Source organism: Palaemon carinicauda, chromosome 11 (genome assembly GCF_036898095.1).
Source record: "Palaemon carinicauda isolate YSFRI2023 chromosome 11, ASM3689809v2, whole genome shotgun sequence".
Taxonomy (NCBI): Eukaryota; Metazoa; Arthropoda; class Malacostraca; order Decapoda; family Palaemonidae; genus Palaemon; species Palaemon carinicauda.
Genome location: NC_090735.1, coordinates 9,496,717 through 9,567,708, shown reverse-complemented (window position 1 = coordinate 9,567,708; position 70,992 = coordinate 9,496,717). Strand labels below are relative to the sequence as shown.

The 70,992-nt window shown below is 33.1% G+C and overlaps 7 protein-coding genes and 1 pseudogene across 7 annotated transcripts; all 8 read left to right on the top strand.

Moving 5' to 3' along the window:
- The first annotated feature begins 6,797 nt into the window (after positions 1-6,797).
- On the top strand, positions 6,798-7,611 carry LOC137649604 (pro-resilin-like). The gene is made up of 3 exons (XM_068382580.1): positions 6,798-6,809; positions 7,140-7,226; positions 7,362-7,611. Exons 1-3 carry the CDS (start codon positions 6,798-6,800, stop codon positions 7,590-7,592), a joined length of 330 nt encoding a protein of 109 aa, XP_068238681.1. The 3' UTR covers positions 7,593-7,611.
- A 2,669-nt stretch (positions 7,612-10,280) lies between these two features.
- On the top strand, positions 10,281-11,295 carry LOC137649603 (pro-resilin-like). The gene is made up of 3 exons (XM_068382579.1): positions 10,281-10,292; positions 10,625-10,711; positions 11,006-11,295. Exons 1-3 carry the CDS (start codon positions 10,281-10,283, stop codon positions 11,234-11,236), a joined length of 330 nt encoding a protein of 109 aa, XP_068238680.1. The 3' UTR covers positions 11,237-11,295.
- A 4,762-nt stretch (positions 11,296-16,057) lies between these two features.
- LOC137649909 (cuticle protein 19-like) lies at positions 16,058-21,322 on the top strand (annotated as a pseudogene).
- Positions 21,323-26,127: 4,805 nt separating this feature from the next.
- On the top strand, positions 26,128-31,502 carry LOC137649602 (pro-resilin-like). Its single transcript, XM_068382578.1, has 3 exons — positions 26,128-26,224; positions 31,071-31,162; positions 31,272-31,502. Exons 1-3 carry the CDS (start codon positions 26,128-26,130, stop codon positions 31,500-31,502), a joined length of 420 nt encoding a protein of 139 aa, XP_068238679.1.
- A 4,825-nt stretch (positions 31,503-36,327) lies between these two features.
- LOC137649601 (pro-resilin-like) lies at positions 36,328-41,733 on the top strand. Its single transcript, XM_068382577.1, has 3 exons — positions 36,328-36,424; positions 41,302-41,393; positions 41,503-41,733. Exons 1-3 carry the CDS (start codon positions 36,328-36,330, stop codon positions 41,731-41,733), a joined length of 420 nt encoding a protein of 139 aa, XP_068238678.1.
- Positions 41,734-46,543: 4,810 nt separating this feature from the next.
- Positions 46,544-51,925, top strand: LOC137649600 (pro-resilin-like). Its single transcript, XM_068382576.1, has 3 exons — positions 46,544-46,640; positions 51,494-51,585; positions 51,695-51,925. Exons 1-3 carry the CDS (start codon positions 46,544-46,546, stop codon positions 51,923-51,925), a joined length of 420 nt encoding a protein of 139 aa, XP_068238677.1.
- Positions 51,926-56,709: 4,784 nt separating this feature from the next.
- On the top strand, positions 56,710-62,055 carry LOC137649599 (pro-resilin-like). Its single transcript, XM_068382574.1, has 3 exons — positions 56,710-56,806; positions 61,624-61,715; positions 61,825-62,055. Exons 1-3 carry the CDS (start codon positions 56,710-56,712, stop codon positions 62,053-62,055), a joined length of 420 nt encoding a protein of 139 aa, XP_068238675.1.
- Positions 62,056-67,017: 4,962 nt separating this feature from the next.
- Positions 67,018-67,830, top strand: LOC137649598 (pro-resilin-like). Its single transcript, XM_068382573.1, has 3 exons — positions 67,018-67,029; positions 67,378-67,464; positions 67,600-67,830. Exons 1-3 carry the CDS (start codon positions 67,018-67,020, stop codon positions 67,828-67,830), a joined length of 330 nt encoding a protein of 109 aa, XP_068238674.1.
- Positions 67,831-70,992: the final 3,162 nt, after the last annotated feature.

Genomic DNA, 70,992 nt, shown 5'->3' with positions numbered 1-70,992 from the left:
CTGAACCTTTACTGTTAAGGCCTTCATTTAGGAAGAAGACATAACCGAATGCTCTTAATTCTAACAACCCCTTCGTTGCCTTAAGACAAGTCTACGAAGTAGCCTACTTTCATTTTGTTACCTTGTCTGGTGTGAACTTATTTCTCATGATGCACAGGGTCGCCATATATCAACAAGAGCATTTGAAGTTAACCTGATGACAATTGAAATTAAATGGGAAGACATGAAATTATTATTATTATTATTATTATTATTAACCAAGCTACAACATTTTCTGGAAAAATAGAAGGCTATAAATCTAAGGCCTCCAACAGGGAAAGTATTATTATTATTATTATTATTATTATTATTATTATTATTATTATTAGCCAAGCTACAACATTTTTTAGAAAAGTAGAAGGCTTTAAGTCCAAGGGCTCCAACAGGGAAAGTAGCCCAATGAGGAATGGAAATAAGGGAATAGCAAATAAACTATATATAATTAATTAATAAAAATATGAAATATTTTAAAATCATTAAAAATTTTAAAATAGATCACTCATATATAAACTATAAAACGAGACTTGTGTCAACATGCTCAACAAAAAAGCATCCTAAAAAAGGTTGTACTTTTGTAGTTCCAGGTTCCACTGATTGTGGAACTTCTGATATTCCAGATTCCAAAGTTCCACTGATTGTGGAACTTCCGATGTTCCAAGTTCTAAAGTTCCACTGATTATGGAACTTTTGATGTTCCAGGTTCAAAAGTTCCACTGATTGTGGAAATTCTGATGTTCCAGGTTCAAAAGTTCCACTGATTGTGGAACTTCTGATATTCCAGGTTCCAAAGTTCCACTGATTGTGGAACGTCTGATGTTCCAGGTTCCAAATTTCCACTGACCGTGGAACTTCTGATGTTCCAGGTTCCAAATTTCCACTGACCGTGGAACTTCTGATGTTCCAGGTTCTAAAGTTCCACTGATTATGGAACTTCTGATGCTCCAGATCTCAAAGTTCCAATGATTGTGGAACTTCTGATGCTCCAGGTTCCAAACTTCCACTGATTGTGGAACTTCTGATGTTCCAGGTTCCAAAGTTCCAATGATTCAACTACTTTATTAGGAAGATCATTCCACAATGTGGTTACAGCTGAAATAAAACTATAAGATACTGTAGAGTAGTGTCTTATGATGGGGAAAGTATGACTGTAAGAAATAACTGCATACCTTATACACACCATCCAAAGCTTAGTACCCTCCAGGATAGTCACTACAACCGAAGGAAGGACAGAAACGATGCTTTTGAAAATTAATACTCGAGGGGAAGATAAAGGAACAGATAAATGAAAGGCAACGTATTTCCTTTTCTCACAGGGCGTTTTTCCTAGTTGGAGCCCTTAAGCTTATAGCATCTTCCTTTTCCAACTAGGGTTGTAGCTTAGCACATAATAATAATAATAATAATAATAATAATAATAATAATAATAATAAGCCAAACATCCACGGTCCTTCTATTAAGGTTGCCCCACACACCGTTAAAAAAATCCAGAAGAGAAAACATCTAGCCTATTTTTCCCTGTTGGAGCCCCTGGGCTTATAGCATCTTCCTTTTCCAACTAGGGTTGTAGCTTAGCACATAATAATAATGATAATAATAATAATAATTATAATAATAAACCAGACATTCGTGGCCCTTCTATTAAGGTTGCCGCATACACCGTTGAAAAAAAAAAAAAAAAAAAGAGGAACAGAAAACTACTAGATTAGTGTCTCTAAGCGTACCCTCAAGCAAGATAACTCTAACCCAAGATAGTGGAAGACCAGGACCCACTAGCTCTAAGAGGGTTCTGTGGAAGACCAATTCAGAGGAAGTTTGGTTTAAATTCGTCGAACCTCATGACCCCGGAGTACCTTAGCCTAACGTTATAATAGAAATAAGATATCTGGACTCGTTGCAACTATGCAAGACGAGAAAATGACGATTTTAAGTACTGCTAGTGTCTACTGTTTTGATATTTTTCTTGTCATTGAATAACGAAGATATTTTTCGTTACTTAAAAATCGGGTAACAAACCACAAATGCAGCAGTTCCTAATCCACTGCAGAACAAAGGCCTCAGACATATCTTGGATTTGTCTAAGGTTTAGGCATTTCCATCACCACGCTGGCCACTGCGTATTGGTGATGGCGGGAGACTTTGGTCTAATCGCTTACATCAAACCAACCTAATATGGGTGGCCCTGACTAGTACAGCTTTGCTGATCATGGCGATACTCAGTTTTCCGCACCAAAAAAAAAAACAAAAAATCAAAGAACCCATTTTCATCACCACGCTGGCTACTGCAGATTGGTGGTGGCGGGAGACTTTGATCTGATCGCTCGCAGCAAACCAACCTAGTATGCGTGGTACTGACAAGTACAGCTTTGATGATCATGGCGATATTCGCTTTTCCGAAAAAGAAAGAAAAAAAAATTCAAAGAATTCAATAAATCTCCAGTCCAGACAGTTAATGACCGTCGAAACGAGGTCTATGTCACGAATTGCATTCCAACCACGAGTCAACTTTCCGTTGCAAGATATGTTTGTTCATAAACTCGACCTTCGCTTGAGACTATCATCAGTGGTCGGCAAGAACCACCAGTCCTGAGTGGTGGGGACTCTTCGTAGAACTCTAACCAAGGGACTTCCTTTCTCTTTTCCGGTATATAAGCAGCTCACTCCATTCCATGACATCAGTCCTCCTCTGTAACTCATCATGATTGCTAAGGTAACGGATGAAAGCAATTGCGGATTTACTATTAAGATTTACAAATTAACTTAGATATCTCTTTCAGATTGATTGTTATGGAATACGCCACGTATAGGAACCATGAGCTTATTATTATTATTATTATTATCAACATCATCATTATTATTATTAACATTATCATTATTATTATTATTATTATTATTATTATCATTATCTATGCTACAACCCTAGTTCTAAAACCAAGATGCTCCAACAGGGAAAAATAGCCCAGTTAGGAAATCAAAAAATGAAATAAATAAACGATATGAGAAATAATTAATAAAATATTCAAAAAACAACATCAAAACATATTTCATATATGAACTACAAAAAGACTTATGTCTGCCAGTTCAACACATGGAGACTTCAGTAATCTCAGTAGTTATCTGTCTGATGGTTACCCCGTAAGATTATATAGTTCTTTGAAATAATGAAGTACTTTTTGCAGATCCTTGACCTACATATCTAATCATACTGGATTTTCTTTTTCGAACAGACCTGTTTGGCTTTGGCCTTAGTTGCCGCTGTCTTTGGTGCTCCTTCGCAGCCTTCCTATGGCTACGACCCTCAACCTACTCACGAGGTAAGAATGGAATTATGCTTCTTGTAGGTATAAAATATTTCCAGCGATATGTAATTAATATCAGAAAAGATTTAAACGTCAATTATTTTTATCATATGGATAAATGTAGGGTAACTTATCTTACATTTAACCATATGATAAAAGAGTTCATATAGAAATAAAAGATGAAAGTCGCCACTGATTAATGGACTGTTTATCTTATAAACATATAACCGAAATAATCCTCTAAAAGTTAGCATTAATAAATCTTCTTGTGCTGACAGGAACCAGCAAAGTACGACTTCAACTATGCCGTCAAGGACGACTACTCGGGCAACGACTTTGGCCACCAGGAAGCCCGTGATGGCTACGACACTCAGGGATCCTACTACGTGCTCCTTCCCGACGGTCGCCTGCAGAAGGTGTCCTACAACGTCAACGGGGACTCGGGTTTCGTGGCTGAGGTCACTTACGAGGGAGAGCCTCAGTACAATCCAGCGCCCTCTTATGCTTAAGACGTCTACAGCATTTAGGGGACGATGATACGAAACTATTTATGTCAATAAACTATTGTTTTTAAAAGAAAATTTTTTTAATTCATGTCCTAATATTACTATGCCTTTCAGTGGGTGGTATAATATAATGGTTATGCCTTACCAAAGCTCTTTTAATCTATCTCTCTGTCAATATATCTACCTATCTATCAATCAATCTATCAAATTTCCTATCTATCAAGTAATCTATCTACCTGTCTATATATTTATCTATTTTATTCCGTCTATCGATTAAAATCGAAACTTCAAAACGTTTCTAAGATAACAAATGGTATTTATAAGAATTGGATCTTCTATAAACAAAATTACCAAACAATAAATGAAGTTTTAACTTCTGTTAACCAGACAAAGTTTTTTTTCTGCATTTTCTAAGCTTCACGGTATGTTGCTGTCCATATGATTTGCGGTTTTCAGAATGAAAGCGAAATAAGATTATTAACACCACTGGAAAGTTAATTTCGAATTATCTTCACCAAATGCTAGAAGAAAAGGTCGCTGGTTTCCGATGCGAAAACTAAAGAATTCAGTTCGCAATTAATTACTAAGTCGTACTGAAGAATGAAAACCTTATTTTCAGTAGGTAGCAGGTTGGGTAAGGAACCAGCCACTCGTTGTGATACAATCCCTAGTGAGTTATTGAGTCCTTTGACTGGCCACATATTACTACATTGGATAGCTCTCTGATAATAGTCTTACACATTCTTTACACGTTCTCCTGTTTTCTCATACACCTGACAACACACACACAAAAAAAAAATCGTTTTCATTAGTGGTTAACTATTACACTGTAAATATTCTGTGACTATTTTCCACTTGGTATGGGTAGAAGAGACTCTTTAGCTGCTCTTCTTAGGACAGTAGAATAAATAATTGTTCTCCATTTGGGTAGTGCCATAGTCTCTGTACCATGGCCAACCACTGACTTGAGTTAGGCAAGACTCAGGCACACTCTTCTATTTGTTTCCTTGTTTCCTTTACTCACTGGGCTATTTCTATGTTGGAGCCCTTGGACCTACAGCATCTTGCTTACCCAATTAGTGTTGTAGCTTAGCTAATAATAATAATAATAATAATAATAATAATAATAATAATAATAATAATAATACGATATAATTTTTATGTGGAAAAATAGAATCAAAGAGGATGATTGAAGTAATCTTTTAGATATATACGTTTTGACCCTTTTGCACACGACCCTGTCGTAGACAGAATCATCTTCATGACCAGGAAGTACGTAGGGAGCAAATTGTTGTAGTTATGAAAAAGTATGATTTTTTAGATGCAGTATGCATCAGATTATTATTATTATTATTATTATTATTATTATTGTTATTATTATTATTATTATTATCATTATTATTATTATTATTACAAGTCAAGTTGCGTCTATTTAGAAAAGCGGACTATAAAAACCACGAGTCCTTGATGGAAATACCACACTAATACGAGAAAAAGAAATTAAGAAGCAAATACTGAAATACTAGATAAAATGAATAAAAAAACTAAATATAATCCAACAAATGGACTATGAAGGAAGACTCAACTGCAAAGTATCCACTCCACATTTGAGTTTCTACAGTTCAATCATTTCAACCACTTGATAGGAAGATTATTCCACAAATTGGTCACAGCAAAACAGCACTTGTAGTTTGAATGCCGAATGGGACCGATCCTCACAGAGAAAAAAAAAAATAAGGATGCCAGAACTAATTGCACATCCGGCACTTGGTGCTGTACAACACAGCCCGGTAGGGATTCGAAAGCAAAGGATGCTCAGAATATTCGGAAGGTGCCAGAGATTGACTATAGGTAAGCAGCTCTTCTAGTAGAAAGCTATTCCAAAATCAAACCATGGGTAGTCCCATAGCCTCTGTTCCATGGTCTTCGACTGTTTTGGGTTAGAGTTCTCTTGCTTGAGGTTACACTCGGGCACACTATGCTATCTAATTTCTATTTTTATAGTTTATATAGGAAATATTTATCTTAATGTTGTTGCTGTTCTTAAAACTTTATGTTTCCTTGTTTCCTTTCCTCATTGCGCTATTTTCCCTGTTAGGGCCCTTGGGCTTATATCATTCTGCTTTTCCATCTAGGCTTATAGCTCAGAAAGTAATAATAATAATAATAATAATAATAATAATAATAATAATAATAATAATAATATCCTAGATGGGCTAGGAAGGGGCATCCAGAGACCGACACGTGAATACGAAATATATGTGGACCAAATAATGATAATTACTGTAAATACTATATTTCCTTGCATTGTACACTTCATACGACTTGATAAACTTCCAATACTGACTTCTATAAGCGATAAAACAACTTCCTTTGATAGATGATTTGTTTTATTATGAGTTACCTGTGTAGGCTACTTGAAAATCCTTGTATGGGTTGAAAATCAAATTATTTTCATAAGTTTTAAAAGATATTTCTATTTAAATATCTTTCAATCTAAAATGGCTAGATAGAGAATGCTTGAGAGAATATCCTAAATCAAATCATAAGCTGAGCATTTATACTAACTGGGCTTTTTTCCCTATTGGAGTCTTTGGGCTTATAGCATCCTACTTTTCCAACTAGGGCTGTAGCTTAGCTAATAATAATCATGATGATGATGATGATGATAATAATAATAATAATAATAATAATAATAATAATAATAATAATCATAATAGAGTAATGCGTTATTGGTATGCCAGAGATCCCATTCGTTCTTCTCGTCAGACCACGAGCTAAGGAAAGGCAATGTCAAGGACAGATGATGGGCGTTGTGACAGCGAAGAACGTCTTTGGGAGGGAGGACCTTTCTCCTGCAGCCACAAGAGGCTCCTCCCTCTTAGTCTCGGGCTAGATCTATATATATCGCCACGTTCAAAGTCTGTATCATCGCACTCCACTCCAAAGACTCGCCATGATCGCTAAGGTAAAACGCTTCAGATGATTTACTTTGAATAGGATTAGCTGTTAATGCAAGTTCTAATCGATTTAATTCCCATCAATATATTTAGTTTGAAAATGAGTATGTATCATGTCTTGCATGTGCCGTTTACATATAGTTTTTTCTCTTTTATTCAGGATTACTTTTATTGCTTAGTAACAATCACATTGAAATGCAGTTACAATCTCTGTAACAGTTCTGTTTGAGTAATTATACTGAAACTGCAGATGAGATTTAACTAATTGAAAGGGTTTTTAACTTTCACAATTCCATCAGAACAACATTTTTTATTCACTGTTGTTTTCTTTCTGACAGATTTGTTTGTTGTTGTCCCTTGTGGCTGCCGTTTTTGGTGGCCCCTCCCAGCCCCAGTATGGATACGCCCCTCCCCCATCTCACGAGGTCAGTTATAAGTTGAAATCTTAGAAAAAGTTAATAAACTCTAATTTCATAATTATTTTGAAAGTATGAATCAAATTAATCAAATCCAAAATCATTTGTTATAACATTTGATTTGAAATTGTTTTCTACTGACAGGAACCAGCCAAGTACGACTTCAACTACGCCGTCAAGGACGACTACTCGGGCAACGACTTCGGCCACCAGGAAGCCCGTGATGGCTACGACACTCAGGGATCCTACTACGTGCTCCTTCCCGACGGTCGCCTGCAGAAGGTGTCCTACAACGTCAACGGGGACTCGGGTTTCGTGGCTGAGGTCACTTACGAGGGAGAGCCTCAGTACAATCCAGCGCCCTCTTATGCTTAAGACGTCTACAGGATTTAGGGGACGATGATACGAAACTATTTATCTGAATAAACTATTGTTTTCAAAAGAAAAATGTTTTAATTAATGTCCTAATATTAGTGATTGGTATCTTATAAGGATTATGCCTTACCAAAGCTCTTTTAATATATCTATATCTCTGTCAATATATATACCTATCAATCAATTTATCTAATTGCCTATCTATTAAGTAGTCTATCTACCTGCCTATATATTTATCTATTTTATTCCGTCTATCGATTAAAATCGAAACCTCAACACGTTTATAAGATAACAAATGGTATTTATAGGAATTGGGTCTTCTACAAACAGAATTACCAAACAATAAATGAAGTTTTACCTTCTGTTAACTTGGCAAAGTTTTTTGTGAATTTTCTAAGCCTCACACTATGTTGTTGTCTTTAAGATTTGCGGCTTTCATAAGAAAAGCGAAATAATATTAACACCACTGGAAAGTTAATTTCGAATTATCTTAACCAAATGTTAGAAGAAAAGGTCGCTGGTTTCCGATGCGAAAACTAAAGAATTCAGTTCGCAAATTATCACTAAGAAATACTGAAGAATACCCTTATTTTCAATGGGTAGTAGGTTAGGTAAGGCACCATAGACCCGTTGTGATACTATCGCTAGAGTGTTCTTGAGCCCTTGAATGGCCAGATATTACCACATTGGATCCCTCTGATAATAGTCTGGCACATTCTTTACACGTTCTCCTGGTTTCTCACACACCTGACACCACAGAAGTAACAGAAAAAATCGTTTTCATTCAAGTGGTCAACTATTGCACTGTAAATATTCTGTGACTACTTTCCACTTGGTAGTGGCAGAAGAGACTCTTCACCAGCTCTTCTAGGACATTAGAATAAATAATTGTTCCCCACTTGGGTAGTACCATAGCCTCTGTACCATGGCCAACCACTGACTTGAGTTAGAGTTCTCTTGCTTGAGGGTAGGCTACACTCAGGCACACCCTTCTATCAGTTTCCTGGTTTCGTTACTTCACTGGGCTATTTCCATGTTGGAGTCCTTGGACCTATAGCATCTGGCTTTTCCAATTAGTGTTGTAGCTTAGCTAATAATAGTAAGAATAATAATAAGATATCTTTTCATGTGTGGGAAAATATAATCAAAAGGATGAATGAACTATTGTTTTAGATATATACGTTATAACCATTTAGCACACGACCCTGTCGTGGACTGAATCATCTTCATGATCAGGATGTACGTAGGGAGCAAATTGTTGTAGTTAAGAAAAAGTATGATTTTATGAAACTATGGACATGTGGTGTTACTCGATGGACATGAATTTAATGAGATCGGTGTTACTCTATGGACATGAGTCATGGTATGACAATGAAACAATCTCCAATAGATTTCGCAGATTTGAGAACAAAACCCTCAGAAGGATTTCAAGAGTTGAATGGCAGAAAAAGGATTGGAAATGAAACTATAAGATTGATTACTCGAGTGCCATATTTGGATGAGATTATGAAGTGGGGTAGATGAAGATTAGTTCACCAAACGTTTAGCTGGGCTCCACAAGTCACTAGAAGAGTTGGAAAACCCAGTCCTACCTGGCTGAGGACTAGAAGCGCGAAGTAGGAGATAATGAAAGGAGAAGCATTGAATTGAAAGCTCAAGATAGAGGCGACTGGCGAAATCTAACCTAGGCCCTTTCCGTCAATATGCGTAGATGATATATATATATATATATATATATATATATATATATATATATATATATATATATATATATATATACTTACTTTTCGGCAATGGCTCTCCCAACGTAATCAAGCACTCTAGTAGCATAGGACTACAGTACTTTTTTTTTTTTGAAAGTTTGGTTATTGGTTATGTCATTTCACGTCCTACTCATTCATTCCTTTCTCTCTCAGTCTCCCTGTAGATTTATTCTTTCATACCTATAACAGGAGTTCCATCGAATAAAAATATCATATCATAGATGGGCAAGTAAAGGGCATCCTTAGACCACGTAAATACGAAATATATGTGGACAATATAATGATAATTACTATAAATACTATATTTCCTTGCATTGTACACTCCATAAGACATGATAAACTTCCAATACTGACTTTTATAAGAAATAAAAACATCTTCCCTTGAAAGATGGGTTTTATATCCCGTTAACATCAGCAACAACATAATTATGAGTTACCTGTGTACTTGAAAATCCTTTCCATAAGTCTTAAAAGATATTTATATCTAAATATCTTTCATTCTAAAATGGCTGGATCCACACAGCTTCGGAGAATATCTAAAATCAAATCATAAGCTAAGCAACATTCCTCACTGGGCTATTTTTCCCTGTTGGAGTTCTTTGGCCTAATGCATCCAGCTTTTCAAACAAGGGTTGTAGCTTAGCTTATAATAGTAATAAAGATGATAGTAATAATATTAATGATAATAATAGAGTAATTTGTTATTGGTATGCCAGAGATCCCATTCTCTCTTCCCGTCGGACCACGAGCAAAGGAAAGGCAATGTCAAGGACAGAGATAAACGTTGTGACAGCGAAGAACGTCTTTGGGAGGGAGGACCTTTCTCCTGAAGCCACAAGAGGCTCCTCCCTCTTAGTCTTGGACTAGACCTATATATATCGCCACGTTCAAAGACTATCATCGCACTCCACTCCAAAGACTCACCATGATCGCTAAGGTAAGACGCTTCAGACGATTTCCTTTGAATAGGATTATCTCCTAATGCTAGTTCTAATCAATTTAATTCCCATCAATATATTTAGTTTGAAAATGATTATGTATCATGTCTTGCACGTGCCGTTTACATATAGTTTTTTTCTCTTTTATTCAGGATTACTTTTATTGCTTAGTAACAATCACATTGAAATGCAGTTTCAATCTCTATAACAGTTCTGTTTTGAGTAATTAAACTGAAACTGCAGAAGAGATTTAACTAATTGAAAGGGTCTATAACTTTTATGATTCCATCAGAACAACATTTTTTATTCACTGTTGTTTTCTTCCTGACAGATTTGTTTGTTGTTGTCCCTTGTGGCTGCCGTCTTTGGTGGGCCCTCCCAGCCCCAGTATGGATACGCCCCTCCTCCATCTCACGAGGTCAGTTATTATTATTATTATTATTGCTTGCTAAGTTACAACTCTAGTTGGAAAAACAGAATACTATAGACCAAGGGGCTCCAATAGGGAAAATAGCCCAGTGAAAAAAGGTAACAAGGAAAAATAAAATATACCAAGAACAGTAACAGCAATAAAATAGATATCTCCAAAATTGAAATCTTAGAAAAAGTTAATAAATTCCTAATTCATAATTTTTTTGAAAGTATAAATCAAATTAATCAAATTCAAAATCATTGTTATAACATTTGATTGGAATTTGTCTTCTCCTGACAGGAACCAGCCAAGTACGACTTCAACTATGCCGTGAAGGACGACTACTCGGGCAACGACTTCGGCCACCAGGAAGCCCGTGATGGCTACGACACTCAGGGATCCTACTACGTGCTCCTTCCCGACGGTCGCCTGCAGAAGGTCTCCTACAACGTCAACGGGGACTCGGGTTTCGTGGCTGAGGTCACTTACGAGGGAGAGCCTCAGTACAATCCAGCGCCCTCTTATGCTTAATGAACCTGATTGCGAATTTAGAGATTATTTTCTATTTATCGAATATAATTAATAAAACATATTTTTATTAAAAGGCCATTTTTTTAAATTCCTATAAAGAAACATATTTCCAAAAAAATGTGGAATAAATTTGGGTGATAATAGTTTTAATTTTTAAACTCTCTCTCTCTCTCTCTCTCTCTCTCTCTCTCTCTCTCTCTCTCTCTCTCTCTCTCTCTCTCTCTCTATAGTGTGTGTGTGTGTGTGTGAGCGTGCGTGTATAAGAGAGAGTCTATGTACGAATCTTTCGATTTCCAAATTTATTATAAAGACATATTAAACATCAATTTCTGAAATAATAATCGGGCAAGTAATAAAAGTAAACGAAAATATGAATGATACATTTTTAATTCAATCTTCGCGACACGAATATGCGCAAACAAAATCAAGAGAAATGCAATGAAGTACTTTTCTGGATATATATATATATATATATATATATATATATATATATATATATATGCTTATATTTACATACACATATATACTGTATATGCTGTGTATATATATATATATATATATATATATATATATAAGAATTTATATAATGCATATAAATAAATATTTATATATATACATATTTCTCTCTCTCTCTCTCTCTCTCTCTCTCTCTATATATATATATATATATATATATATATATATATACCTGAACTAAATATAAAGTTTATGACCATTATTATTTCAAAATAATATAAACATATATGTTAACACTATGATACGAATTTGATAATTATTAAGTAACTATCTATTCCAATCAGCTATCATGTAAAAACAAATAAAATCAATCAAGACATGAAGGAACTTGTGAATTGTTTTCTCTATCTTACAGCAAGAGTATTGATAACATTGCCTCTATACCGCACGTGTTTCATACACGATCATTTAATCTAATAATTCTGTTTTTTTTTATCTGTCGCTCTCTCCCGCACTGATGACAGAATAAACCGTTTAAGCTTGCCATAGCATGTTTTACTTTGTTTGAATTTTTGTGCCATTCTTCCTCCCAACTGTTTGTATTTATATAAGCACGTTATCTGCTGAATAAACATGACTCGCATTCATCTCGCTTCTCTGTTAGCACTTCCTCGAGACCATCGCATGTTATAGATTGTTTGAATTAGTGTGACATTCTTGCTCTCAAGTACTTGTAAATAAGCTCGTTATCTGTTAAATAAACATGACTTGCATTATCTCGCCTCTCTGTTAGCACTTAACCTCGCACACCTCGTTAGGTATTTTCAAATGGATGTAAATGAACCGTCAGGAATAAGTCTTTCTTCCACAAAATCATTCCGTTCAATAACGCTATTTCTCTGCAATGACGAAAGGCAGGATTAATAGGATGAATGTAAACTCGTACTCTAATCAATTCATTTGTCTTTCTGTTATAACAGAGGCGTTGAAAGCCAAAGGTCTTTCTTGCTGCTTGTTAATAGTGGATGTTTACAAATGGGAGTAAACAACAATTATATTCATAGCAGATAAATATATCTGTTTTGAAAGCCATTTTGAATAAACAATAAAACCAGAATGTTCCGAATAACATTTGCATTCTAGAAAACCAATTAGCATCTCTAACCTGACGGAAAGAATGGTAAAATATCAACACTAAATATTTCATTTCTATTAAGGAATATGACTACCAAGTCTAATATGCACGGCGTCAATGACCTTCGATATCAGGATGCCAGAAAACTTCATAATTAATTCATTCTATTATACAATCTTTGAAGTTCAGATATGTTTAGGATCTTCCCTTCGATTTACCAATATTCATTGAAGACAAAAGTCTAAATCATATTGGTATCAAATGTGTATTTCAAGTTGAATAACATTTTATGAGCTTCCACGATAACGCGAGTACCACGTTTGAAATCGCCAGAAGTCAAAGGAAGTTTGAATTTCAAATGAATCATGGGAATGCGGTAACTGTAGATCTTGAGAGAGAGAGAGAGAGAGAGAGAGAGAGAGAGAGAGAGAGAGAGAGAGAGAGAGAGAGAGAGTGTGTGTGTAGAGGCTGCAGAAAAAAATTTCAAACCTTTGGCAGGAAAAGGCTTGACTAAGATGAGGAGACTTGAAGAAGACATGGGTGATTAAACAGCCTCATTATTATTATCATTATCATTACTATTATTACAAGCTAAGACACAAACCTAGTTAGAAAAGCAGGATGCTATACGCCAAAGGCCTCTAACAGGGAAAATTGGCCAGTAAGGAAAGGAAACAAGGAAATAAATAGACTACAAGAGAAGTAATGAACAATCAAAATTAAATATTTTAAGAACAGTAATAACTTTAAAATAAATCTTTCATATATAAACTATAAAGCATAAAAAATCAAGAGGAAGAAAAATAAGTAAGAATAGAATGCCCTAGTGTACCCTCAAGCAAGAGAACTCTATCCCCAAGACAGTGGAAGACCATGAGAAACTAAAATAGCGATAGAAATATTGTTGAAGGAATTGGAAGACATGATTAAATAATTAAGAAATTGTAGATTTTGAAAATTGATATCGTATGAACGTGATAAAGTTTAGCAGAGGGATTGTAGATAAAGTGTTTGCGGAGGAAATAGAATAAAGATCAAGAAATTGCTTGGAAAATGGAGTTAGTAACACGTAAAATAGAAAGTACAGGAATATTGCCAAATGACAAGGGAAATATAGGAAATTAGTTTTCCGATAAATATTCAAATTCAGCTATAAAACTGCAAAAAAAAATATAAACTTCAGAAATTTATTCTTAAAGGTTAAAGGTCGCTCATGAATGGCAGAGGCAATGAGACAGGGACAATGCCCTAACGACTAACCATGTATGAATATAATCAGCGCCCAGACCCCCTCTCCACCCAAGCTAGAACCAGGAAGGGATTCCAGGAATGGCTGCTGAAGACTGAGCAGGTAGAACTATGGGCTCCCCCAAACCCCAAATCTTAGTTCTAAAGGATGGTAAGGTTGCAGTCAGTACAACAAGAAACTATCGAGCTTGAACGGATCTCGAACCCCAGCCAAACAGATCACCAAGTAGGCAAGTTTCCAATAGGCCATCACAACCCACTACTCAGTTCATAAAGTTTTTTCACAAATGTTATGGGTCATTCTCTGAATCAAAGAATTGAAATAATATCGACGTGATTTCAGCATTACAGTACGTCACTTGAGTAACAGTATTTGCAAATATTAAGGATAGACAGAATCAACTGACCCAGGAAATCTAAAATCAGATGAATATCCTTCAAAGTATATCGTCGAAATATCTGTTACCATTTTATTTACTTCCTCAGTAAAGATACCTTGATACAAAATGCAAATAAAAATGTTTTTGCATGATTACACTGAGGCAACGTTGGTGTTGGGTGCTAACAGAGAGGAAGGTGAGTTCAAGTCACATTTATTCAACAGAAAACGAGTTTATATACAAGCAGTTGAGAGCAAGAATGTCACAAAAAATAACAAATCTAAAGCATGCAATTGCAAGCTTAAATAGATTATTCTGTTATCATTGCGGGAGAGAGATAAATTAAAAAAAGCAATAGCATTAGTATATGAGCGTGTATGAAACACGAGCGGTACAATACAGATACGAATGGATTTCTCTTCTAGATTTCAGATATCACTTTCCCAACGATCCAATTTCCCCATCAATAACTTCGTATGCAATTTTCATCTAACCAATACAGAGTACGTTACTATCGTTCCGAACTTTCGTGGCCTGTGCTCCACGATTTAGGTAAAAGTTTTGTGAAGGAAAAGTTATCTGAATGGCATTTTTATACATCCAATTTGCCTCTTATGAACTATGTTTAGAGCTGAAGGACCCTCGGGGTCTCAGGGGTTGAAGCCTACTCATGAATTACATGCGTCATCTACTCAAAGATTCTTAAACGCAACTCTTTTCCTCCTTTCAGTCTTAGATCCTTCAAATTTCCATGACACCACGTGTTTTTCAGTAGACGTCTTATAAACTGATACGTTTAAATCTCTATCAGAACATGTTTCGTTTGGAAAAGTACAGTATTAACAAGAAAGATTTGACGTAAGTATTATGTTGCATTTTTATAAGCCAACATTGGTTTACAAACTTAAAGCCTTTAAAATTTGTGAGGGAAAGGTTACACCATGAATCAAAAAAGGTGTACGAAATGTAAAAGAAAGGAAGTGATCCCTTCGAAAAATTAAATTAGGTTGATTTACAAGCCATAGATAAACTTTAGGCCATTTAATAAACTCCAGCCTTAGAATAGCAAAGTCAATTTGCTCAAAACCTGATTCACTAAGATAAAAAATGAAATATCCTTTTGTCTCGAGTAAGAAATGTATCTAAAACATACTGACAAATGCTATTCAAAAAGATTTTCTGACGTATATGGGTACAGTACATTCGACCTTCAAAGGAGACCATTAACAGTCGTCCGTCAAGGATGGGAGGGGCTCAATGGAAATTCCTTCTCTTTTAACCCCTAAGGACTTCCTTCCTCTTCTTCTCTCTCCTTCAGGCTTCGACCTCTAAGACCATACGACTTCCTTTCTCTTCTCCGTTATATAAAGGCGAGTATTCTATTCCCCGACATCACAGTCCTCTTCTCTTACACATCATGATCGCTAAGGTAACAAATAGGAAGCGTTGAACCGTTGTGGAATTCTTGGAATTCTTAGATGTACAGTTGGACACAGAAATTCCAGGCACCCGACTGATTGAGTGCATCCTTTCACACCCTTACTGGGTGGCGAGTAACCAAACAGATAAATTTCGGTTGAGATATGTGGTCGGTCAGGCTACATGAAGCTCTCCACTCAGTGTGACAAGGTGCACTTCTTCAGAGTGAGCTGTACTAGGAATTTCTGTATCTAACTGTACCTTTTTGAAGAAAATAAGTTTGCTGAGCTTCAAGTTTTCCAAACGATTCTGTTTTATTTACTTTATTCATTGGGGTTTATTATCCACATTTTCCGCTATATGTGAACCATGACTTGAAATGTACAAAAATTTAAATTTTCGAAGTTACTGAATTCAGGAAATATATTCCCAGAATATGAATTATACAAACCTAACTAATTCCTTTTTTCTTATAGATTTGTTTGGCTTTGGCCTTCGTTGCCACTGTCTTAGGCGCCCCATCCCAGCCTTCCTATGCCTACGCCCCTCAACCTACTCACGAGGTAAGAATGGAATTCTCGTAGGTATAAAAATGGTTCCAGCGATATGTAATTAATATCAGAAAGATTTAAACGTCAATTATTTCCATTATATGTACAAATGTAGGGTAACTTATTTAGTTCAAAAATATGATAAAAAATCTCATATTAAATAAAAAAAAGTACCCACTGATTAATGGACTGTTTATCTTATAAACATGATAGCCGAAATAATCCTCTAAAAGTTAGCATTAATAAATCTTCTTGTGCTGACAGGAACCAGCCAAGTACGACTTCAACTACGCCGTCAAGGACGACTACTCGGGCAACGACTTCGGCCACCAGGAAGCCCGTGATGGCTACGACACTCAGGGATCCTACTACGTGCTCCTTCCCGACGGTCGCCTGCAGAAGGTGTCCTACAACGTCAACGGGGACTCGGGTTTCGTGGCTGAGGTCACTTACGAGGGAGAGCCTCAGTACAATCCAGCGCCCTCTTATGCTTAAGACGTCTATTTATGAAAAGATGAACCGAAAATATTTATGAAAGATTCTTTTTTTTTCAAATAAACTATCGATAAGATGAATATCGTATTAATTTGCTTACCCTTCAATTCAGTCGTAGGCTTACAGTAATTTAAGACTAATACTCAAATTGCTTAATCTATTACTCTTACTGGTTTTTTTATCCACTAATCTGGATATATCTATCTATCTATCTATCAATGTATATATATATATATACATATATATATATATATATATATATATATATATATATATATATATATATATTAATAATAAATACACACACACACATATATATATACATATATATGGGAGTGTGTATTCATATATATATATATATATATATATATATATATATATATATATGGATAAATATCAACACAACATCGTGCTCAAATAGAAATAAATTTCTATCTCATACTTGGGATCGAACCCTAGCCCTTCTAATGAAAGGCCAGGTCGCTTCCAACCATGCCACGATAGGCCAATCAATCTATATATATATATATATATATATATATATATATATATGAATATATATATATATATATATATATATATATATGGGTGTGTGTATTCAAATATATATATAAATGTGTATACAGTATTTGTGTAAATCTATACATACCTATATACACACATATATATGTATAGGTACATATATATATACATATAAATACACACACATATATAGATATATATATATATATATATATATATATATATATATATATATATATATACACGGAAACACACACACACACATATATATATATGTATATATATATATATATATATATATATATATATATATATATAAATTTATATATATACGGATAGAATGGTGTGAGAGCCAGAGAAAGGATAGTAGCTGTAAGCAAATTGTTTAGGGATAGGGAAATGACGTAAAAAGAAAATCCAGAAACTGGTAATTGAGTTTGAAAGTATCTGCAAGAGTAAATAGAAAAAAAAGAGGAAAGGGATGAAAAGAATTGGAAACAAAAAAATTGGAGTAATGGAAGAATTGAAGTGTTTTATACTTATATAAATGGTTGAGGACAAGATGAGAGAAGAGGTGAGTTAAAGAATAGAAACAGCTAGAAATGGAACAGAATGTGTGCAAGAAATTTGTAAGATACTTGAGCTGTCAATGGAAGCCAAAGTGGAAATGAATGAAGAGATTATGAAACCATCTATATCTTATGAAAGTGAAGTATGAATGTTGAATGTGAATGAAAGGAAAGAGGATGAACCTATTGCAAAAACCTGTTTGTGAAGTGTGAACGGTGTAAGAAGAGCTGACATGGTGAGAATGTGGAGTAAAGCAGTCCAAAGGGTTGGCATTGGTGAAAGATGAACTGGTCTTTTCATGTGGTTTGGTATTGTGAAAGGAACAGACAGCTACATCTTCGTGGAAAGATTGTATAAATTAAGAGGTATTGGGAGGTAAGATGAAGATGGTTTGGGTATGCTCATCGCACTCCCCAAGAAAGATTAGCTCACCAGACTTTCAAATGGGCTCCACAAAGCACTACAACAATTGGAAGACCCAAGCCTACATGGCTGAGGGCTGTGAAGTGTGAAGTAGATGATGAATGGAGAAGTATTGAATTAAAAGCTCAAAAGAGAGACGACTGGTGAAATCTAATCGAGGCTTTTTGCGTCAATAGGCGTAGGAAATGATGATGATGAGAAGGATGCGGTAGGAAGAGAGGAGAGGCTCTAAAAGATTGGTTAGATGATGAGAAAGACTTACTGGAAAGGAAAATACTCGATATCAGATAATGCACGAGTGTGTCTACTCTTGGTGGCCGCGATATAAAGGGCTGAATGGTGTAATGTGTCTAAGAGGGTTCGATACTTATGTCATGTACTGTACATTTAGGACTCTACTAATGCTATGGAATTTTTAATGAACTGGGTCATTACTCTGATTCTGTAGTTAAAGGGTGAATTCTTCAGTGGCTTGAGAATCTTTCTATGGAGCCATCCACTTGTCAAGAAGAGCAGTTTATTGTTGAAGAATGGAGAGCAACATCTTTTTCTCAAAAAAGAAAAAAAAAGAAGAAAAAAAATCTTTCAAAAGACTTTACACAATCATTTATCAACATCTATGAATATTCACAATGGACTGTTGTTCATCTTAGATTAATTCTTATTAGGTAAACAGTATTTTTTGCAATGTGTATTTTGCAAATAAACATATATTAGCTACGTTTCGTCATAATATCATTATGTATTTCCCAATGGAACTTGTTTAAGATAAGTGGAATCTAAATACAGATTAACGTTCAGTTTCTAAATGTTCAACTGAGTTAGTATTTAGGAATGGCATAAATCTTTACTGTAATCCCCACCTAAAGGATTTTTGGATGAGTACAGCAAACATTTTTCAGTTTTCTTTTCTATTTCAGTCTGTATTTGAAAATAGAAAAAATATTTTTAATCTTTCTTTTAAGTTTATCATACTTTTACAAGGACGTTGAACATTTAATTGAATCACTTGTTTCTACCTGGCTTCCAAGCACTTATTTACAAACAGATAAAGTTCAATCCTTTTCCATTAGATGTGAAAACTGTATAAACAAACGATGTTTTACATTGCTAGATTCAAGTAATGACTTATAAAACTTAAAAAAAGATATGAAGAATGAACAGGAATATTGTTTTTTGCCTGAGCTTTGAATATCTTTAATATCACTTATCAAGTTCTGCTAAATATGTGAAATGTGAAATATATCCGAAATATTTCTAATCAAATACTTATAAATAGAAACAGTGAGAATTTAGGAAATCTTTCTTCAGGCCATTTGGCCTCAAATCCTATTAGGAGTCTTTTTAAGCAATGAATTAAACCATTATCAAGAAGTGTTGGGAATTTCGTCATAAGGAATTAAGAGTGTAAACTTTAACGGTATTTCTATATATATATATATATATATATATATATATATATATATATATATATATATATTGTCATTATCGCTTTCCCCTAGCACAGATAACTTGTTAATACCTGAATTTATCAATCGCCTTAAAATTTTGTGACCTTTCGCGGAAACTTGTTATAAAAGCTCGCTGTTTGTGGAAATAAAGTCAATTACATTCACTCCGCTTATCAGTTAATACCTAACTGGTGCCTCCGAACAAGAGAAAGTATGAATATAAGAAAAGATCCCGATTAATAAGGATAATCTGTATAAAGTATTAGAATAACTATAAAAAGCACAATGATAGGAGAGGAGAAAGGCTGTTATGTGAATACGACAAATTAGTAGACTTTAGGTTCGAACCAAAGAACATCTTGAAGATAGAAGATAACAGTAATAGCCATCCGGACACGCCTCGTGAAGACAAGCAAATATTAATATCACAAAATAAAATGAAAATAGCACTTGGAGACTGTTATAAATGTAAGCAATATTGTCCCCTAATACGTGCATAAATAGCCAAAGACTAAGCTCAATATGTAGTCCCAGAATGATTCCACTCTGGAGCAGTGTCAAGGACAGATGGGTGGAGTAAGAGAAGGTCTTAGTTCTCTGAGAGGACCTTTCTCCAGTAATCCAAGTGAGTCTTAACTCCTCCTTCTCCGACTTCACGTATATAAGACCATCTTGCAGCTGTGTTCTATCATATCCCATTCAGAGAACTCATCATGATCGCTAAGGTAAAGCAAAGCTAACTATTTATTTTTGGAATATGACATAACTCTTGTTTCTGTGAAAGCATTTCATAGCAATAAGATATAATTTTAAAGAAGTTTCATTAATATCTATTCAATCATCGAAAAGTAACTACGATGCTTCACATTTAATTCCTGTTTTATAATCATGCAGGAACCATATAAGTGATAAACTTAACTGAAAGGAGTCTACATTAATGAAGTAATTACGGTTCATGAAACCATGACCATTATCAGTTTTGACACTAACCATGTTCCATTCCTGTCAGGTTTGCTTGTCTTTGGCCCTCGTGGCTGCTGTGTTTGGGGCCCCCTCCCAGCCCCAGTATGGATACGCCCCTCCTCCATCTCACGAGGTCAGTTATAAATCAAAATAATTACATGTCATTATTCATAACTTCAAAACAATTGAAATGGTAACAAAGTTTAAGGTATTCATTGAATAATATTTTCGTAAACTGACAGGAACCAGCCAAGTACGACTTCAACTACGCCGTCAAGGACGACTACTCGGGCAACGACTTCGGCCACCAGGAAGCCCGTGATGGCTACGACACTCAGGGATCCTACTATGTGCTCCTTCCCGACGGTCGCCTGCAGAAGGTGTCCTACAACGTCAACGGGGACTCGGGTTTCGTGGCTGAGGTCACTTACGAGGGAGAGCCTCAGTACAATCCAGCGCCCTCTTATGCTTAGGACGTCTACAGCATTTAGGGGACGATGATGCAAAACTATTTATCTGAATAAACTATTGTTTTTAAAAGAAAAATGTTTTAATTAACAATATCCTAATACTCTATCAACATCATCTCCTCCTACGCCTATTGACGCAAAGGGCCTAGGTTAGATTTCACCAGTCATCACTATCTTAAGGTTTTAAATCCATATTTCTTCATTCATCATCTACATCAAGCTTCATAGTCCTCAGCCATGTAGGAAATAAAAGGGAAAGAAGACAAAATGTCACAACGCTCAGAGGAAGACTCCACTATCTGTTTGACAACCTCTACATTGGAAGTACAAAACATTATTCATAATACAATTACTTGACTGAGTAGGCAGAAAAAAAGAAAAAGAAAGGGAATTATTATTTCTATTATTATTATAATTTTTATTATTATTATTATTATCATTATCATTATCATTATCATTATTATTATTATTATTATTATTATTATTATTATTAAAGGGAGGAAATTAACCAGCCCAATAAGTCAAACTTGACTCTTATAAAGCTGGGCCGATTAACATCGGGAAGAAAAACTATCATTTATATTAATCTTAAATATATTAATAAAATAAAATATATATTAAATATAACGCATGAAGAAAAATAAATTGGGGTAATAATCTGTAATAAGTAAAAATTTACATCTTATATGAAGGATATTTATATTAATCTTGAATAAAAGAATGAAATAAAATATATATTAAATAAAACGGATAAAATAGATAAATTGGGGTGAATATCTGTGATAAGTAGAAATTTAAATCTTATAAGGATATTTATATTAATCTTTAATAAAATAATAAAATAAAATAGATATTAAATATAACGAATAAAAATAAATAAATTGGGGTAAAAAAAATCGTTGATAAATGAAAATTTAAATGTTATCTATAAGAAAGGGAATAAAAATCAAACAATATGGCCTTGAACTATGGAAATCATTTCCACCCACCCTCTCTCTCTCTCTCTCTCTCTCTCTCTCTCTCTCTCTCTCTCTCTCTCTCTCTCTCTCTCTCTCTCAATTGCAATTATAAAGGTAAAAGGTTACAAAAGGAAATGTTGCTTGCAAAATATATGAAAATAAAATAATATGAAAACCTAAGGAGTGACAAATGGCGAAATACGAGAGATTCGTTATACGTTTTCAAGGTGCACCAAATTGGCTTTGTTTACCAAGAATCTAAGAGATAATAATGGTAGGGATTTTTAGTTAAGAAAACGAGAGAGAGAGAGAGAGAGAGAGAGAGAGAGAGAGAGAGAGAGAGAGAGAGAGAGAGAGAGAGAGAGAGAGAGGATTTCTAAGGATTAGTCTTATATAAAGCAGAACTTAATATATATATATACAGTATATATATATATATATATATATATATATATATATATGTATATATATATATATATATATATGTATGTATATATATACACAATACTGGTCCTACCAGAATTAACTTTAATATCATATGCATCAGAAACTTGGAGCATTACCAAAGCCTTAGAAGCTATTTACAGCTCAAGTAATTATGGAAGGAGTAATAATAAGAATAACACTAGGAGACAGAAAAAGAATAACATAGATACAAGAGCAAACTAAAGAAGAGGATATTCTAACAACATGTAAGGGAAAAAAATGGACAAGGGCAGAAAATAGATGAACATTAACAATAACAGAATGGGTCCATAGTCATTGCAAACGAAGCAAGGAAAGGAAGATAAGAGACGATGGATTGATGAACTAAGAAAGTTTATGGGTATGGACTGGCATGGAAAGACCATTAACAGACGCAAGCAAAAGGACATGTCTGAGGTCTTTGTTCTGTAGTGGACTACTAACAGCTGATGATGATGACGTAGGTGGGTGTGTGTTTGTATATATATATATATATATATATATATATATATATATATATATATATATATATATATATATATTTATATATATAGATACATATATATATATATATATATATATATATAGATACATACATATATATATACACATATATACATATACATACATACCTATAAATATATATATATATACATGTATACATATATATACACATATATACATATACATATATATAAGATACATATAAATATGTGTATATATATATATGTATGTATACATGTATATATAGATATATATACATATATATATTATTTATATATGTATATGTATATATGTATATATATATATATGTGTGTGTAGGTATACATGTATATTTATATATATAGGTATGTATGTATATGTATATATGTGTATATATGTACGTATGTATATATATATGTATATAAGTACGTAAACATGTACATTATATATATATATATATATATATATATATATATATATATACTGTATATCTTCCCTTCAAGGATGGTTACCTATCCAGACAGTTTTAGAGAATACTTAAAATCAAATCTTAAGTCAAACAAATTTCCTCACTGGGCTATTTTCCCTGTTGAAGTCCTCGAGCTCATGATATGCTAAATGTTATATGTAAAATTTTTAACATTGTGTTGATCTCCTCAGTTGTTCCATATTATTGGTGTATAGGGATAATAAAACCCATATTTAAGAAAAAAGGATCCCCTGACGACCCAGATAACTATAGGGGTATCACACTACTGAGCTGTGTAGCGAAGCTTTTTACCGCTTGTGTCAATAAAAGGTTGACTGATTATATTGACAGCACTGGTCAACTTGGTGAGGAGCAGGCTGGTTTCAGGGAAGGATATAGTACTCTAGATCATATTTTTGTATTGCATTCACTTGTTAATTTCTATCTCCATCGAAAAAAGAGAATATACTGTTTGTTCGTTGATTACAGAAAAGCATTCGATTTGGTTGACAGGTCGTCCTTGTGGGGAAAAGTAATCTCACATGGCATTAATGGTAATGTTATGGCTGTCATATATAATATGTATAATAATGCAAAATCATGTGTAAAGCAGAATCACAAAATTTCTAACTTTTTCGAATGTAACATAGGTGTAAGACAAGGTGAGAATCTTTCCCCATTACTTTTTGCCATCTACCTAAATGATTTCGAGTCTTTTCTTAGCGGGGGTTATAATGGGATGGATATGTGTTCAAGGGAAATAAATGAAAAATTAAGTAGTATTGACATAGAAATGTTTTTGCGTATTTACGTTTTGCTTTATGCTGATGATACTATTGTAATGGCTGAATCCCCAAAGGAATTACAAAACGCCTTAAGCAAAGTAAAAGAATATTGTGATACTTGGAAACTTCAAATTAATGTTTCCAAAACTAAAGTAGTTGTATTTTCTAGAGGAAAAGTTAGAAATGTCCCGAATTTTAAATATGGTGAGGAGAGCATCGAAATTGTAGATGATTATATTTACCTTGGTACTACGTTCAATTATAATGGTAAAATGGATAAAGCTATTAAGAAACAAGTCATTCAAGCACGTAGAGCATTATTTAGTATGTTAATTAAATGTAAAAAACTTGAATTACCCATTGATATCAACTGTGATCTATTCGATGCTCTAGTTGTACCAATTTTGACTTACGGTTGTGAAATATGGGGTTACCACAAACTAGATCATGTTGAAGCATTTCACAAGAAGTTCATGAAAAATCAGCTCTGTGTGAACAAGCGAACAGCAAACTGCATGGTATATGGGGATCTTGGCAGATTCAAAATTGAAATATCTATTTGCAAACGGATGATTGGATTTTGGTTGAGAATTGTAAAATCAAAGGCGTCTAAATTGTCAAATGTTTTTTATCGTTTTCTTAGAATTCTATACGAGTCGAATGAGTATAAGTCTAGTTGGATCCATAAAATTAAAACTATCCTTGATTCATGTGGTATGTCAAATATATGGGAGCATCCAGAAAATTTCAATCACACGTGGATAATAAATAGCCTAGAAATGAAACTCAAAGATATAGAGAGACAACAGTGGTATGCAGAAGTAGAAAGAAATATATTGTGTAGTAATTATAAACTTTTTAAGACAGAATTTGGCCAAGAAAAGTATATTATAAATTTAGATACTCCAGAAAGAATTGCCCTTAGTAAATATAGGTGTGGTACCCACAAACTTCCTGTAGCAACTGAAAGATATTCTAGGCAAGAGAATCAGCACTCTTGCACACTATGCAACGGCATTGAAGTTGGGGATGAATACCATTATGTTTTAGTTTGTCCTGTGATTAGAGAAATAAGAGAGAGATACCTAAAGCCCTACTATTGTAGAAGACCTACCACTTTTAAATTCAGTCTGCTCCTCAATACAAGTAATGCTAGAGAACTGAAAAGACTTGCAAGGTTTGTTAACCTTATAATGTCTTTATTTTAGATTTAATACTTTCTAGGATTTTCATTATTCTGGTATTATTTTTCAATGTATGTACTTTCCTTTGTCAGAATACCTTTTATGCGTTAATTATGTACTTACTGAATATATGTGTACATAAATATAGTTGTAATCTATTGGTCTCTTCTTTTTGTAGTTTTTGTGTAAAATATATATATCTGTGTAATTTTGTAATTCTCATACTCCGGAAGGGGTCGATAGAATAAAATTTGCCTTTGCCTTTGCCTTGCCTTTGCCTTAGCATCATGCTTTTCCAACAAGAGTTGTATATAGCTGAGTTAATAGTAATAATAATAATAATAATAATAATAATAATAATAATAATAATAATAATAATAATAATAATAAGAAATGAATCCTTTATTGGCATGCCAGAGATCCCATTCGTTCCTCACGTCAGACCACGAGCAAAGGAAAGGCAATGTCAAGGACATATGATGGGCGTTGTGACAGTGAAGAGCGTCTTTGGGAGGGAGGACCTTTCTCCTGCAGCCACAAGAGGCTCCTCCCTCTTGGTCTTGGACTAGACCTATATATATAGCCACGTTCAAAGACTATCATCGCACTCCACTCCGAAGACTCACCATGATCGCTAAGGTAAGACGTTCCAGACGATTTCCTTTGAATAGGATTATCTCCTCATGCAGGTTCTAATCGATTTAATTCCCATACATATATTCAGTTTGAAAATGATTATATATCATGTCTTGCATGTGCCGTTTACGTATAGTTTTTCTCTCTATACCAAGCTTACTTTTATTGCTTAATAACATTCACATTGAAATGCAGTTTCGATTTCTGTACCAGTTCAGTTTGAGTAATTATACTGAAACTGCTGATGAGATTTAACTAATTAAAAGGACGCCCCTTTTAGTGGAGGGTTTTTAACTTTCACAATTCCATCAGAACAACATTTCTAATTCACTGTTGTTTTATTCCTGACAGATTTGTTTGTTGTTGTCCCTTGTGGCTACCGTCTTTGGTGGCCCCTCCCAGCCCCAGTATGGATACGCCCCTCCTCCATCTCACGAGGTCAGTTATAATTGGAAATCTTAAAAAAAGTTAATAAACTCTAAATTCATAATTATTTTGAAAGTATGAATCAAATTAATCAAATCCAAAATCATTTGTTATAACATCTGATTTGAAATTGCTTTCTCCTGACAGGAACCAGCCAAGTACGACTTCAACTACGCCGTCAAGGACGACTACTCGGGCAACGACTTCGGCCACCAGGAAGCCCGTGATGGCTACGACGCTCAGGGATCCTACTACGTGCTCCTTCCCGACGGTCGCCTGCAGAAGGTGTCCTACAACGTCAACGGGGACTCGGGTTTCGTGGCTGAGGTCACTTACGAGGGAGAGCCTCAGTACAATCCAGCGCCCTCTTATGCTTAAGACGTCTATTTATGAAAAGATGAACCGAAAATATTTATGAAAGATTCTTTTTTTTTCAAATAAACTATCGATAAGATGAATGTCGTATTAATTTGCTTACCCTTCAATTCAGTCGTAGGCTTACAGTAATTTAAGACTATTACTCAAATTGCTTAATCTATTACTCTTACTGGTTTTTTTATCCACTAATCTGGATATATCTATCTATCTATCTATCATGTATATATATATATATATATATATATATATATATATATAAATATATATACATATATATATATATATATATATATATATATATATATATATATATATATAATAATAAATACACACACACACATATATATATACATATATATGGGTGTGTGTATTCATATATATATATATATATATATATATATATATATATATGGATAAATATCAACACAACATCGTGCTCAAATAGAAATAAATTTCTATCTCATACTTGGGATCGAACCCTAGCCCTTCTAATGAAAGGCCAGGTCGCTTCCAACCATGCCACGATAGGCCAATCAATCTATATATATATATATATATATATATATATATATATATATATATATATGAATATATATATATATATATATGGGTGTGTGTATTCAAATATATATATAAATGTGTATACAGTATTTGTGTAAATCTATACATACCTATATACACACATATATATGTATAGGTACATATATATATACATATAAATACACACACATATATAGATATATAAATATATATATATATATATATATATATACACGCAAACACACACACACACACACACATATATATATATATATATATGTATATATATATATATATATATATATATATATATATAAATTTATATATATACGGATAGAATGGTGTGAGAGCCAGAAAAAGGATAGTAGCTGTAAGCAAATTGTTTAGGGATAGGGAAATGACGTAAAAAGAAAATCCAGAAACTGGTAATTGAGTTTGAAAGTATCTGCAAGAGTAAATAGAAAAAAAAAAGAGGAAAGGGATGAAAAGAATTGGAAACAAAAAAATTGGAGTAATGGAAGAATTGAAGTGTTTTATACTTATATAAATGGTTGAGGACAAGATGAGAGAAGAGGTGAGTTAAAGAATAGAAACAGCTAGAAATGGAACAGAATGTGTGCAAGAAATTTGTAAGATACTTGAGCTGTCAATGGAAGCCAAAGTGGAAATGAATGAAGAGATTATGAAACCATCTATATCTTATGAAAGTGAAGTATGAATGTTGAATGTGAATGAAAGGAAAGAGGATGAACCTATTGCAAAAACCTGTTTGTGAAGTGTGAACGGTGTAAGAAGAGCTGACATGGTGAGAATGTGGAGTAAAGCAGTCCAAAGGGTTGGCATTGGTGAAAGATGAACTGGTCTTTTCATGTGGTTTGGTATTGTGAAAGGAACAGACAGCTACATCTTCGTGGAAAGATTGTATAAATTAAGAGGTATTGGGAGGTAAGATGAAGATGGTTTGGGTATGCTCATCGCACTCCCCAAGAAAGATTAGCTCACCAGACTTTCAAATGGGCTCCACAAAGCACTACAACAATTGGAAGACCCAAGCCTACATGGCTGAGGGCTGTGAAGTGTGAAGTAGATGATGAATGGAGAAGTATTGAATTAAAAGCTCAAAAGAGAGACGACTGGTGAAATCTAATCGAGGCTTTTTGCGTCAATAGGCGTAGGAAATGATGATGATGAGAAGGATGCGGTAGGAAGAGAGGAGAGGCTCTAAAAGATTGGTTAGATGATGAGAAAGACTTACTGGAAAGGAAAATACTCGATATCAGATAATGCACGAGTGTGTCTACTCTTGGTGGCCGCGATATAAAGGGCTGAATGGTGTAATGTGTCTAAGAGGGTTCGATACTTATGTCATGTACTGTACATTTAGGACTCTACTAATGCTATGGAATTTTTAATGAACTGGGTCATTACTCTGATTCTGTAGTTAAAGGGTGAATTCTTCAGTGGCTTGAGAATCTTTCTATGGAGCCATCCACTTGTCAAGAAGAGCAGTTTATTGTTGAAGAATGGAGAGCAACATCTTTTTCTCAAAAAAGAAAAAAAAAGAAGAAAAAAAATCTTTCAAAAGACTTTACACAATCATTTATCAACATCTATGAATATTCACAATGGACTGTTGTTCATCTTAGATTAATTCTTATTAGGTAAACAGTATTTTTTGCAATGTGTATTTTGCAAATAAACATATATTAGCTACGTTTCGTCATAATATCATTATGTATTTCCCAATGGAACTTGTTTAAGATAAGTGGAATCTAAATACAGATTAACGTTCAGTTTCTAAATGTTCAACTGAGTTAGTATTTAGGAATGGCATAAATCTTTACTGTAATCCCCACCTAAAGGATTTTTGGATGAGTACAGCAAACATTTTTCAGTTTTCTTTTCTATTTCAGTCTGTATTTGAAAATAGAAAAAATATTTTTAATCTTTCTTTTAAGTTTATCATACTTTTACAAGGACGTTGAACATTTAATTGAATCACTTGTTTCTACCTGGCTTCCAAGCACTTATTTACAAACAGATAAAGTTCAATCCTTTTCCATTAGATGTGAAAACTGTATAAACAAACGATGTTTTACATTGCTAGATTCAAGTAATGACTTATAAAACTTAAAAAAAGATATGAAGAATGAACAGGAATATTGTTTTTTGCCTGAGCTTTGAATATCTTTAATATCACTTATCAAGTTCTGCTAAATATGTGAAATGTGAAATATATCCGAAATATTTCTAATCAAATACTTATAAATAGAAACAGTGAGAATTTAGGAAATCTTTCTTCAGGCCATTTGGCCTCAAATCCTATTAGGAGTCTTTTTAAGCAATGAATTAAACCATTATCAAGAAGTGTTGGGAATTTCGTCATAAGGAATTAAGAGTGTAAACTTTAACGGTATTTCTATATATATATATATATATATATATATATATTGTCATTATCGCTTTCCCCTAGCACAGATAACTTGTTAATACCTGAATTTATCAATCGCCTTAAAATTTTGTGACCTTTCGCGGAAACTTGTTATAAAAGCTCGCTGTTTGTGGAAATAAAGTCAATTACATTCACTCCGCTTATCAGTTAATACCTAACTGGTGCCTCCGAACAAGAGAAAGTATGAATATAAGAAAAGATCCCGATTAATAAGGATAATCTGTATAAAGTATTAGAATAACTATAAAAAGCACAATGATAGGAGAGGAGAAAGGCTGTTATGTGAATACGACAAATTAGTAGACTTTAGGTTCGAACCAAAGAACATCTTGAAGATAGAAGATAACAGTAATAGCCATCCGGACACGCCTCGTGAAGACAAGCAAATATTAATATCACAAAATAAAATGAAAATAGCACTTGGAGACTGTTATAAATGTAAGCAATATTGTCCCCTAATACGTGCATAAATAGCCAAAGACTAAGCTCAATATGTAGTCCCAGAATGATTCCACTCTGGAGCAGTGTCAAGGACAGATGGGTGGAGTAAGAGAAGGTCTTAGTTCTCTGAGAGGACCTTTCTCCAGTAATCCAAGTGAGTCTTAACTCCTCCTTCTCCGACTTCACGTATATAAGACCATCTTGCAGCTGTGTTCTATCATATCCCATTCAGAGAACTCATCATGATCGCTAAGGTAAAGCAAAGCTAACTATTTATTTTTGGAATATGACATAACTCTTGTTTCTGTGAAAGCATTTCATAGCAATAAGATATAATTTTAAAGAAGTTTCATTAATATCTATTCAATCATCGAAAAGTAACTACGATGCTTCACATTTAATTCCTGTTTTATAATCATGCAGGAACCATATAAGTGATAAACTTAACTGAAAGGAGTCTACATTAATGAAGTAATTACGGTTCATGAAACCATGACCATTATCAGTTTTGACACTAACCATGTTCCATTCCTGTCAGGTTTGCTTGTCTTTGGCCCTCGTGGCTGCTGTGTTTGGGGCCCCCTCCCAGCCCCAGTATGGATACGCCCCTCCTCCATCTCACGAGGTCAGTTATAAATCAAAATAATTACATGTCATTATTCATAACTTCAAAACAATTGAAATGGTAACAAAGTTTAAGGTATTCATTGAATAATATTTTCGTAAACTGACAGGAACCAGCCAAGTACGACTTCAACTACGCCGTCAAGGACGACTACTCGGGCAACGACTTCGGCCACCAGGAAGCCCGTGATGGCTACGACACTCAGGGATCCTACTATGTGCTCCTTCCCGACGGTCGCCTGCAGAAGGTGTCCTACAACGTCAACGGGGACTCGGGTTTCGTGGCTGAGGTCACTTACGAGGGAGAGCCTCAGTACAATCCAGCGCCCTCTTATGCTTAGGACGTCTACAGCATTTAGGGGACGATGATGCAAAACTATTTATCTGAATAAACTATTGTTTTTAAAAGAAAAATGTTTTAATTAACAATATCCTAATACTCTATCAACATCATCTCCTCCTACGCCTATTGACGCAAAGGGCCTAGGTTAGATTTCACCAGTCATCACTATCTTAAGGTTTTAAATCCATATTTCTTCATTCATCATCTACATCAAGCTTCATAGTCCTCAGCCATGTAGGAAATAAAAGGGAAAGAAGACAAAATGTCACAACGCTCAGAGGAAGACTCCACTATCTGTTTGACAACCTCTACATTGGAAGTACAAAACATTATTCATAATACAATTACTTGACTGAGTAGGCAGAAAAAAAGAAAAAGAAAGGGAATTATTATTTCTATTATTATTATAATTTTTATTATTATTATTATTATCATTATCATTATCATTATCATTATTATTATTATTATTATTATTATTATTATTATTAAAGGGAGGAAATTAACCAGCCCAATAAGTCAAACTTGACTCTTATAAAGCTGGGCCGATTAACATCGGGAAGAAAAACTATCATTTATATTAATCTTAAATATATTAATAAAATAAAATATATATTAAATATAACGCATGAAGAAAAATAAATTGGGGTAATAATCTGTAATAAGTAAAAATTTACATCTTATATGAAGGATATTTATATTAATCTTGAATAAAAGAATGAAATAAAATATATATTAAATAAAACGGATAAAATAGATAAATTGGGGTGAATATCTGTGATAAGTATAAATTTAAATCTTATAAGGATATTTATATTAATCTTTAATAAAATAATAAAATAAAATAGATATTAAATATAACGAATAAAAATAAATAAATTGGGGTAAAAAAAATCGTTGATAAATGAAAATTTAAATGTTATCTATAAGAAAGGGAATAAAAATCAAACAATATGGCCTTGAACTATGGAAATCATTTCCACCCACCCTCTCTCTCTCTCTCTCTCTCTCTCTCTCTCTCTCTCTCTCTCTCTCTCTCTCTCTCTCTCTCTCAATTGCAATTATAAAGGTAAAAGGTTACAAAAGGAAATGTTGCTTGCAAAATATATGAAAATAAAATAATATGAAAACCTAAGGAGTGACAATTGGCGAAATACGAGAGATTCGTTATACGTTTTCAAGGTGCACCAAATTGGCTTTGTTTACCAAGAATCTAAGAGATAATAATGGTAGGGATTTTTAGTTAAGAAAACGAGAGAGAGAGAGAGAGAGAGAGAGAGAGAGAGAGAGAGAGAGAGAGAGAGAGAGAGGAGAGAGAGAGAGAGAGAGAGAGAGAGAGAGAGAGGGATTTCTAAGGATTAGTCTTATATAAAGCAGAACTTAATATATATATATACAGTATATATATATATATATATATATATATATATATATATATATATGTATATATATATATATATATATATATGTATGTATATATATACACAATACTGGTCCTACCAGAATTAACTTTAATATCATATGCATCAGAAACTTGGAGCATTACCAAAGCCTTAGAAGCTATTTACAGCTCAAGTAATTATGGAAGGAGTAATAATAAGAATAACACTAGGAGACAGAAAAAGAATAACATAGATACAAGAGCAAACTAAAGAAGAGGATATTCTAACAACATGTAAGGGAAAAAAATGGACAAGGGCAGAAAATAGATGAACATTAACAATAACAGAATGGGTCCATAGTCATTGCAAACGAAGCAAGGAAAGGAAGATAAGAGACGATGGATTGATGAACTAAGAAAGTTTATGGGTATGGACTGGCATGGAAAGACCATTAACAGACGCAAGCAAAAGGACATGTCTGAGGTCTTTGTTCTGTAGTGGACTACTAACAGCTGATGATGATGACGTAGGTGGGTGTGTGTTTGTATATATATATATATATATATATATATATATATATATATATATATATATATATATATATATTTATATATATAGATACATATATATATATATATATATATATATATATATAGATACATACATATATATATACACATATATACATATACATACATACCTATAAATATATATATATATACATGTATACATATATATACACATATATACATATACATATATATAAGATACATATAAATATGTGTATATATATATATGTATGTATACATGTATATATAGATATATATACATATATATATTATTTATATATGTATATGTATATATGTATATATATATATATGTGTGTGTAGGTATACATGTATATTTATATATATAGGTATGTATGTATATGTATATATGTGTATATATGTACGTATGTATATATATATGTATATAAGTACGTAAACATGTACATTATATATATATATATATATATATATATATATATATATACTGTATATCTTCCCTTCAAGGATGGTTACCTATCCAGACAGTTTTAGAGAATACTTAAAATCAAATCTTAAGTCAAACAAATTTCCTCACTGGGCTATTTTCCCTGTTGAAGTCCTCGAGCTCATGATATGCTAAATGTTATATGTAAAATTTTTAACATTGTGTTGATCTCCTCAGTTGTTCCATATTATTGGTGTATAGGGATAATAAAACCCATATTTAAGAAAAAAGGATCCCCTGACGACCCAGATAACTATAGGGGTATCACACTACTGAGCTGTGTAGCGAAGCTTTTTACCGCTTGTGTCAATAAAAGGTTGACTGATTATATTGACAGCACTGGTCAACTTGGTGAGGAGCAGGCTGGTTTCAGGGAAGGATATAGTACTCTAGATCATATTTTTGTATTGCATTCACTTGTTAATTTCTATCTCCATCGAAAAAAGAGAATATACTGTTTGTTCGTTGATTACAGAAAAGCATTCGATTTGGTTGACAGGTCGTCCTTGTGGGGAAAAGTAATCTCACATGGCATTAATGGTAATGTTATGGCTGTCATATATAATATGTATAATAATGCAAAATCATGTGTAAAGCAGAATCACAAAATTTCTAACTTTTTCGAATGTAACATAGGTGTAAGACAAGGTGAGAATCTTTCCCCATTACTTTTTGCCATCTACCTAAATGATTTCGAGTCTTTTCTTAGCGGGGGTTATAATGGGATGGATATGTGTTCAAGGGAAATAAATGAAAAATTAAGTAGTATTGACATAGAAATGTTTTTGCGTATTTACGTTTTGCTTTATGCTGATGATACTATTGTAATGGCTGAATCCCCAAAGGAATTACAAAACGCCTTAAGCAAAGTAAAAGAATATTGTGATACTTGGAAACTTCAAATTAATGTTTCCAAAACTAAAGTAGTTGTATTTTCTAGAGGAAAAGTTAGAAATGTCCCGAATTTTAAATATGGTGAGGAGAGCATCGAAATTGTAGATGATTATATTTACCTTGGTACTACGTTCAATTATAATGGTAAAATGGATAAAGCTATTAAGAAACAAGTCATTCAAGCACGTAGAGCATTATTTAGTATGTTAATTAAATGTAAAAAACTTGAATTACCCATTGATATCAACTGTGATCTATTCGATGCTCTAGTTGTACCAATTTTGACTTACGGTTGTGAAATATGGGGTTACCACAAACTAGATCATGTTGAAGCATTTCACAAGAAGTTCATGAAAAATCAGCTCTGTGTGAACAAGCGAACAGCAAACTGCATGGTATATGGGGATCTTGGCAGATTCAAAATTGAAATATCTATTTGCAAACGGATGATTGGATTTTGGTTGAGAATTGTAAAATCAAAGGCGTCTAAATTGTCAAATGTTTTTTATCGTTTTCTTAGAATTCTATACGAGTCGAATGAGTATAAGTCTAGTTGGATCCATAAAATTAAAACTATCCTTGATTCATGTGGTATGTCAAATATATGGGAGCATCCAGAAAATTTCAATCACACGTGGATAATAAATAGCCTAGAAATGAAACTCAAAGATATAGAGAGACAACAGTGGTATGCAGAAGTAGAAAGAAATATATTGTGTAGTAATTATAAACTTTTTAAGACAGAATTTGGCCAAGAAAAGTATATTATAAATTTAGATACTCCAGAAAGAATTGCCCTTAGTAAATATAGGTGTGGTACCCACAAACTTCCTGTAGCAACTGAAAGATATTCTAGGCAAGAGAATCAGCACTCTTGCACACTATGCAACGGCATTGAAGTTGGGGATGAATACCATTATGTTTTAGTTTGTCCTGTGATTAGAGAAATAAGAGAGAGATACCTAAAGCCCTACTATTGTAGAAGACCTACCACTTTTAAATTCAGTCTGCTCCTCAATACAAGTAATGCTAGAGAACTGAAAAGACTTGCAAGGTTTGTTAACCTTATAATGTCTTTATTTTAGATTTAATACTTTCTAGGATTTTCATTATTCTGGTATTATTTTTCAATGTATGTACTTTCCTTTGTCAGAATACCTTTTATGCGTTAATTATGTACTTACTGAATATATGTGTACATAAATATAGTTGTAATCTATTGGTCTCTTCTTTTTGTAGTTTTTGTGTAAAATATATATATCTGTGTAATTTTGTAATTCTCATACTCCGGAAGGGGTCGATAGAATAAAATTTGCCTTTGCCTTTGCCTTGCCTTTGCCTTAGCATCATGCTTTTCCAACAAGAGTTGTATATAGCTGAGTTAATAGTAATAATAATAATAATAATAATAATAATAATAATAATAATAATAATAATAATAATAAGAAATGAATCCTTTATTGGCATGCCAGAGATCCCATTCGTTCCTCACGTCAGACCACGAGCAAAGGAAAGGCAATGTCAAGGACATATGATGGGCGTTGTGACAGTGAAGAGCGTCTTTGGGAGGGAGGACCTTTCTCCTGCAGCCACAAGAGGCTCCTCCCTCTTGGTCTTGGACTAGACCTATATATATAGCCACGTTCAAAGACTATCATCGCACTCCACTCCGAAGACTCACCATGATCGCTAAGGTAAGACGTTCCAGACGATTTCCTTTGAATAGGATTATCTCCTCATGCAGGTTCTAATCGATTTAATTCCCATACATATATTCAGTTTGAAAATGATTATATATCATGTCTTGCATGTGCCGTTTACGTATAGTTTTTCTCTCTATACCAAGCTTACTTTTATTGCTTAATAACATTCACATTGAAATGCAGTTTCGATTTCTGTACCAGTTCAGTTTGAGTAATTATACTGAAACTGCTGATGAGATTTAACTAATTAAAAGGACGCCCCTTTTAGTGGAGGGTTTTTAACTTTCACAATTCCATCAGAACAACATTTCTAATTCACTGTTGTTTTATTCCTGACAGATTTGTTTGTTGTTGTCCCTTGTGGCTACCGTCTTTGGTGGCCCCTCCCAGCCCCAGTATGGATACGCCCCTCCTCCATCTCACGAGGTCAGTTATAATTGGAAATCTTAAAAAAAGTTAATAAACTCTAAATTCATAATTATTTTGAAAGTATGAATCAAATTAATCAAATCCAAAATCATTTGTTATAACATCTGATTTGAAATTGCTTTCTCCTGACAGGAACCAGCCAAGTACGACTTCAACTACGCCGTCAAGGACGACTACTCGGGCAACGACTTCGGCCACCAGGAAGCCCGTGATGGCTACGACGCTCAGGGATCCTACTACGTGCTCCTTCCCGACGGTCGCCTGCAGAAGGTGTCCTACAACGTCAACGGGGACTCGGGTTTCGTGGCTGAGGTCACTTACGAGGGAGAGCCTCAGTACAATCCAGCGCCCTCTTATGCTTAAGACGTCTATTTATGAAAAGATGAACCGAAAATATTTATGAAAGATTCTTTTTTTTTCAAATAAACTATCGATAAGATGAATGTCGTATTAATTTGCTTACCCTTCAATTCAGTCGTAGGCTTACAGTAATTTAAGACTATTACTCAAATTGCTTAATCTATTACTCTTACTGGTTTTTTTATCCACTAATCTGGATATATCTATCTATCTATCTATCATGTATATATATATATATATATATATATATATATATATATAAATATATATACATATATATATATATATATATATATATATATATATATATATTAATAATAAATACACACACACACATATATATATACATATATATGGGTGTGTGTATTCATATATATATATATATATATATATATATATATGGATAAATATCAACACAACATCGTGCTCAAATAGAAATAAATTTCTATCTCATACTTGGGATCGAACCCTAGCCCTTCTAATGAAAGGCCAGGTCGCTTCCAACCATGCCACGATAGGCCAATCAATCTATATATATATATATATATATATATATATATATATATATATATATATATATATATATATATATGAATATATATATATATATATATGGGTGTGTGTATTCAAATATATATATAAATGTGTATACAGTATTTGTGTAAATCTATACATACCTATATACACACATATATATGTATAGGTACATATATATATACATATAAATACACACACATATATAGATATATAAATATATATATATATATATATATATATATATATATATATATACACGCAAACACACACACACACACACACATATATATATATATATATGTATATATATATATATATATATATATATATATATATAAATTTATATATATACGGATAGAATGGTGTGAGAGCCAGAAAAAGGATAGTAGCTGTAAGCAAATTGTTTAGGGATAGGGAAATGACGTAAAAAGAAAATCCAGAAACTGGTAATTGAGTTTGAAAGTATCTGCAAGAGTAAATAGAAAAAAAAAAGAGGAAAGGGATGAAAAGAATTGGAAACAAAAAAATTGGAGTAATGGAAGAATTGAAGTGTTTTATACTTATATAAATGGTTGAGGACAAGATGAGAGAAGAGGTGAGTTAAAGAATAGAAACAGCTAGAAATGGAACAGAATGTGTGCAAGAAATTTGTAAGATACTTGAGCTGTCAATGGAAGCCAAAGTGGAAATGAATGAAGAGATTATGAAACCATCTATATCTTATGAAAGTGAAGTATGAATGTTGAATGTGAATGAAAGGAAAGAGGATGAACCTATTGCAAAAACCTGTTTGTGAAGTGTGAACGGTGTAAGAAGAGCTGACATGGTGAGAATGTGGAGTAAAGCAGTCCAAAGGGTTGGCATTGGTGAAAGATGAACTGGTCTTTTCATGTGGTTTGGTATTGTGAAAGGAACAGACAGCTACATCTTCGTGGAAAGATTGTATAAATTAAGAGGTATTGGGAGGTAAGATGAAGATGGTTTGGGTATGCTCATCGCACTCCCCAAGAAAGATTAGCTCACCAGACTTTCAAATGGGCTCCACAAAGCACTACAACAATTGGAAGACCCAAGCCTACATGGCTGAGGGCTGTGAAGTGTGAAGTAGATGATGAATGGAGAAGTATTGAATTAAAAGCTCAAAAGAGAGACGACTGGTGAAATCTAATCGAGGCTTTTTGCGTCAATAGGCGTAGGAAATGATGATGATGAGAAGGATGCGGTAGGAAGAGAGGAGAGGCTCTAAAAGATTGGTTAGATGATGAGAAAGACTTACTGGAAAGGAAAATACTCGATATCAGATAATGCACGAGTGTGTCTACTCTTGGTGGCCGCGATATAAAGGGCTGAATGGTGTAATGTGTCTAAGAGGGTTCGATACTTATGTCATGTACTGTACATTTAGGACTCTACTAATGCTATGGAATTTTTAATGAACTGGGTCATTACTCTGATTCTGTAGTTAAAGGGTGAATTCTTCAGTGGCTTGAGAATCTTTCTATGGAGCCATCCACTTGTCAAGAAGAGCAGTTTATTGTTGAAGAATGGAGAGCAACATCTTTTTCTCAAAAAAGAAAAAAAAAGAAGAAAAAAAATCTTTCAAAAGACTTTACACAATCATTTATCAACATCTATGAATATTCACAATGGACTGTTGTTCATCTTAGATTAATTCTTATTAGGTAAACAGTATTTTTTGCAATGTGTATTTTGCAAATAAACATATATTAGCTACGTTTCGTCATAATATCATTATGTATTTCCCAATGGAACTTGTTTAAGATAAGTGGAATCTAAATACAGATTAACGTTCAGTTTCTAAATGTTCAACTGAGTTAGTATTTAGGAATGGCATAAATCTTTACTGTAATCCCCACCTAAAGGATTTTTGGATGAGTACAGCAAACATTTTTCAGTTTTCTTTTCTATTTCAGTCTGTATTTGAAAATAGAAAAAATATTTTTAATCTTTCTTTTAAGTTTATCATACTTTTACAAGGACGTTGAACATTTAATTGAATCACTTGTTTCTACCTGGCTTCCAAGCACTTATTTACAAACAGATAAAGTTCAATCCTTTTCCATTAGATGTGAAAACTGTATAAACAAACGATGTTTTACATTGCTAGATTCAAGTAATGACTTATAAAACTTAAAAAAAGATATGAAGAATGAACAGGAATATTGTTTTTTGCCTGAGCTTTGAATATCTTTAATATCACTTATCAAGTTCTGCTAAATATGTGAAATGTGAAATATATCCGAAATATTTCTAATCAAATACTTATAAATAGAAACAGTGAGAATTTAGGAAATCTTTCTTCAGGCCATTTGGCCTCAAATCCTATTAGGAGTCTTTTTAAGCAATGAATTAAACCATTATCAAGAAGTGTTGGGAATTTCGTCATAAGGAATTAAGAGTGTAAACTTTAACGGTATTTCTATATATATATATATATATATATATATATATATGTATATATATATATTGTCATTATCGCTTTCCCCTAGCACAGATAACTTGTTAATACCTGAATTTATCAATCGCCTTAAAATTTTGTGACCTTTCGCGGAAACTTGTTATAAAAGCTCGCTGTTTGTGGAAATAAAGTCAATTACATTCACTCCGCTTATCAGTTAATACCTAACTGGTGCCTCCGAACAAGAGAAAGTATGAATATAAGAAAAGATCCCGATTAATAAGGATAATCTGTATAAAGTATTAGAATAACTATAAAAAGCACAATGATAGGAGAGGAGAAAGGCTGTTATGTGAATACGACAAATTAGTAGACTTTAGGTTCGAACCAAAGAACATCTTGAAGATAGAAGATAACAGTAATAGCCATCCGGACACGCCTCGTGAAGACAAGCAAATATTAATATCACAAAATAAAATGAAAATAGCACTTGGAGACTGTTATAAATGTAAGCAATATTGTCCCCTAATACGTGCATAAATAGCCAAAGACTAAGCTCAATATGTAGTCCCAGAATGATTCCACTCTGGAGCAGTGTCAAGGACAGATGGGTGGAGTAAGAGAAGGTCTTAGTTCTCTGAGAGGACCTTTCTCCAGTAATCCAAGTGAGTCTTAACTCCTCCTTCTCCGACTTCACGTATATAAGACCATCTTGCAGCTGTGTTCTATCATATCCCATTCAGAGAACTCATCATGATCGCTAAGGTAAAGCAAAGCTAACTATTTATTTTTGGAATATGACATAACTCTTGTTTCTGTGAAAGCATTTCATAGCAATAAGATATAATTTTAAAGAAGTTTCATTAATATCTATTCAATCATCGAAAAGTAACTACGATGCTTCACATTTAATTCCTGTTTTATAATCATGCAGGAACCATATAAGTGATAAACTTAACTGAAAGGAGTCTACATTAATGAAGTAATTACGGTTCATGAAACCATGACCATTATCAGTTTTGACACTAACCATGTTCCATTCCTGTCAGGTTTGCTTGTCTTTGGCCCTCGTGGCTGCTGTGTTTGGGGCCCCCTCCCAGCCCCAGTATGGATACGCCCCTCCTCCATCTCACGAGGTCAGTTATAAATCAAAATAATTACATGTCATTATTCATAACTTCAAAACAATTGAAATGGTAACAAAGTTTAAGGTATTCATTGAATAATATTTTCGTAAACTGACAGGAACCAGCCAAGTACGACTTCAACTACGCCGTCAAGGACGACTACTCGGGCAACGACTTCGGCCACCAGGAAGCCCGTGATGGCTACGACACTCAGGGATCCTACTATGTGCTCCTTCCCGACGGTCGCCTGCAGAAGGTGTCCTACAACGTCAACGGGGACTCGGGTTTCGTGGCTGAGGTCACTTACGAGGGAGAGCCTCAGTACAATCCAGCGCCCTCTTATGCTTAGGACGTCTACAGCATTTAGGGGACGATGATGCAAAACTATTTATCTGAATAAACTATTGTTTTTAAAAGAAAAATGTTTTAATTAACAATATCCTAATACTCTATCAACATCATCTCCTCCTACGCCTATTGACGCAAAGGGCCTAGGTTAGATTTCACCAGTCATCACTATCTTAAGGTTTTAAATCCATATTTCTTCATTCATCATCTACATCAAGCTTCATAGTCCTCAGCCATGTAGGAAATAAAAGGGAAAGAAGACAAAATGTCACAACGCTCAGAGGAAGACTCCACTATCTGTTTGACAACCTCTACATTGGAAGTACAAAACATTATTCATAATACAATTACTTGACTGAGTAGGCAGAAAAAAAGAAAAAGAAAGGGAATTATTATTTCTATTATTATTATAATTTTTATTATTATTATTATTATCATTATCATTATCATTATCATTATTATTATTATTATTATTATTATTATTATTATTAAAGGGAGGAAATTAACCAGCCCAATAAGTCAAACTTGACTCTTATAAAGCTGGGCCGATTAACATCGGGAAGAAAAACTATCATTTATATTAATCTTAAATATATTAATAAAATAAAATATATATTAAATATAACGCATGAAGAAAAATAAATTGGGGTAATAATCTGTAATAAGTAAAAATTTACATCTTATATGAAGGATATTTATATTAATCTTGAATAAAAGAATGAAATAAAATATATATTAAATAAAACGGATAAAATAGATAAATTGGGGTGAATATCTGTGATAAGTAGAAATTTAAATCTTATAAGGATATTTATATTAATCTTTAATAAAATAATAAAATAAAATAGATATTAAATATAACGAATAAAAATAAATAAATTGGGGTAAAAAAAATCGTTGATAAATGAAAATTTAAATGTTATCTATAAGAAAGGGAATAAAAATCAAACAATATGGCCTTGAACTATGGAAATCATTTCCACCCACCCTCTCTCTCTCTCTCTCTCTCTCTCTCTCTCTCTCTCTCTCTCTCTCTCTCTCTCTCTCTCTCTCTCAATTGCAATTATAAAGGTAAAAGGTTACAAAAGGAAATGTTGCTTGCAAAATATATGAAAATAAAATAATATGAAAACCTAAGGAGTGACAATTGGCGAAATACGAGAGATTCGTTATACGTTTTCAAGGTGCACCAAATTGGCTTTGTTTACCAAGAATCTAAGAGATAATAATGGTAGGGATTTTTAGTTAAGAAAACGAGAGAGAGAGAGAGAGAGAGAGAGAGAGAGAGAGAGAGAGAGAGAGAGAGAGAGAGAGAGAGAGAGAGAGAGAGAGAGAGAGAGGGATTTCTAAGGATTAGTCTTATATAAAGCAGAACTTAATATATATATATACAGTATATATATATATATATATATATATATATATATATATGTATATATATATATATATATATATGTATGTATATATATACACAATACTGGTCCTACCAGAATTAACTTTAATATCATATGCATCAGAAACTTGGAGCATTACCAAAGCCTTAGAAGCTATTTACAGCTCAAGTAATTATGGAAGGAGTAATAATAAGAATAACACTAGGAGACAGAAAAAGAATAACATAGATACAAGAGCAAACTAAAGAAGAGGATATTCTAACAACATGTAAGGGAAAAAAATGGACAAGGGCAGAAAATAGATGAACATTAACAATAACAGAATGGGTCCATAGTCATTGCAAACGAAGCAAGGAAAGGAAGATAAGAGACGATGGATTGATGAACTAAGAAAGTTTATGGGTATGGACTGGCATGGAAAGACCATTAACAGACGCAAGCAAAAGGACATGTCTGAGGTCTTTGTTCTGTAGTGGACTACTAACAGCTGATGATGATGACGTAGGTGGGTGTGTGTTTGTATATATATATATATATATATATATATATATATATATATATATATATATATATATATATATATATATAGATACATATATATATATATATATATATATATATATATAGATACATACATATATATATACACATATATACATATACATACATACCTATAAATATATATATATATACATGTATACATATATATACACATATATACATATACATATATATAAGATACATATAAATATGTGTATATATATATATGTATGTATACATGTATATATAGATATATATACATATATATATTATTTATATATGTATATGTATATATGTATATATATATATATGTGTGTGTAGGTATACATGTATATTTATATATATAGGTATGTATGTATATGTATATATGTGTATATATGTACGTATGTATATATATATGTATATAAGTACGTAAACATGTACATTATATATATATATATATATATATATATATATATATATATACTGTATATCTTCCCTTCAAGGATGGTTACCTATCCAGACAGTTTTAGAGAATACTTAAAATCAAATCTTAAGTCAAACAAATTTCCTCACTGGGCTATTTTCCCTGTTGAAGTCCTCGAGCTCATGATATGCTAAATGTTATATGTAAAATTTTTAACATTGTGTTGATCTCCTCAGTTGTTCCATATTATTGGTGTATAGGGATAATAAAACCCATATTTAAGAAAAAAGGATCCCCTGACGACCCAGATAACTATAGGGGTATCACACTACTGAGCTGTGTAGCGAAGCTTTTTACCGCTTGTGTCAATAAAAGGTTGACTGATTATATTGACAGCACTGGTCAACTTGGTGAGGAGCAGGCTGGTTTCAGGGAAGGATATAGTACTCTAGATCATATTTTTGTATTGCATTCACTTGTTAATTTCTATCTCCATCGAAAAAAGAGAATATACTGTTTGTTCGTTGATTACAGAAAAGCATTCGATTTGGTTGACAGGTCGTCCTTGTGGGGAAAAGTAATCTCACATGGCATTAATGGTAATGTTATGGCTGTCATATATAATATGTATAATAATGCAAAATCATGTGTAAAGCAGAATCACAAAATTTCTAACTTTTTCGAATGTAACATAGGTGTAAGACAAGGTGAGAATCTTTCCCCATTACTTTTTGCCATCTACCTAAATGATTTCGAGTCTTTTCTTAGCGGGGGTTATAATGGGATGGATATGTGTTCAAGGGAAATAAATGAAAAATTAAGTAGTATTGACATAGAAATGTTTTTGCGTATTTACGTTTTGCTTTATGCTGATGATACTATTGTAATGGCTGAATCCCCAAAGGAATTACAAAACGCCTTAAGCAAAGTAAAAGAATATTGTGATACTTGGAAACTTCAAATTAATGTTTCCAAAACTAAAGTAGTTGTATTTTCTAGAGGAAAAGTTAGAAATGTCCCGAATTTTAAATATGGTGAGGAGAGCATCGAAATTGTAGATGATTATATTTACCTTGGTACTACGTTCAATTATAATGGTAAAATGGATAAAGCTATTAAGAAACAAGTCATTCAAGCACGTAGAGCATTATTTAGTATGTTAATTAAATGTAAAAAACTTGAATTACCCATTGATATCAACTGTGATCTATTCGATGCTCTAGTTGTACCAATTTTGACTTACGGTTGTGAAATATGGGGTTACCACAAACTAGATCATGTTGAAGCATTTCACAAGAAGTTCATGAAAAATCAGCTCTGTGTGAACAAGCGAACAGCAAACTGCATGGTATATGGGGATCTTGGCAGATTCAAAATTGAAATATCTATTTGCAAACGGATGATTGGATTTTGGTTGAGAATTGTAAAATCAAAGGCGTCTAAATTGTCAAATGTTTTTTATCGTTTTCTTAGAATTCTATACGAGTCGAATGAGTATAAGTCTAGTTGGATCCATAAAATTAAAACTATCCTTGATTCATGTGGTATGTCAAATATATGGGAGCATCCAGAAAATTTCAATCACACGTGGATAATAAATAGCCTAGAAATGAAACTCAAAGATATAGAGAGACAACAGTGGTATGCAGAAGTAGAAAGAAATATATTGTGTAGTAATTATAAACTTTTTAAGACAGAATTTGGCCAAGAAAAGTATATTATAAATTTAGATACTCCAGAAAGAATTGCCCTTAGTAAATATAGGTGTGGTACCCACAAACTTCCTGTAGCAACTGAAAGATATTCTAGGCAAGAGAATCAGCACTCTTGCACACTATGCAACGGCATTGAAGTTGGGGATGAATACCATTATGTTTTAGTTTGTCCTGTGATTAGAGAAATAAGAGAGAGATACCTAAAGCCCTACTATTGTAGAAGACCTACCACTTTTAAATTCAGTCTGCTCCTCAATACAAGTAATGCTAGAGAACTGAAAAGACTTGCAAGGTTTGTTAACCTTATAATGTCTTTATTTTAGATTTAATACTTTCTAGGATTTTCATTATTCTGGTATTATTTTTCAATGTATGTACTTTCCTTTGTCAGAATACCTTTTATGCGTTAATTATGTACTTACTGAATATATGTGTACATAAATATAGTTGTAATCTATTGGTCTCTTCTTTTTGTAGTTTTTGTGTAAAATATATATATCTGTGTAATTTTGTAATTCTCATACTCCGGAAGGGGTCGATAGAATAAAATTTGCCTTTGCCTTTGCCTTGCCTTTGCCTTAGCATCATGCTTTTCCAACAAGAGTTGTATATAGCTGAGTTAATAGTAATAATAATAATAATAATAATAATAATAATAATAATAATAATAATAATAATAATAAGAAATGAATCCTTTATTGGCATGCCAGAGATCCCATTCGTTCCTCACGTCAGACCACGAGCAAAGGAAAGGCAATGTCAAGGACATATGATGGGCGTTGTGACAGTGAAGAGCGTCTTTGGGAGGGAGGACCTTTCTCCTGCAGCCACAAGAGGCTCCTCCCTCTTGGTCTTGGACTAGACCTATATATATAGCCACGTTCAAAGACTATCATCGCACTCCACTCCGAAGACTCACCATGATCGCTAAGGTAAGACGTTCCAGACGATTTCCTTTGAATAGGATTATCTCCTCATGCAGGTTCTAATCGATTTAATTCCCATACATATATTCAGTTTGAAAATGATTATATATCATGTCTTGCATGTGCCGTTTACGTATAGTTTTTCTCTCTATACCAAGCTTACTTTTATTGCTTAATAACATTCACATTGAAATGCAGTTTCGATTTCTGTACCAGTTCAGTTTGAGTAATTATACTGAAACTGCTGATGAGATTTAACTAATTAAAAGGACGCCCCTTTTAGTGGAGGGTTTTTAACTTTCACAATTCCATCAGAACAACATTTCTAATTCACTGTTGTTTTATTCCTGACAGATTTGTTTGTTGTTGTCCCTTGTGGCTACCGTCTTTGGTGGCCCCTCCCAGCCCCAGTATGGATACGCCCCTCCTCCATCTCACGAGGTCAGTTATAATTGGAAATCTTAAAAAAAGTTAATAAACTCTAAATTCATAATTATTTTGAAAGTATGAATCAAATTAATCAAATCCAAAATCATTTGTTATAACATCTGATTTGAAATTGCTTTCTCCTGACAGGAACCAGCCAAGTACGACTTCAACTACGCCGTCAAGGACGACTACTCGGGCAACGACTTCGGCCACCAGGAAGCCCGTGATGGCTACGACGCTCAGGGATCCTACTACGTGCTCCTTCCCGACGGTCGCCTGCAGAAGGTGTCCTACAACGTCAACGGGGACTCGGGTTTCGTGGCTGAGGTCACTTACGAGGGAGAGCCTCAGTACAATCCAGCGCCCTCTTATGCTTAAGACGTCTATTTATGAAAAGATGAACCGAAAATATTTATGAAAGATTCTTTTTTTTTCAAATAAACTATCGATAAGATGAATGTCGTATTAATTTGCTTACCCTTCAATTCAGTCGTAGGCTTACAGTAATTTAAGACTATTACTCAAATTGCTTAATCTATTACTCTTACTGGTTTTTTTATCCACTAATCTGGATATATCTATCTATCTATCTATCATGTATATATATATATATATATATATATATATATATATATAATATATATACATATATATATATATATATATATATATATATATATATATATATAATAATAATATACACACACACACATATATATATACATATATATGGGTGTGTGTATTCATATATATATATATATATATATATATATATATATATATGGATAAATATCAACACAACATCGTGCTCAAATAGAAATAAATTTCTATCTCATACTTGGGATCGAACCCTAGCCCTTCTAATGAAAGGCCAGGTCGCTTCCAACCATGCCACGATAGGCCAATCAATCTATATATATATATATATATATATATATATATATATATATATATATATATGAATATATATATATATATATATGGGTGTGTGTATTCAAATATATATATAAATGTGTATACAGTATTTGTGTAAATCTATACATACCTATATACACACATATATATGTATAGGTACATATATATATACATATAAATACACACACATATATAGATATATAAATATATATATATATATATATATATATATATATATATATACACGCAAACACACACACACACACACACATATATATATATATATATGTATATATATATATATATATATATATATATATATATAAATTTATATATATACGGATAGAATGGTGTGAGAGCCAGAAAAAGGATAGTAGCTGTAAGCAAATTGTTTAGGGATAGGGAAATGACGTAAAAAGAAAATCCAGAAACTGGTAATTGAGTTTGAAAGTATCTGCAAGAGTAAATAGAAAAAAAAAAGAGGAAAGGGATGAAAAGAATTGGAAACAAAAAAATTGGAGTAATGGAAGAATTGAAGTGTTTTATACTTATATAAATGGTTGAGGACAAGATGAGAGAAGAGGTGAGTTAAAGAATAGAAACAGCTAGAAATGGAACAGAATGTGTGCAAGAAATTTGTAAGATACTTGAGCTGTCAATGGAAGCCAAAGTGGAAATGAATGAAGAGATTATGAAACCATCTATATCTTATGAAAGTGAAGTATGAATGTTGAATGTGAATGAAAGGAAAGAGGATGAACCTATTGCAAAAACCTGTTTGTGAAGTGTGAACGGTGTAAGAAGAGCTGACATGGTGAGAATGTGGAGTAAAGCAGTCCAAAGGGTTGGCATTGGTGAAAGATGAACTGGTCTTTTCATGTGGTTTGGTATTGTGAAAGGAACAGACAGCTACATCTTCGTGGAAAGATTGTATAAATTAAGAGGTATTGGGAGGTAAGATGAAGATGGTTTGGGTATGCTCATCGCACTCCCCAAGAAAGATTAGCTCACCAGACTTTCAAATGGGCTCCACAAAGCACTACAACAATTGGAAGACCCAAGCCTACATGGCTGAGGGCTGTGAAGTGTGAAGTAGATGATGAATGGAGAAGTATTGAATTAAAAGCTCAAAAGAGAGACGACTGGTGAAATCTAATCGAGGCTTTTTGCGTCAATAGGCGTAGGAAATGATGATGATGAGAAGGATGCGGTAGGAAGAGAGGAGAGGCTCTAAAAGATTGGTTAGATGATGAGAAAGACTTACTGGAAAGGAAAATACTCGATATCAGATAATGCACGAGTGTGTCTACTCTTGGTGGCCGCGATATAAAGGGCTGAATGGTGTAATGTGTCTAAGAGGGTTCGATACTTATGTCATGTACTGTACATTTAGGACTCTACTAATGCTATGGAATTTTTAATGAACTGGGTCATTACTCTGATTCTGTAGTTAAAGGGTGAATTCTTCAGTGGCTTGAGAATCTTTCTATGGAGCCATCCACTTGTCAAGAAGAGCAGTTTATTGTTGAAGAATGGAGAGCAACATCTTTTTCTCAAAAAAGAAAAAAAAAGAAGAAAAAAAATCTTTCAAAAGACTTTACACAATCATTTATCAACATCTATGAATATTCACAATGGACTGTTGTTCATCTTAGATTAATTCTTATTAGGTAAACAGTATTTTTTGCAATGTGTATTTTGCAAATAAACATATATTAGCTACGTTTCGTCATAATATCATTATGTATTTCCCAATGGAACTTGTTTAAGATAAGTGGAATCTAAATACAGATTAACGTTCAGTTTCTAAATGTTCAACTGAGTTAGTATTTAGGAATGGCATAAATCTTTACTGTAATCCCCACCTAAAGGATTTTTGGATGAGTACAGCAAACATTTTTCAGTTTTCTTTTCTATTTCAGTCTGTATTTGAAAATAGAAAAAATATTTTTAATCTTTCTTTTAAGTTTATCATACTTTTACAAGGACGTTGAACATTTAATTGAATCACTTGTTTCTACCTGGCTTCCAAGCACTTATTTACAAACAGATAAAGTTCAATCCTTTTCCATTAGATGTGAAAACTGTATAAACAAACGATGTTTTACATTGCTAGATTCAAGTAATGACTTATAAAACTTAAAAAAAGATATGAAGAATGAACAGGAATATTGTTTTTTGCCTGAGCTTTGAATATCTTTAATATCACTTATCAAGTTCTGCTAAATATGTGAAATGTGAAATATATCCGAAATATTTCTAATCAAATACTTATAAATAGAAACAGTGAGAATTTAGGAAATCTTTCTTCAGGCCATTTGGCCTCAAATCCTATTAGGAGTCTTTTTAAGCAATGAATTAAACCATTATCAAGAAGTGTTGGGAATTTCGTCATAAGGAATTAAGAGTGTAAACTTTAACGGTATTTCTATATATATATATATATATATATATATATATATGTCATTATCGCTTTCCCCTAGCACAGATAACTTGTTAATACCTGAATTTATCAATCGCCTTAAAATTTTGTGACCTTTCGCGGAAACTTGTTATAAAAGCTCGCTGTTTGTGGAAATAAAGTCAATTACATTCACTCCGCTTATCAGTTAATACCTAACTGGTGCCTCCGAACAAGAGAAAGTATGAATATAAGAAAAGATCCCGATTAATAAGGATAATCTGTATAAAGTATTAGAATAACTATAAAAAGCACAATGATAGGAGAGGAGAAAGGCTGTTATGTGAATACGACAAATTAGTAGACTTTAGGTTCGAACCAAAGAACATCTTGAAGATAGAAGATAACAGTAATAGCCATCCGGACACGCCTCGTGAAGACAAGCAAATATTAATATCACAAAATAAAATGAAAATAGCACTTGGAGACTGTTATAAATGTAAGCAATATTGTCCCCTAATACGTGCATAAATAGCCAAAGACTAAGCTCAATATGTAGTCCCAGAATGATTCCACTCTGGAGCAGTGTCAAGGACAGATGGGTGGAGTAAGAGAAGGTCTTAGTTCTCTGAGAGGACCTTTCTCCAGTAATCCAAGTGAGTCTTAACTCCTCCTTCTCCGACTTCACGTATATAAGACCATCTTGCAGCTGTGTTCTATCATATCCCATTCAGAGAACTCATCATGATCGCTAAGGTAAAGCAAAGCTAACTATTTATTTTTGGAATATGACATAACTCTTGTTTCTGTGAAAGCATTTCATAGCAATAAGATATAATTTTAAAGAAGTTTCATTAATATCTATTCAATCATCGAAAAGTAACTACGATGCTTCACATTTAATTCCTGTTTTATAATCATGCAGGAACCATATAAGTGATAAACTTAACTGAAAGGAGTCTACATTAATGAAGTAATTACGGTTCATGAAACCATGACCATTATCAGTTTTGACACTAACCATGTTCCATTCCTGTCAGGTTTGCTTGTCTTTGGCCCTCGTGGCTGCTGTGTTTGGGGCCCCCTCCCAGCCCCAGTATGGATACGCCCCTCCTCCATCTCACGAGGTCAGTTATAAATCAAAATAATTACATGTCATTATTCATAACTTCAAAACAATTGAAATGGTAACAAAGTTTAAGGTATTCATTGAATAATATTTTCGTAAACTGACAGGAACCAGCCAAGTACGACTTCAACTACGCCGTCAAGGACGACTACTCGGGCAACGACTTCGGCCACCAGGAAGCCCGTGATGGCTACGACACTCAGGGATCCTACTATGTGCTCCTTCCCGACGGTCGCCTGCAGAAGGTGTCCTACAACGTCAACGGGGACTCGGGTTTCGTGGCTGAGGTCACTTACGAGGGAGAGCCTCAGTACAATCCAGCGCCCTCTTATGCTTAGGACGTCTACAGCATTTAGGGGACGATGATGCAAAACTATTTATCTGAATAAACTATTGTTTTTAAAAGAAAAATGTTTTAATTAACAATATCCTAATACTCTATCAACATCATCTCCTCCTACGCCTATTGACGCAAAGGGCCTAGGTTAGATTTCACCAGTCATCACTATCTTAAGGTTTTAAATCCATATTTCTTCATTCATCATCTACATCAAGCTTCATAGTCCTCAGCCATGTAGGAAATAAAAGGGAAAGAAGACAAAATGTCACAACGCTCAGAGGAAGACTCCACTATCTGTTTGACAACCTCTACATTGGAAGTACAAAACATTATTCATAATACAATTACTTGACTGAGTAGGCAGAAAAAAAGAAAAAGAAAGGGAATTATTATTTCTATTATTATTATAATTTTTATTATTATTATTATTATCATTATCATTATCATTATCATTATTATTATTATTATTATTATTATTATTATTATTAAAGGGAGGAAATTAACCAGCCCAATAAGTCAAACTTGACTCTTATAAAGCTGGGCCGATTAACATCGGGAAGAAAAACTATCATTTATATTAATCTTAAATATATTAATAAAATAAAATATATATTAAATATAACGCATGAAGAAAAATAAATTGGGGTAATAATCTGTAATAAGTAAAAATTTACATCTTATATGAAGGATATTTATATTAATCTTGAATAAAAGAATGAAATAAAATATATATTAAATAAAACGGATAAAATAGATAAATTGGGGTGAATATCTGTGATAAGTAGAAATTTAAATCTTATAAGGATATTTATATTAATCTTTAATAAAATAATAAAATAAAATAGATATTAAATATAACGAATAAAAATAAATAAATTGGGGTAAAAAAAATCGTTGATAAATGAAAATTTAAATGTTATCTATAAGAAAGGGAATAAAAATCAAACAATATGGCCTTGAACTATGGAAATCATTTCCACCCACCCTCTCTCTCTCTCTCTCTCTCTCTCTCTCTCTCTCTCTCTCTCTCTCTCTCTCTCTCTCTCTCAATTGCAATTATAAAGGTAAAAGGTTACAAAAGGAAATGTTGCTTGCAAAATATATGAAAATAAAATAATATGAAAACCTAAGGAGTGACAATTGGCGAAATACGAGAGATTCGTTATACGTTTTCAAGGTGCACCAAATTGGCTTTGTTTACCAAGAATCTAAGAGATAATAATGGTAGGGATTTTTAGTTAAGAAAACGAGAGAGAGAGAGAGAGAGAGAGAGAGAGAGAGAGAGAGAGAGAGAGAGAGAGAGAGAGAGAGAGAGAGAGATTTCTAAGGATTAGTCTTATATAAAGCAGAACTTAATATATATATATACAGTATATATATATATATATATATATATATATATATATATGTATATATATATATATATATATATGTATGTATATATATACACAATACTGGTCCTACCAGAATTAACTTTAATATCATATGCATCAGAAACTTGGAGCATTACCAAAGCCTTAGAAGCTATTTACAGCTCAAGTAATTATGGAAGGAGTAATAATAAGAATAACACTAGGAGACAGAAAAAGAATAACATAGATACAAGAGCAAACTAAAGAAGAGGATATTCTAACAACATGTAAGGGAAAAAAATGGACAAGGGCAGAAAATAGATGAACATTAACAATAACAGAATGGGTCCATAGTCATTGCAAACGAAGCAAGGAAAGGAAGATAAGAGACGATGGATTGATGAACTAAGAAAGTTTATGGGTATGGACTGGCATGGAAAGACCATTAACAGACGCAAGCAAAAGGACATGTCTGAGGTCTTTGTTCTGTAGTGGACTACTAACAGCTGATGATGATGACGTAGGTGGGTGTGTGTTTGTATATATATATATATATATATATATATATATATATATATATATATATATATATATATATATATATATAGATACATATATATATATATATATATATATATATATATACATACATATATATATACACATATATACATATACATACATACCTATAAATATATATATATATACATGTATACATATATATACACATATATACATATACATATATATAAGATACATATAAATATGTGTATATATATATATGTATGTATACATGTATATATAGATATATATACATATATATATTATTTATATATGTATATGTATATATGTATATATATATATATGTGTGTGTAGGTATACATGTATATTTATATATATAGGTATGTATGTATATGTATATATGTGTATATATGTACGTATGTATATATATATGTATATAAGTACGTAAACATGTACATTATATATATATATATATATATATATATATATATATATACTGTATATCTTCCCTTCAAGGATGGTTACCTATCCAGACAGTTTTAGAGAATACTTAAAATCAAATCTTAAGTCAAACAAATTTCCTCACTGGGCTATTTTCCCTGTTGAAGTCCTCGAGCTCATGATATGCTAAATGTTATATGTAAAATTTTTAACATTGTGTTGATCTCCTCAGTTGTTCCATATTATTGGTGTATAGGGATAATAAAACCCATATTTAAGAAAAAAGGATCCCCTGACGACCCAGATAACTATAGGGGTATCACACTACTGAGCTGTGTAGCGAAGCTTTTTACCGCTTGTGTCAATAAAAGGTTGACTGATTATATTGACAGCACTGGTCAACTTGGTGAGGAGCAGGCTGGTTTCAGGGAAGGATATAGTACTCTAGATCATATTTTTGTATTGCATTCACTTGTTAATTTCTATCTCCATCGAAAAAAGAGAATATACTGTTTGTTCGTTGATTACAGAAAAGCATTCGATTTGGTTGACAGGTCGTCCTTGTGGGGAAAAGTAATCTCACATGGCATTAATGGTAATGTTATGGCTGTCATATATAATATGTATAATAATGCAAAATCATGTGTAAAGCAGAATCACAAAATTTCTAACTTTTTCGAATGTAACATAGGTGTAAGACAAGGTGAGAATCTTTCCCCATTACTTTTTGCCATCTACCTAAATGATTTCGAGTCTTTTCTTAGCGGGGGTTATAATGGGATGGATATGTGTTCAAGGGAAATAAATGAAAAATTAAGTAGTATTGACATAGAAATGTTTTTGCGTATTTACGTTTTGCTTTATGCTGATGATACTATTGTAATGGCTGAATCCCCAAAGGAATTACAAAACGCCTTAAGCAAAGTAAAAGAATATTGTGATACTTGGAAACTTCAAATTAATGTTTCCAAAACTAAAGTAGTTGTATTTTCTAGAGGAAAAGTTAGAAATGTCCCGAATTTTAAATATGGTGAGGAGAGCATCGAAATTGTAGATGATTATATTTACCTTGGTACTACGTTCAATTATAATGGTAAAATGGATAAAGCTATTAAGAAACAAGTCATTCAAGCACGTAGAGCATTATTTAGTATGTTAATTAAATGTAAAAAACTTGAATTACCCATTGATATCAACTGTGATCTATTCGATGCTCTAGTTGTACCAATTTTGACTTACGGTTGTGAAATATGGGGTTACCACAAACTAGATCATGTTGAAGCATTTCACAAGAAGTTCATGAAAAATCAGCTCTGTGTGAACAAGCGAACAGCAAACTGCATGGTATATGGGGATCTTGGCAGATTCAAAATTGAAATATCTATTTGCAAACGGATGATTGGATTTTGGTTGAGAATTGTAAAATCAAAGGCGTCTAAATTGTCAAATGTTTTTTATCGTTTTCTTAGAATTCTATACGAGTCGAATGAGTATAAGTCTAGTTGGATCCATAAAATTAAAACTATCCTTGATTCATGTGGTATGTCAAATATATGGGAGCATCCAGAAAATTTCAATCACACGTGGATAATAAATAGCCTAGAAATGAAACTCAAAGATATAGAGAGACAACAGTGGTATGCAGAAGTAGAAAGAAATATATTGTGTAGTAATTATAAACTTTTTAAGACAGAATTTGGCCAAGAAAAGTATATTATAAATTTAGATACTCCAGAAAGAATTGCCCTTAGTAAATATAGGTGTGGTACCCACAAACTTCCTGTAGCAACTGAAAGATATTCTAGGCAAGAGAATCAGCACTCTTGCACACTATGCAACGGCATTGAAGTTGGGGATGAATACCATTATGTTTTAGTTTGTCCTGTGATTAGAGAAATAAGAGAGAGATACCTAAAGCCCTACTATTGTAGAAGACCTACCACTTTTAAATTCAGTCTGCTCCTCAATACAAGTAATGCTAGAGAACTGAAAAGACTTGCAAGGTTTGTTAACCTTATAATGTCTTTATTTTAGATTTAATACTTTCTAGGATTTTCATTATTCTGGTATTATTTTTCAATGTATGTACTTTCCTTTGTCAGAATACCTTTTATGCGTTAATTATGTACTTACTGAATATATGTGTACATAAATATAGTTGTAATCTATTGGTCTCTTCTTTTTGTAGTTTTTGTGTAAAATATATATATCTGTGTAATTTTGTAATTCTCATACTCCGGAAGGGGTCGATAGAATAAAATTTGCCTTTGCCTTTGCCTTGCCTTTGCCTTAGCATCATGCTTTTCCAACAAGAGTTGTATATAGCTGAGTTAATAGTAATAATAATAATAATAATAATAATAATAATAATAATAATAATAATAATAATAATAAGAAATGAATCCTTTATTGGCATGCCAGAGATCCCATTCGTTCCTCACGTCAGACCACGAGCAAAGGAAAGGCAATGTCAAGGACATATGATGGGCGTTGTGACAGTGAAGAGCGTCTTTGGGAGGGAGGACCTTTCTCCTGCAGCCACAAGAGGCTCCTCCCTCTTGGTCTTGGACTAGACCTATATATATAGCCACGTTCAAAGACTATCATCGCACTCCACTCCGAAGACTCACCATGATCGCTAAGGTAAGACGTTCCAGACGATTTCCTTTGAATAGGATTATCTCCTCATGCAGGTTCTAATCGATTTAATTCCCATACATATATTCAGTTTGAAAATGATTATATATCATGTCTTGCATGTGCCGTTTACGTATAGTTTTTCTCTCTATACCAAGCTTACTTTTATTGCTTAATAACATTCACATTGAAATGCAGTTTCGATTTCTGTACCAGTTCAGTTTGAGTAATTATACTGAAACTGCTGATGAGATTTAACTAATTAAAAGGACGCCCCTTTTAGTGGAGGGTTTTTAACTTTCACAATTCCATCAGAACAACATTTCTAATTCACTGTTGTTTTATTCCTGACAGATTTGTTTGTTGTTGTCCCTTGTGGCTACCGTCTTTGGTGGCCCCTCCCAGCCCCAGTATGGATACGCCCCTCCTCCATCTCACGAGGTCAGTTATAATTGGAAATCTTAAAAAAAGTTAATAAACTCTAAATTCATAATTATTTTGAAAGTATGAATCAAATTAATCAAATCCAAAATCATTTGTTATAACATCTGATTTGAAATTGCTTTCTCCTGACAGGAACCAGCCAAGTACGACTTCAACTACGCCGTCAAGGACGACTACTCGGGCAACGACTTCGGCCACCAGGAAGCCCGTGATGGCTACGACGCTCAGGGATCCTACTACGTGCTCCTTCCCGACGGTCGCCTGCAGAAGGTGTCCTACAACGTCAACGGGGACTCGGGTTTCGTGGCTGAGGTCACTTACGAGGGAGAGCCTCAGTACAATCCAGCGCCCTCTTATGCTTAAGACGTCTATTTATGAAAAGATGAACCGAAAATATTTATGAAAGATTCTTTTTTTTTCAAATAAACTATCGATAAGATGAATGTCGTATTAATTTGCTTACCCTTCAATTCAGTCGTAGGCTTACAGTAATTTAAGACTATTACTCAAATTGCTTAATCTATTACTCTTACTGGTTTTTTTATCCACTAATCTGGATATATCTATCTATCTATCTATCATGTATATATATATATATATATATATATATATATATATATATATATACATATATATATATATATATATATATATATATATATATATATACACACACACACATATATATATACATATATATGGGTGTGTGTATTCATATATATATATATATATATATATATATATATGGATAAATATCAACACAACATCGTGCTCAAATAGAAATAAATTTCTATCTCATACTTGGGATCGAACCCTAGCCCTTCTAATGAAAGGCCAGGTCGCTTCCAACCATGCCACGATAGGCCAATCAATCTATATATATATATATATATATATATATATATATATATATATATATATGAATATATATATATATATATATGGGTGTGTGTATTCAAATATATATATAAATGTGTATACAGTATTTGTGTAAATCTATACATACCTATATACACACATATATATGTATAGGTACATATATATATACATATAAATACACACACATATATAGATATATAAATATATATATATATATATATATATATACACGCAAACACACACACACACACACACATATATATATATATATATGTATATATATATATATATATATATATATATATATATAAATTTATATATATACGGATAGAATGGTGTGAGAGCCAGAAAAAGGATAGTAGCTGTAAGCAAATTGTTTAGGGATAGGGAAATGACGTAAAAAGAAAATCCAGAAACTGGTAATTGAGTTTGAAAGTATCTGCAAGAGTAAATAGAAAAAAAAAAGAGGAAAGGGATGAAAAGAATTGGAAACAAAAAAATTGGAGTAATGGAAGAATTGAAGTGTTTTATACTTATATAAATGGTTGAGGACAAGATGAGAGAAGAGGTGAGTTAAAGAATAGAAACAGCTAGAAATGGAACAGAATGTGTGCAAGAAATTTGTAAGATACTTGAGCTGTCAATGGAAGCCAAAGTGGAAATGAATGAAGAGATTATGAAACCATCTATATCTTATGAAAGTGAAGTATGAATGTTGAATGTGAATGAAAGGAAAGAGGATGAACCTATTGCAAAAACCTGTTTGTGAAGTGTGAACGGTGTAAGAAGAGCTGACATGGTGAGAATGTGGAGTAAAGCAGTCCAAAGGGTTGGCATTGGTGAAAGATGAACTGGTCTTTTCATGTGGTTTGGTATTGTGAAAGGAACAGACAGCTACATCTTCGTGGAAAGATTGTATAAATTAAGAGGTATTGGGAGGTAAGATGAAGATGGTTTGGGTATGCTCATCGCACTCCCCAAGAAAGATTAGCTCACCAGACTTTCAAATGGGCTCCACAAAGCACTACAACAATTGGAAGACCCAAGCCTACATGGCTGAGGGCTGTGAAGTGTGAAGTAGATGATGAATGGAGAAGTATTGAATTAAAAGCTCAAAAGAGAGACGACTGGTGAAATCTAATCGAGGCTTTTTGCGTCAATAGGCGTAGGAAATGATGATGATGAGAAGGATGCGGTAGGAAGAGAGGAGAGGCTCTAAAAGATTGGTTAGATGATGAGAAAGACTTACTGGAAAGGAAAATACTCGATATCAGATAATGCACGAGTGTGTCTACTCTTGGTGGCCGCGATATAAAGGGCTGAATGGTGTAATGTGTCTAAGAGGGTTCGATACTTATGTCATGTACTGTACATTTAGGACTCTACTAATGCTATGGAATTTTTAATGAACTGGGTCATTACTCTGATTCTGTAGTTAAAGGGTGAATTCTTCAGTGGCTTGAGAATCTTTCTATGGAGCCATCCACTTGTCAAGAAGAGCAGTTTATTGTTGAAGAATGGAGAGCAACATCTTTTTCTCAAAAAAGAAAAAAAAAGAAGAAAAAAAATCTTTCAAAAGACTTTACACAATCATTTATCAACATCTATGAATATTCACAATGGACTGTTGTTCATCTTAGATTAATTCTTATTAGGTAAACAGTATTTTTTGCAATGTGTATTTTGCAAATAAACATATATTAGCTACGTTTCGTCATAATATCATTATGTATTTCCCAATGGAACTTGTTTAAGATAAGTGGAATCTAAATACAGATTAACGTTCAGTTTCTAAATGTTCAACTGAGTTAGTATTTAGGAATGGCATAAATCTTTACTGTAATCCCCACCTAAAGGATTTTTGGATGAGTACAGCAAACATTTTTCAGTTTTCTTTTCTATTTCAGTCTGTATTTGAAAATAGAAAAAATATTTTTAATCTTTCTTTTAAGTTTATCATACTTTTACAAGGACGTTGAACATTTAATTGAATCACTTGTTTCTACCTGGCTTCCAAGCACTTATTTACAAACAGATAAAGTTCAATCCTTTTCCATTAGATGTGAAAACTGTATAAACAAACGATGTTTTACATTGCTAGATTCAAGTAATGACTTATAAAACTTAAAAAAAGATATGAAGAATGAACAGGAATATTGTTTTTTGCCTGAGCTTTGAATATCTTTAATATCACTTATCAAGTTCTGCTAAATATGTGAAATGTGAAATATATCCGAAATATTTCTAATCAAATACTTATAAATAGAAACAGTGAGAATTTAGGAAATCTTTCTTCAGGCCATTTGGCCTCAAATCCTATTAGGAGTCTTTTTAAGCAATGAATTAAACCATTATCAAGAAGTGTTGGGAATTTCGTCATAAGGAATTAAGAGTGTAAACTTTAACGGTATTTCTATATATATATATATATATATATATATATATATGTCATTATCGCTTTCCCCTAGCACAGATAACTTGTTAATACCTGAATTTATCAATCGCCTTAAAATTTTGTGACCTTTCGCGGAAACTTGTTATAAAAGCTCGCTGTTTGTGGAAATAAAGTCAATTACATTCACTCCGCTTATCAGTTAATACCTAACTGGTGCCTCCGAACAAGAGAAAGTATGAATATAAGAAAAGATCCCGATTAATAAGGATAATCTGTATAAAGTATTAGAATAACTATAAAAAGCACAATGATAGGAGAGGAGAAAGGCTGTTATGTGAATACGACAAATTAGTAGACTTTAGGTTCGAACCAAAGAACATCTTGAAGATAGAAGATAACAGTAATAGCCATCCGGACACGCCTCGTGAAGACAAGCAAATATTAATATCACAAAATAAAATGAAAATAGCACTTGGAGACTGTTATAAATGTAAGCAATATTGTCCCCTAATACGTGCATAAATAGCCAAAGACTAAGCTCAATATGTAGTCCCAGAATGATTCCACTCTGGAGCAGTGTCAAGGACAGATGGGTGGAGTAAGAGAAGGTCTTAGTTCTCTGAGAGGACCTTTCTCCAGTAATCCAAGTGAGTCTTAACTCCTCCTTCTCCGACTTCACGTATATAAGACCATCTTGCAGCTGTGTTCTATCATATCCCATTCAGAGAACTCATCATGATCGCTAAGGTAAAGCAAAGCTAACTATTTATTTTTGGAATATGACATAACTCTTGTTTCTGTGAAAGCATTTCATAGCAATAAGATATAATTTTAAAGAAGTTTCATTAATATCTATTCAATCATCGAAAAGTAACTACGATGCTTCACATTTAATTCCTGTTTTATAATCATGCAGGAACCATATAAGTGATAAACTTAACTGAAAGGAGTCTACATTAATGAAGTAATTACGGTTCATGAAACCATGACCATTATCAGTTTTGACACTAACCATGTTCCATTCCTGTCAGGTTTGCTTGTCTTTGGCCCTCGTGGCTGCTGTGTTTGGGGCCCCCTCCCAGCCCCAGTATGGATACGCCCCTCCTCCATCTCACGAGGTCAGTTATAAATCAAAATAATTACATGTCATTATTCATAACTTCAAAACAATTGAAATGGTAACAAAGTTTAAGGTATTCATTGAATAATATTTTCGTAAACTGACAGGAACCAGCCAAGTACGACTTCAACTACGCCGTCAAGGACGACTACTCGGGCAACGACTTCGGCCACCAGGAAGCCCGTGATGGCTACGACACTCAGGGATCCTACTATGTGCTCCTTCCCGACGGTCGCCTGCAGAAGGTGTCCTACAACGTCAACGGGGACTCGGGTTTCGTGGCTGAGGTCACTTACGAGGGAGAGCCTCAGTACAATCCAGCGCCCTCTTATGCTTAAGACGTCTACAGCATTTAGGGGACGATGATGCAAAACTATTTATCTGAATAAACTATTGTTTTTAAAAGAAAAATGTTTTGATTAACAATATCCTAATACTCTATCAACATCATCTCCTCCTACGCCTATTGACGCAAAGGGCCTAGGTTAGATTTCACCAGTCATCACTATCTTAAGGTTTTAAATCCATATTTCTTCATTCATCATCTACATCAAGCTTCATAGTCCTCAGCCATGTAGGAAATAAAAGGGAAAGAAGACAAAATGTCACAACGCTCAGAGGAAGACTCCACTATCTGTTTGACAACCTCTACATTGGAAGTACAAAACATTATTCATAATACAATTACTTGACTGAGTAGGCAGAAAAAAAGAAAAAGAAAGGGAATTATTATTTCTATTATTATTATAATTTTTATTATTATTATTATTATCATTATCATTATCATTATCATTATTATTATTATTATTATTATTATTATTATTATTAAAGGGAGGAAATTAACCAGCCCAATAAGTCAAACTTGACTCTTATAAAGCTGGGCCGATTAACATCGGGAAGAAAAACTATCATTTATATTAATCTTAAATATATTAATAAAATAAAATATATATTAAATATAACGCATGAAGAAAAATAAATTGGGGTAATAATCTGTAATAAGTAAAAATTTACATCTTATATGAAGGATATTTATATTAATCTTGAATAAAAGAATGAAATAAAATATATATTAAATAAAACGGATAAAATAGATAAATTGGGGTGAATATCTGTGATAAGTATAAATTTAAATCTTATAAGGATATTTATATTAATCTTTAATAAAATAATAAAATAAAATAGATATTAAATATAACGAATAAAAATAAATAAATTGGGGTAAAAAAAATCGTTGATAAATGAAAATTTAAATGTTATCTATAAGAAAGGGAATAAAAATCAAACAATATGGCCTTGAACTATGGAAATCATTTCCACCCACCCTCTCTCTCTCTCTCTCTCTCTCTCTCTCTCTCTCTCTCTCTCTCTCTCTCTCTCTCTCTCTCAATTGCAATTATAAAGGTAAAAGGTTACAAAAGGAAATGTTGCTTGCAAAATATATGAAAATAAAATAATATGAAAACCTAAGGAGTGACAATTGGCGAAATACGAGAGATTCGTTATACGTTTTCAAGGTGCACCAAATTGGCTTTGTTTACCAAGAATCTAAGAGATAATAATGGTAGGGATTTTTAGTTAAGAAAACGAGAGAGAGAGAGAGAGAGAGAGAGAGAGAGAGAGAGAGAGAGAGAGAGAGAGAGAGAGAGAGAGAGAGAGAGAGAGTTTCTAAGGATTAGTCTTATATAAAGCAGAACTTAATATATATATATACAGTATATATATATATATATATATATATATATATATATATATATGTATATATATATATATATATATGTATGTATATATATACACAATACTGGTCCTACCAGAATTAACTTTAATATCATATGCATCAGAAACTTGGAGCATTACCAAAGCCTTAGAAGCTATTTACAGCTCAAGTAATTATGGAAGGAGTAATAATAAGAATAACACTAGGAGACAGAAAAAGAATAACATAGATACAAGAGCAAACTAAAGAAGAGGATATTCTAACAACATGTAAGGGAAAAAAATGGACAAGGGCAGAAAATAGATGAACATTAACAATAACAGAATGGGTCCATAGTCATTGCAAACGAAGCAAGGAAAGGAAGATAAGAGACGATGGATTGATGAACTAAGAAAGTTTATGGGTATGGACTGGCATGGAAAGACCATTAACAGACGCAAGCAAAAGGACATGTCTGAGGTCTTTGTTCTGTAGTGGACTACTAACAGCTGATGATGATGACGTAGGTGGGTGTGTGTTTGTATATATATATATATATATATATATATATATATATATATATATATATATATATATATATATATATATATATATAGATACATATATATATATATATATATATATATATATAGACATACATATATATATACACATATATACATATACATACATACCTATAAATATATATATATATACATGTATACATATATATACACATATATACATATACATATATATAAGATACATATAAATATGTGTATATATATATATGTATGTATACATGTATATATAGATATATATACATATATATATTATTTATATATGTATATGTATATATGTATATATATATATATGTGTGTGTAGGTATACATGTATATTTATATATATAGGTATGTATGTATATGTATATATGTGTATATATGTACGTATGTATATATATATGTATATAAGTACGTAAACATGTACATTATATATATATATATATATATATATATATATATATATACTGTATATCTTCCCTTCAAGGATGGTTACCTATCCAGACAGTTTTAGAGAATACTTAAAATCAAATCTTAAGTCAAACAAATTTCCTCACTGGGCTATTTTCCCTGTTGAAGTCCTCGAGCTCATGATATGCTAAATGTTATATGTAAAATTTTTAACATTGTGTTGATCTCCTCAGTTGTTCCATATTATTGGTGTATAGGGATAATAAAACCCATATTTAAGAAAAAAGGATCCCCTGACGACCCAGATAACTATAGGGGTATCACACTACTGAGCTGTGTAGCGAAGCTTTTTACCGCTTGTGTCAATAAAAGGTTGACTGATTATATTGACAGCACTGGTCAACTTGGTGAGGAGCAGGCTGGTTTCAGGGAAGGATATAGTACTCTAGATCATATTTTTGTATTGCATTCACTTGTTAATTTCTATCTCCATCGAAAAAAGAGAATATACTGTTTGTTCGTTGATTACAGAAAAGCATTCGATTTGGTTGACAGGTCGTCCTTGTGGGGAAAAGTAATCTCACATGGCATTAATGGTAATGTTATGGCTGTCATATATAATATGTATAATAATGCAAAATCATGTGTAAAGCAGAATCACAAAATTTCTAACTTTTTCGAATGTAACATAGGTGTAAGACAAGGTGAGAATCTTTCCCCATTACTTTTTGCCATCTACCTAAATGATTTCGAGTCTTTTCTTAGCGGGGGTTATAATGGGATGGATATGTGTTCAAGGGAAATAAATGAAAAATTAAGTAGTATTGACATAGAAATGTTTTTGCGTATTTACGTTTTGCTTTATGCTGATGATACTATTGTAATGGCTGAATCCCCAAAGGAATTACAAAACGCCTTAAGCAAAGTAAAAGAATATTGTGATACTTGGAAACTTCAAATTAATGTTTCCAAAACTAAAGTAGTTGTATTTTCTAGAGGAAAAGTTAGAAATGTCCCGAATTTTAAATATGGTGAGGAGAGCATCGAAATTGTAGATGATTATATTTACCTTGGTACTACGTTCAATTATAATGGTAAAATGGATAAAGCTATTAAGAAACAAGTCATTCAAGCACGTAGAGCATTATTTAGTATGTTAATTAAATGTAAAAAACTTGAATTACCCATTGATATCAACTGTGATCTATTCGATGCTCTAGTTGTACCAATTTTGACTTACGGTTGTGAAATATGGGGTTACCACAAACTAGATCATGTTGAAGCATTTCACAAGAAGTTCATGAAAAATCAGCTCTGTGTGAACAAGCGAACAGCAAACTGCATGGTATATGGGGATCTTGGCAGATTCAAAATTGAAATATCTATTTGCAAACGGATGATTGGATTTTGGTTGAGAATTGTAAAATCAAAGGCGTCTAAATTGTCAAATGTTTTTTATCGTTTTCTTAGAATTCTATACGAGTCGAATGAGTATAAGTCTAGTTGGATCCATAAAATTAAAACTATCCTTGATTCATGTGGTATGTCAAATATATGGGAGCATCCAGAAAATTTCAATCACACGTGGATAATAAATAGCCTAGAAATGAAACTCAAAGATATAGAGAGACAACAGTGGTATGCAGAAGTAGAAAGAAATATATTGTGTAGTAATTATAAACTTTTTAAGACAGAATTTGGCCAAGAAAAGTATATTATAAATTTAGATACTCCAGAAAGAATTGCCCTTAGTAAATATAGGTGTGGTACCCACAAACTTCCTGTAGCAACTGAAAGATATTCTAGGCAAGAGAATCAGCACTCTTGCACACTATGCAACGGCATTGAAGTTGGGGATGAATACCATTATGTTTTAGTTTTTCCTGTGATTAGAGAAATAAGAGAGAGATACCTAAAGCCCTACTATTGTAGAAGACCTACCACTTTTAAATTCAGTCTGCTCCTCAATACAAGTAATGCTAGAGAACTGAAAAGACTTGCAAGGTTTGTTAACCTTATAATGTCTTTATTTTAGATTTAATACTTTCTAGGATTTTCATTATTCTGGTATTATTTTTCAATGTATGTACTTTCCTTTGTCAGAATACCTTTTATGCGTTAATTATGTACTTACTGAATATATGTGTACATAAATATAGTTGTAATCTATTGGTCTCTTCTTTTTGTAGTTTTTGTGTAAAATATATATATCTGTGTAATTTTGTAATTCTCATACTCCGGAAGGGGTCGATAGAATAAAATTTGCCTTTGCCTTTGCCTTGCCTTTGCCTTAGCATCATGCTTTTCCAACAAGAGTTGTATATAGCTGAGTTAATAGTAATAATAATAATAATAATAATAATAATAATAATAATAATAATAATAATAATAAGAAATGAATCCTTTATTGGCATGCCAGAGATCCCATTCGTTCCTCACGTCAGACCACGAGCAAAGGAAAGGCAATGTCAAGGACATATGATGGGCGTTGTGACAGTGAAGAGCGTCTTTGGGAGGGAGGACCTTTCTCCTACAGCCACAAGAGGCTCCTCCCTCTTCGTCTTGGACTAGACCTATATATATATCGCCACGTTCAAAGTCTGTGTCATCGCACTCCACGCCAAAGACTCACCATGATCGCTAAGGTAAAACGCTATAGACGATTTCCTTTGAATAGTATTATCTCTTCATGCAGGTTCTAATCAATTTAATTCCCATCGATATATTCAGTTTGAAAATGATTATATATCATGTCTTGCACGTGCCGTGTACATATAGTTTTTCTCTTTATACCAGGCTTACTTTTATTGCTTAGTAACATTCACATTGAAATGCAGTTTCGATTTCTGTACCAGTTCAGTTTGAGTAATTATACTGAAACTGCTGATGAGATTTAACTAATTAAAAGGACGCCCCTTTTAGTGGAGGGTTTTTAACTTTCACAATTCCATCAGAACAACATTTTTTATTCACTGTTGTTTTCTTCCTGACAGATTTGTTTGTTGTTGTCCCTTGTGGCTGCCGTCTTTGGTGGCCCCTCCCAGCCCCAGTATGGATACGCCCCTCCCCCATCTCACGAGGTCAGTTATAAGTTGAAATCTTAGAAAAAGTTAATAAACTCTAAATTCATAATTATTTTGAAAGTATGAATCAAATTAATCAAATCCAAAATCATTTGTTATAACATTTGATTTGAAATTGTTTTCTACTGACAGGAACCAGCCAAGTACGACTTCAACTACGCCGTCAAGGACGACTACTCGGGCAACGACTTCGGCCATCAGGAAGCCCGTGATGGCTACGACACTCAGGGATCCTACTACGTGCTCCTTCCCGACGGTCGCCTGCAGAAGGTGTCCTACAACGTCAACGGGGACTCGGGTTTCGTGGCTGAGGTCACTTACGAGGGAGAGCCTCAGTACAATCCAGCGCCCTCTTATGCTTAAGACGTCTACAGCATTTATGGGACGATGATACGAAACTATTTATCTGAATAAACTATTGTTTTCAAAAGAAAAATGTTTTAATTAACAATATCCTAATACTCTATCATCATTTCCTCCTACGCCTATTGACGCAAAAGGCCTAGGTTAGATTTCGCCAGTCATCTCTATCTTAAGGTTTTAAATCCATATTTTATCATCTACTTCACGCTTCATAGTCCTCGGCCATGTAGGCCTAGGTCTTCCAATTCTTCTAGTGCCTTGTGGAGCCCAGCTAAACGTTGGTGAACTAATTCTTCTTAGGATCCTAATACAAAGTTTTAAAGGGGTTGGTATAACATAATGGGTATTCCTTACCAAAGCTCTTTGAATCTATTCGTCTATATATCTCTTAACTATCTTTTCATCAAAATGACTACGAATCTGTCTATATATATATATATATATATATATATATATATATATATATATATTTATATAAATACATACATACATATATATACGTGTATATATATATATATATATATATATATATATATATATATACATGTATATATATGTATATATATATATATATATATGTATATATATATCTACATATATATATATATATATATATATATATATATATATATACATACATACATCCATCCTACTAAATAGTATAAATTTGATATCGGAATTCCACACGTTAAAAACAGCACATTTTTTCCCCACCACAATTAAGAAAACTCATGTAAAATAAACGAGTTTAAAACATCGTAATATTTATAATTCCATAAACCATTTAGTATCTAAGATACCGAAAGGACTGTTAGCACTGAAAGCTTAAAGGTTTTACACTAGGCCTATGTGCATAAAATGATTTGACGTATGTCTGAAAAACTACAGTTTCTCAGTATATTTTCTGTGAAATTAATTAAAATATGTATACAATCTAGGAGTTACCTAGTAATTAAAATGCATTAAACAACGTTAAATGATGCCTAGAGCGCGTAGTATGAATAAGTTATGAGTAAAGTAATGTTTTAATAACGCTCATAAAGTTAGAAAACTTATTCCTAACAGGTATAATGAATGAGATGAAAACACATCAATAAACAGATTTCAAAAAGTAAAACAATATTATAATAACGCTGATAAAGTTAGAAAATTTACTCCTAAGTTAAAGTATAATGAATGAGATGAAATCATACATCAATAAACAACAAATTTCAGAAATGGTAATCAGAACAGCGATGAACAAATGAGAAATGATAACTTCTACATTTGTTAACGTTTATGGTAACACTCACCCTCCACGCGTCCTGCTTCATCTTGCAGTCTGTGTCCTGTAATCTGTTGCCCTCAAATGAATTGATGCAATTTCTGGTTTGTCTTCAAAAGTTTTAATGTCCCTTTAGTCACTAACTTGTGTACTTTCCACCTCTTCAATATTCTATCCTTGGTTCTCCAAAGTCTATATCGTTTATATATTAAAAAATGTTTTCTAAATATTCATTGGAAACACCATCAAGAGGTTGTGGCATTATGTCTGCACTAACATACCCAGCAGTACTAGGCCTATCACCAACAATGACTGTGGCATTAATTTGATCCACATAGACATTATAATATCAGAATTATCACCAAAAATAACTATGGTACTAGGTCTATCACCAACAGACTATGGCATTGGTCTTATCACCAACCCACCCTTTACAAGTTTATCACCAGTAATGTTAAATGAAATACCACCAACAATTATTATGGTACTGCACCTATTATCGGCAAAATGTAACACTACGTATATGACCAACACTACCTATGGTACAAAGTTTATCACCAAAACACCCTATGCTACTAAGTTTGTCATCAACAAACCCTATTGTAGTTGGTTTATCACCAACACTACCTATGGTACAAAGTTTATCACCAAAACACCCTAATTATCACTAAAACCCCCTATGCTACTAAGTTTGTCCCCAACAAACCCAAACTAGGTTTATCACCAACATTATGGTGCTTGACGTATCACCAACACAAAGTGCAACAACACCTACAGACACCCCTTCAAATCCCCCATTCCTACGGCCTCCGTTATGATCAAGATCACTTAAATACCCAAACAATAATCAAGCGAAACATTCAAATGTTGATTGTAGGATGCCTGAAAACTTTGAATCAATCAATCAATCAATGCCGCCATATTGAAACTTGCTAATTCTTCGAATGCACTTTTATTTACAATAATCACGTTAATAACATCATTAACACTGTTGTATCAACTAGAACATCACTGTCACTCGATGCCATGTTTCTAGTGATTAATTAACTCTTGGCAATGAAATAATCACAAATTCGGGTATTTTCACTTCATTACTTCCGCCATATTGAAACTTGCGAATTCTCGAGTGCACTTCTGTTTCACTTATCACGTTAATAACATCACCAGCACTACTTCAAATAGCTCCATTTAAACTAGAACATCACTGTCACTCGATGCCATGTTTCTAGTGAGTAATTAGCACTCGGCAATGAAATAATCACAAAATACTCGTCAAAATAAGAGGGAACACGAATTTTAACAAGGCGAAATTATCAAATGACGCTGGTTGATAAGCCTGAATGGTAGAGTTACTAGAGAGAATCGAGACGGAGGCCACGCTGATGCTGATTGGCTGAAATCGAACGCGCGGGAAAGTTTCCGTGGCTGTGATTGGTTGGGATAGGCTGTGTCTATCCCAGCAACCCCGCTGTGAAATAAATGCCGAGTTACTCCTCTCCATGTCTGGTTTAGTTCTCAAATAATAATCTAAATATACTGTCTAGCAAATTATTATTATTATTATTATTATTATTATTATTATTACTTAAGCTATAACACTAGTTGGGTTAAAAGGCTTTAATCAGGAAGTTTACCAAGCAAATGCAATCACGCCAAGATTGCATCCCCTTTTTATTTTTGCTTTGTAGAATTCCTACTTATCCTTTTTATATTTCTTCCTCACACTTATGTCTTTTCACTCAAACATTTAGCAGTATCATTCACCGTTGATATCTCCCCAAGCAATATATTACCGTTAGAACCCATAATCACGGTAATATTGATATACACTTATATCAGCTGCGTTAACTTTAAACCCCGCCAATATCTGGATACGTTAGACCCTGTGCTTGGTTATC

Excerpts from the sequence above, each read along its gene's own strand:
- LOC137649604 (XM_068382580.1), top strand. Across the intron at positions 7,227-7,361 it reads CCCCTCCCCCATCTCACGAG|GAACCAGCCAAGTACGACTT; the intron begins GTCAGTTATAAG and ends TTCTACTGACAG.
- LOC137649603 (XM_068382579.1), top strand. Across the intron at positions 10,712-11,005 it reads CCCCTCCTCCATCTCACGAG|GAACCAGCCAAGTACGACTT; the intron begins GTCAGTTATTAT and ends TTCTCCTGACAG.
- LOC137649602 (XM_068382578.1), top strand. The coding sequence starts at position 26,128 with ATGTCAAGGACATATGATGGGCGTTGTGACAGTGAAGAGCGTCTTTGG. Across the intron at positions 26,225-31,070 it reads GAGGCTCCTCCCTCTTGGTC|GTCAGGTTTGCTTGTCTTTG; the intron begins TTGGACTAGACC and ends TGTTCCATTCCT. Across the intron at positions 31,163-31,271 it reads CCCCTCCTCCATCTCACGAG|GAACCAGCCAAGTACGACTT; the intron begins GTCAGTTATAAA and ends GTAAACTGACAG.
- LOC137649601 (XM_068382577.1), top strand. The coding sequence starts at position 36,328 with ATGTCAAGGACATATGATGGGCGTTGTGACAGTGAAGAGCGTCTTTGG. Across the intron at positions 36,425-41,301 it reads GAGGCTCCTCCCTCTTGGTC|GTCAGGTTTGCTTGTCTTTG; the intron begins TTGGACTAGACC and ends TGTTCCATTCCT. Across the intron at positions 41,394-41,502 it reads CCCCTCCTCCATCTCACGAG|GAACCAGCCAAGTACGACTT; the intron begins GTCAGTTATAAA and ends GTAAACTGACAG.
- LOC137649600 (XM_068382576.1), top strand. The coding sequence starts at position 46,544 with ATGTCAAGGACATATGATGGGCGTTGTGACAGTGAAGAGCGTCTTTGG. Across the intron at positions 46,641-51,493 it reads GAGGCTCCTCCCTCTTGGTC|GTCAGGTTTGCTTGTCTTTG; the intron begins TTGGACTAGACC and ends TGTTCCATTCCT. Across the intron at positions 51,586-51,694 it reads CCCCTCCTCCATCTCACGAG|GAACCAGCCAAGTACGACTT; the intron begins GTCAGTTATAAA and ends GTAAACTGACAG.
- LOC137649599 (XM_068382574.1), top strand. The coding sequence starts at position 56,710 with ATGTCAAGGACATATGATGGGCGTTGTGACAGTGAAGAGCGTCTTTGG. Across the intron at positions 56,807-61,623 it reads GAGGCTCCTCCCTCTTGGTC|GTCAGGTTTGCTTGTCTTTG; the intron begins TTGGACTAGACC and ends TGTTCCATTCCT. Across the intron at positions 61,716-61,824 it reads CCCCTCCTCCATCTCACGAG|GAACCAGCCAAGTACGACTT; the intron begins GTCAGTTATAAA and ends GTAAACTGACAG.
- LOC137649598 (XM_068382573.1), top strand. Across the intron at positions 67,465-67,599 it reads CCCCTCCCCCATCTCACGAG|GAACCAGCCAAGTACGACTT; the intron begins GTCAGTTATAAG and ends TTCTACTGACAG.